At 41.3% G+C, this 70,211-nt stretch overlaps 2 protein-coding genes across 2 annotated transcripts in view; one reads left to right on the top strand and one right to left on the bottom strand.

Moving 5' to 3' along the window:
- Positions 1-7,388, top strand: part of clvs2 (clavesin 2) — a 16,055-nt gene extending 8,667 nt beyond the window's left edge. The window contains exons 3-5 of the mRNA XM_038962646.1: positions 4,381-4,491; positions 4,790-5,010; positions 7,295-7,388. Coding sequence (XP_038818574.1) covers positions 4,381-4,491; positions 4,790-5,010; positions 7,295-7,388 — 426 coding nt within the window. The remainder of the gene's footprint in view (positions 1-4,380; positions 4,492-4,789; positions 5,011-7,294) is intronic.
- A 38,229-nt stretch (positions 7,389-45,617) lies between these two features.
- Positions 45,618-69,941, bottom strand: trdn (triadin). The gene is made up of 8 exons (XM_038962591.1): positions 69,910-69,941; positions 68,524-68,771; positions 61,837-61,893; positions 60,531-60,662; positions 53,599-53,816; positions 52,425-53,376; positions 49,404-49,622; positions 45,618-45,661 (listed from the first exon to the last, which is right to left on the bottom strand). Exons 1-8 carry the CDS (start codon positions 69,939-69,941, stop codon positions 45,618-45,620), a joined length of 1,902 nt encoding a protein of 633 aa, XP_038818519.1.
- Between the last annotated feature and the right edge of the window lie 270 nt (positions 69,942-70,211).

Below are 70,211 nucleotides of genomic sequence, written 5' to 3'. Positions count from 1 at the left end.
CAGCTTGACCGTATGATACGTAAGAAGTGCCCATCAAGCCAATCCAATTTGTGGGAGGTGCTTCAGGAAGCATGGGGTGAAATCTCTTCAGATTACCTCAACAAATTGACAACTAGAATGCTAAAGGTCTGCAAGGCTGTAATTGCTGCAAATGGAGGATTCTTTGAAGAAAGCAAAGTTTGAAGGACCATTATTATTTCAATTAAAAGTAATTATTTATAACCTTGTCAACGTCTTGACTATATTTCCTATTCATTTTGCAACCCAATTCATGTATGTTTTCATGGAAAACAAGGACATTTCTAAGTGACCCCAAATTTTTGAACGGAAATAACACATATGGAATCAAGTAGTAACCAAAAACGTGTTAAACAAATCTAAATAAACAAATCAAAATATATTTTATATTTGAGATTCTTCAAAGCAGCCACCCTTTACCTTGATGACAGCTTTGCACACTCTTGGAATTCTCTCAACCAGCTTCACCTGGAATGCTTTTCCAATAGTCTTGAAGGAGTTCCCACATATGCTGAGCACTTGTTGGTTGCTTTTCCTTCACTCTGCGGTCCAACTCATCCCAAACCATCTCAATTAGGTTGAGGTCGGGTGATTGTGGAGGTCAGGTCATCTGATGCAGCACTCCATCACTCTCCTTCTTGGTCAAATAGCCCTTACACAGCCTGGAGGTGTGTTGGGTCATTGTCCTGTTGAAAACAAATGATAGTCCCACTAAGCGCAAACCAGATGGGATGGCGTACAGCTGCAGAATGCTGTGATAGCCATGCGGGTTAAATGTGCATTGCATTCTAAATAAATCACAAACAGTGTCATCCCAAAGCACCCCAACACCATCACACCTCCTCCTCCATGCTTTACGGTGGGAACCACACATGTAGAGATCATCCATTCACCTACTCTGTGTCTCACAAAGACACGGCGGTTGGAACCAAAAATCTCAAATTTGTACTCATCAGACCAAAGGACAGACTTCCACCGGTCTAATGTCCATTGCTCATGTTTCTTGGCCCAATCAAGTCTCTTCTTCTTATCGGTGTCCTTTAGTAGTGGTTTCTTTGCCGCAATTCGACCATGAAGGCCTGATTCACGCAGTCTCCTCTGAACCGTTGATGTTGAGATGTGTCTGTTACTTGAACTCCGTGAAGCATTTTTTGGGGCTACAATTTCTGAGGCTGGTAACTTTAATGAACTTATCCTCTGCAGCAGAGGTAACTCTGGGTCTTCCTCTCCTGTGGCGGTCCTCATGAGAGCCAGTTTCATCATAGCGCTTGATGGTTTTTGCGACTGCACTTGAAGAAACTTTCAAGGTTTTTGATTTTTTTTTGTATTCACTGACCTTCATGTCTTAAAGGAATGATGGACTGTTGTTTCTTTTTGCTTATTTGAGCTGTTCTTTCCATAGTAGGGACTTGCGATATCTTCTGTATACCACCTCTACCTTGTCACAACACAACTGATTGGCTCAAACGCTTTAAGGAAGGAAAGAAATTACTCAAATTAACTTTTAAAAGGCACACCTGTTAATTGAAATGCATTCCAGGTGACTACTTTATGAAGCTGGTTGAGAGAATGCCAAGAGTACGCTAAGCTTTCATCAAGGCAAAGGGTGTCTACTTTGAAGAATCTCAAATATAATATAATATATATTTAGATTTGTTTATTTTGATTTGTTTAACACTTTTTTGGTTACTACTTGATTCCATATGTGTTATTTCATAGTTTTGTTGTCTTCACTATTATTCTACAATGTAGAAAATAGTAAAAATAAAGAAAATCCCTTGAATGAGTAGGTGTGTCCAAACTTTCAACTGCTACTGTACGTGTTTGTGAGAGTCTCACCTTTCCACAGAGGGGTCATATTAGTGTGCAGCCCAAACTGTTTGGACGCTACAGACAGAAGTTGGCAGATTGGTTGTACTGACTTCAGCCAATTCTCAAGAAGCTTGTGGTGGTCATAGAGCAAAACTGTGAATACCATCGTGTTTGTGAGAGTCTCGTCTTTCTTCGAGGGGCCGTAATAGTTTTATAGGCCAAACCGTTCGGATGCTCCAGACAATTTTGTGAGAAGACCGATTTTCGGGATGTCTCATAGTCTCACAAACACCACTCTAGCTCTGTCACCTTTCATCGCAGATGCGGAAGTGCGAAGTCGGCAGATGTGGTGGATTGAGACGCATCCAATGCAGATATCTCTAGCTTAAACTGATGGATGTTATTTGGATTTTTTTATTATGCCAATTAGATTCCCGTGTATGCGGGCATCCATCTTAGGTGGCTAATGTCACTTGAAACGGATCAGCTAAAAAAGGCAGATGACATCCAAACATCTGAGGCCAACAGCACAGAACATGAACAGATGATCACAGTTGAGCTTCATGCTCTCACATTTTTGGAGGTTGTCCTCCCCAAATTAAGCAGCAGCAGAAGTATCTTGTAGTTTGAATAAATAAATACATGAGGGCGGAGGTGGTTTCTTTTCTTCCCCCTTCCCCCTTTCTCATTCCCCCAACCTCACACTAGGGGTACAGATCAATCCACTTCCACTACCAACAACTAGAGGAAGAAGACAGAGCGTCCATCATGTATTCTGATTTGTGTTTCATGTATAATGCAGATGGCGCCTTCATCCTAGTCAAAGCTGTCGGATGGATCACAAAGCAGGAGGGACGAATATTAGGGTAGGCTGATGCTGCTCTCAGGAACATACTCCAGGCTGAGGCAGCCTGGGAGATTTGGCCGGGTGAGGCGACTCGGACCTCTGCCCTCTTCCTGTCCACTGTCAGCTGTCTCTGTTCGCTGGTGTCAGATCTTGTGCCAGAAAACTGTGAGCGGCTCCGCTGGTGCCAGACTCTGGACCGCCCGGTGTCCTTGCAGCCAGGCCAAGGGACGCTAACCCAGCTGTTCAGCATCACCGTGGCGACAGAGGCTGTCCATTTCTGAGACGGAAAGAGGCCTTAAAGCTTAGTTCTGTCATCTTTGCCATCAAAGTACATGACTCTTTTCTCTCTCAGACACATGCTAGCCCCACTGAAGGTGATGACGAGTATCCTGAACAAACAATGGACTCTTAACACCCTGATCCCTGTGATCACAGTACCTGTTTGTAAAAGGTTTAAGGTGTAAGGACTACATGTGCACATGAAGCCAATACTGTCCTGTTTTAAAAAGAACAGCCATCTGCTTATCTGCAAACTTTCTAAAAATCCATATGCATAGCCAAGAGGCAAGATCTATCTCCCACGGCAAGAACATCCTCTGGCACTTCAACTTGTTGTCTGAAAATGTGATAGAAAGAATTAGTATCCCCTGTATCTGTATTGTGATATGAGTTGATTGCTGTGCTTAGTCAGTGGAGGTGTACGTTCTGCTCGGTAGAAAGGTACAGCAAGGCTTGCGTTAATGAAGAATTAACAGCGTGGGAGGGAAAAACTCCATAATGACAGTCATGTCTGTGATCTTAAATGTCGAGCCTGATGAATATGGATGAATAACGGACAGATTTAAGAGGGAGAGCTGCAGTAAGCTAGCGACACCATCATTAACTACCTTCATTAGCTAATTAGAATGATACAGGTCACCATTACACCAGTCTTAAACCTCAGTAAAGTCTTCAGAACAGATGGAAACTACACTTACATATGAAACTGAGCCATTATCAACTCGTTAAATGTTATGTGAGACTATTGTGTATTTTGAGCGTTCCAGGTGATTTCCCGCTCCAGCGGGCCCTGTGTGGCCAGCGTTTCCCCCAGGCTGTGTCACTAGGTTACATGGTGTACTCTGGGTGTTCCTCCTCTGTCCACCTCACAAACAATCCCCTAAATCATCAGATTACTCATTTACATAAATGTTTCTCCAGGGATCCAGTTCTGGTGCTCACCAGCCAACCCTGTTATATCAGGATATAATCTCAGCATACTCCCTGTGTCCAAATTTTGACATAGAGATTAGACCGTTATGAGAATAGTGTCCAACCTATGAGAAATGCCCTGGCTGCCAGTCTCCAACCTGCATGGCAATGCAACATTGCCCAGAAGACAACAGCACTGAACAATTCAATGTTAATTCAATATACAGTAGCTAGTCAAATAAATGGACTGGGTGATTTTCGATGAGCAACATTAACATAATCCCAATATGCAAACCCATCAAGATGATGGAAAAGGGAATGGAAAAATCACTTGATGATGTTCAATTTACATTCTACATAACAATGTTCAAATCCACTCTCATTAAAACATACTCTCCTCTGACATACTGTGATTTGAATAGAATAAAATTAACAAATCAATATAGGATTAAGTTAGTAACCATACCAACAGGCAGAATAGTGAGTGTATTTGTGTTCTTTGTTGCCCACAGGACAGCTTCCCTGCCAGGTTCGGAGGAATCCATTTTGTGAACCAGCCTTGGTACATCCACGCCCTTTACACCGTCATACGCCCCTTTCTGAAGGACAAGACGCGGAAACGGGTAGGAGGAGAGTTTGTTGTTGAGGGAACATAATGATAAATCTTTTCGAACAGAGACCACCGGGTCAACTGTGCTGCTGTACAGTATAACCAATGAATGTATGTTCAATGTGTTCAGCATCATTTATGGTAGCCTTCTGAATAGCCGTGGTCATATAAACAGTGTTCAGGTCAGCTTTTCACAATGGCAAACCTATCCTCTCTAACATACTGTAGACATTTGCATGCTGTTAGACTGTATATGCTCATTTATCTATCTGTGTCAATGTTGTGTTGTTGTTTTGTCCGTCCCTCTGCAGATCTTCATGCATGGGAACAACTTGAACAGCCTTCACCAGCTCATGCACCCTGAGATCCTGCCCTCTGAGCTGGGTGGGATGATGCCCCCCTACGACATGGGCACCTGGGCCCGCACCCTTCTGGACCACGCCTATGACGAGGAGACCGAGTATTGCCCCGAGTCCTACAACCTGTCTGTCAAAGACCTGGAGAAAGACCTGTCTCCCAAAGCCATGAAGAGGTCCGTCTAGACTCATGTTATTCGCGTGTGTCAATGTGATAGATTGTGTGTTGTTGTCTTCATACGAGATAAAAGTAGAGGTGTCTTCTAAGAAACGGACAGGTTAGTCTGTCAGATATGTCAGATATGTCATAGCTGATGCGTTTTCTTCCAGGTACATCATAAAGTACTGTACATGGCTCATGTAATAACCACAGAAACAGGGCAGAAATTGGACATAACTAGGGATTCCTAGATCTATAAGATACATGGAAAACACATGATTGATTTTCTACAGTAGGAGTAATTAAATTGCACAACACGGGAGTACAGAGCACAGATATCTATATTCTGGTTTGTGTGTTGGGTGCTAAAGGCCTCTCACCAACATTATTCAGGGGGTAGACATAAGCATAGGAAATGGTATACTTGGATATTATAATATGTATTCACTGTTCAAAATGCGAAACTTATTCAGAGAAATTGTTCTCAGTGTTTCATTCAGGTGAGTGGTTTGGTTTCTGAAATCCTCCATGGCAGATAGTTTTGTATGTTTTATAGAAATAATAAATTAGGCATGGTGACATTAGTTTGCTTTCGTGACAGTCCCTTGTCTCGGTGAGTTTCTTCAGGGCTGTCTCTCTCCACTTACTGGCTCATGAAATGAGCATTAGGCAAAATAGATGAATATGATGCTCTGATCTGCACTCAATGGAGTGCGCTAGCTACCTTCTGGAGCATGAACAGAAGTGATGGAGTTTTACCTTCGGCAATAAGCTCAGTTCCACTCCTGCTGCCACACACAACCCTCTGACTGAACCTGTATAGACATATGACATTGTCATGAAGGCCTTCTTTCCTTGAGAATATTAGGTTATCCAATGTCCTTTTGTCCTTTTTTTTCCAAGAGCCATGTCAATTTGTTGTGTGTGTGTGTGTATGACTGAAGGAGAGAAAGTACATGCTCTTCCCCCATGCATAGCACAGTATCCTTAGTAAAAAAAAAAATGTTTTGGTTCAGCAGATTTTTATCAGGGAAATGTACTGTCAATGACATTTCTGCTTACCAAGACAATACACTGACGCAGCAGTCAAAGCAATGAGAGATAAGGTACTGTATGGGATTTTCATAAAAGCATTTAATAATGTATTTTTTCCTATTGTTACCTAAGCCCTCTTTTACCCTGATCTGGCCTGTATCTGTGACAGAAGCATTTGATTGGTGTATCATAGCATCTTGGTCAGGGGCCTGATATATGGTGAACGTAATGCTGTAAATCACCTGCAGCCATATGATCTGAAGTGACTTATTTTAGTCAGGGCTTTCAGGTCCCCACTTTACGCTGCGATTTATACGCTCCACAACATTGTCTTATCCATTACTTAATTAAAAAATAGCAAAATTGGCTATGAGTCACTGTTGGAGAACCATATGCTATGAATGATGAGCCGCTGTATCATGGCCACCCCATAATGACACAGCCATACTGAACTGTATGACTGTGATGTGTGTGTGTGTGAGTGGTGGACTGACTCCGAGGCAGATCTGTTTTACGTCACTGTTCACTGCTGCAGTAATTACATAGGTCCCCACTAGCAGCAGTAGCTTTATGAACTTCTAAATGTTAAGCTCACTGAGGCTAACAGGATCCTACTAGTTACTATTCCAAAGGCCATTTGAGCCCCTGTGTAAATACTGTGCAATCATCTCTTTTATTTTGTTTGTGGGTGTTTTTTTGCCACAGGTGATTGAAGCTCTGATTGTTTTCTTAGTAATCCTCATCAGTCATATGAATGTTTATCTGTCACGGCAGACACAGGAGACCAGACTTCTGCATGAGGAATCAATGCTCCTGTTCCCCCAAAAGCAGCTTAGGTTTCTATTGGAGAAATACATCAGAAATAGGTTAGAGCAGTGTCTGAGGGTGACATTTTGTGATCAAATGACCTTTTCGGGCTCATGTAACTATACAAGACAACAACAATTGTAGGGGAAGAGCATTTTTAATGTTTCGTTTGCACGTGCACGTGTGTGTACATTTTGAGTGTTTTTGGGTATTGCACGTGACCCGAGGCCTCCTAAAACAATTTGTGCTGGAGGGATTTTGGGATGCATTTATGAAACCAATCGTCTATGACCTTGTATGATTCCTTTGTGTGCTACCTGCTCTGCAGGATGCAAGGGTTCTCTGGTGCTCGCACCTTTGCATCCCACTCCTTTGTACTAGGTGAGAAGTCCTCAGTGATAGTGCTTCAATGAACACAGGCCTCTCTGATGCCAGTCATCTTTTATTCATATCCACAGGTCCCAGTCGGTGGTGGAGCCCGGAGTGCTTAAACGGCCAGAAAAAGTGAAGAGCGAGGAGGAGAACATGCAGCCGCTGCTCTCGCTGGACTAAAGTACGGCTCGACAACACAAGCAGACCAAGAAACATCGCCCTCAGACAGAAAGACAGACAGAGGGGAGAGAATTCCCATGCTCCCTCAAACAAACAAAAGAACACAGAGACATAACGATGCGAGGGAAGAGATTGGAGCACGAGGAGAACCTCTTCTAGCATCATAAAGATGGGCAAAGACGGCATTTTGAGAGATATTTCTAAAAACAAAAAGGGAAGAGAAGCTAATGGTGGAGGTCCAAATTTTATTGTCAAGTGCCAATTCAAAACTGTAAATACACTTCTGATCTAAACACTAGGGGGATGGTGGAGTCATTGTGACAGGAAAACATGCAAAGACTGCTGTTAATATTCTGTATGTGCTTCTCGTGAAATATTTTGTGAAAAAAGTGGTACCATAGGAGGTTGATGGGAAATCACGCTTAAAGGGGATTGGAAGCTGGGGGCTTTTGGTACAGTATTTAACATTTCCAAACCGGAAAGTGCAGCTCGGGATTTGTTCTAATAATGTTTTTTTTAGTTTTTTTTTTTTTTACATTTAACCTTTATTTAACTAGGCAAGTCAGTTAAGAACAACTTCTTATTTACAATGAAGGCCTACCGGGGATCAGTGGGTTAACTGCCAGTAACCACGAAAAAACATGACAAATGTCTCATATTTTGAAAGGATTTAGTATCAGCTATTGGTTCAGCTCAGAAGAGGTAACAGTGTTGTCGCTGTGTCATGTGATTCCAAAAATGTGTTTCTATTCAAGGATTATCTTGAAACGATCTGTTTCAATAGGAGAGATGTTGCCCACTACAGCACACACCTACTTGAAAACCAATTTAGATACACTATTTAAAAGATATAGATATTATTTTCTCATATCTTATTTTAGGATGCTGGAAGTTAAGATACAGTATACTGTATACTTATTTATATATGATATCAAGCTTTTGTGATGGCTGCAGGGATACAGTCAGTTTATGCCACTGTGTGATCTTCCGTTGCTCGCTCCTTTGTTTCTCCTTGCATGGCGGTGGAGCTCGAGGCAGTGTTCAGCTCTGGAGCCTCTGAGCCCTGACACAGTGCTGCCTTCCTGCTATGGCACTAACATGGATTCACTCTGGCGTGGCTGCTTGGCTGCCCAGAACTAGGCCAGACAGATCGACAGTCCTAATACCCAGTGATCACACGGTCCAGGCAATATCATCTCCAGCTCGATGACTGAGGGTCTCAGCTGCTGCAGACCCAGGAACCTCTTTGTTTTTTTTGGTGAAGTGAGGGCGCCGTAACAGCTTGTCAGTGTTACCCAGTCTGTCTGTAGCGGCCGTTAGGTAGCGATGTGTGAGAGGCGTTGCAATAACCCGATAGCTGAACAATGGTATTGTTATCTAAAGCCTCATTGATCGGATGCTGCTGTCTGTGTGTTTCACCCTGGTTTAAAGTGTTTCATGTTTTTGTGTGATGTTCATCAGTATTTTAAGGCATCCATGACTCGTTTGTCCTGTGCACTTTTCAGATCATCCTACATTACAGAAAGATGATACAACAACAGCAGAAACCTTTTGAGGTTTGAACACACGTTTGAGAATTGAATATGTTTAGCATTTGTAATATTCTTCCAACTATTTTCATGTATGCAGACTTGCCATTTCAACCAAAGCCCCCCTTTGACAAAACAACGTCTTTATTGTGTAATGCTTTACTTCATCCATGGCTTGAAGGTACAGTAACGACTTCTTATGACAGTTAATAATTGTTCATGAATTGAATGCATATTATTGCTTTGAGTTAATCCTTTGGTTTCATGTTTCCATGTCAATTTGATTGTATATACACTACCGTTCAAAAGTTTGGGGTCACTTAGAAATCTCCTTGTTTTTGAAAGAAAAGCAAATTTTTTGTCCATTAACATAATATCAAATTGATCCGAAATACAGTGTAGACATTGTTAATGCTGTAAATGACTATTGTAGCTGGAAACGGCAGATTTGTTATGGAATATCTACATAGGCGTACAGAGGCCCATTATCAGCAACCATCACTCCTGTGTTCCAATGGCACGTTGTGTTAGCTAATCCAAGTTTATCATTTTAAAAGTCTAATTGATAATTAGAAAACCCTTTTGAAATGATGTTAGCACAGCTGAAAACTGTTATGCTGATTAAAGAAGCACTTTCTTCTGAAACTCATCAGTCTATTCTTGTTCTGAGAAATGAAGGCTATTCCATGCGAGAAATTGCCAAGAAACTGAAGATCTCGTACAACGCTGCGTATTACTTCCTTCACAGAACAGCGCAAACTGTCTCTAACCAGAATAGAAAGAGGAGTGGGAGGCCCCGGTGCACAACTGAGCAAGAGAACAAGTACATTAGAGTGTCTAGTTTGAGAAACAGACGCCTCACAAGTCCTCAACTGGCAGCTTCATTAAATAGTACCCGCAAAACACCAGTCTCAACGTCAACATGAAAAGGCAACTCCGGGATGCTGGTTTTGCAGAGTTGCAAAGAAAAAGCCATATTTCAGACTGGACAATAAAAATAAACGATTAAGATGGGCAAAAGAACACAGACACTGGACAGAGGAACTTGGATTAGCTAACACAACGTGCCATTGGAACACAGGAGTGATGGTTGCTGATAATGGGCCTCTGTACGCCTATGTAGATATTCCATAAAAATCTGCGGTTTCCAGCTACAATAGTCATTTACAACATTAACAATGTCTACAATGTATTTTGGATCAATTTGATGTTATTTTAATGGACAAAAAATGTGCTTTTCTTTCAAAAACAAGGACATTTCTAAGTGACCCCAAACGTTTGAACGGTAGTGTACATGTAGGAACAGATAAGAGAGAAACTCAAATTAGAGGTCTTGTCAAATCACAGATTATTCAAAGCGGACGTGTTGGGAAGAGTGTTTAATGTTTAAATGTCCTTAAAAACAACTTTAACTTTAAACAACTGAATTAAATGATGTAAATGAATCAAACATGAGAAACCAATAAATGTGGACACAGGTTGGTATCACTCTGCTCTCTTATTTAGCTGTTTTCAACTCCTGTATACTGCATACTATGTTTACGTCGAATGAATATCCTAAAATGGAAAGCCATAAACCTGACGCACACCAATTCCAGCTTGGCAGTAAGGCATAAGAGTGTGATCCAAACAGTGTCAAGACCAAGGTTATGCTGAAGGTGGAACTGACCTTGTATTTATAGGCACTTTTGTTAGACGGACCTCTGCTGTTGAAGTATGAGTGGCAGACCACTGAACTGGATACATTATGATAACAGCAGGTAATTGAGAGACCTTCAAAGTGTTAATTAAGCAGGTCGCATTCAAACGAGAGCACCTTCACTAAACACGTGTATTGGCAAATTTGCCGATGAATACATGAAAAGCTCTGAAAGATATCAAAAGCTGTGGGATCAGGGTAATTGGTCGGGTGGAAAATTACCTCAGAATACGTCTAGGCCGCGTTTCAGCAAAATACAAGCGGCTGGTGTCTGTGTAGAGAGCTAATATGAGGAATTGTCGCAGCAGAAGGATTTTTTCCATCCTTACCTATAAATCAAATCAAATCAAATTGTATTGGTCAGATACACATATTTAGCAGATGTTATTGCGGGTGTAGCGCAACAGTTGTGTTCCTAGCTCCAACAGTGCAGTAGTATCTAACAGTGCAGTAGTATCTAACAGTGCAGTAGTATCTAACAGTGCAGTAGTATCTAACAGTGCAGTAGTATCTAACAGTGCAGTAGTATCCAACAGTGCAGTAGTATCTAACAGTGCAGTAGTATCCAACAGTGCAGTAGTATCTAACAGTGCAGTAGTATCTAACAGTGCAGTAGTATCCAACAGTGCAGTAGTATCCAACAGTGCAGTAGTATCTAACAGTGCAGTAGTATCTAACAGTGCAGTAGTATCCAACAGTGCAGTAGTATCCAACAGTGCAGTAGTATCTAACAGTGCAGTAGTATCTAACAGTGCGGTGGTATCTAACAGTGCAGTAGTATCTAACAGTGCAGTAGTATCTAACAGTGCAGTAGTATCTAACAGTGCAGTAGAATCTAACAGTGCGGTGGTATCCAACAGTGCGGTGGTATCTAACAGTGCAGTAGTATCTAACAGTGCGGTAGTATCTAACAGTGCAGTAGTATCTAACAGTGCAGTAGTATCTAACAGTGCAGTAGTATCTAACAGTGCGGTGGTATCTAAAAACGGCAGTGGTATCTAACAACGATTCTCAACAATACAAACAAATCTAAAAGTAAAATAATGGATTTAAGAAATATATAAATATTAGATTGAGCAATGTCGGAGTGGCATTGACTAAAATACAGTAGAATAGAATACAGTATATGAGATGAGTAAAGCAGTATGTGAACATTATTTAAACATGATTAAAGTGGCCAGTGATTCCACGTTTATGTATATAGGGCAGCACCCTCTAAGGTGCAGGGTTGCGTAAGCCAGCTAGTGATGGCTATTTAACAGTCTGATGGCCTTAAGATAGACGCTGTTTTTCAGTCTCTCGGTCCCCGTTTTGATGCACCTGTACTGATCACGCCATCTGGATGATAGTGGGGTGAACAGGCTGTGGCTCGAGTGGTTAATGTCCTGGATAATTTTTTTGGCCTTCCTGTGATATTGGGTGCTGTAGATGTCCTGGAGGGCAGGTAGTTTGCCCCTGGTGATGCGTTGGGCAGACCGCACCACCCTCTGGAGAGACCTGCGGATGCGAGCAGTGCAGTTTCTGTACCAGGGGGTGATACAGCCCGACAGGATGCTCTCGATTGTGTATCTGTAAAAGTTTGTCAGGGTTTTTGGTGACACGAAACATTTCTTCAGCCTCCTGAAGTTGAGCCATACTGAGCCACCCTGGGTTTACTGCAGTGTGTGTGAAGAAGAGGACACACCTCAATCCCTTACTGAACACACACAGCAGCAAACCCACCAGCTTTTTGAATTATTCATTGAGAAAGCCATCGTTATTCCCTCCCACATGACCATCACGATGCAGTCTGTTTGGCTAGTTGGTTCACCCAGTCAGAGGCCCATACTGACTGAGACAACAGACGTGGTGTGATTTATGATTTCACATGGGTTTCTCCACCTTGACTGAGTCTACTGGTCTTCCCCATTGACGTCAATGTATCAATGTAGCACTCTTTGTTCTATAGCTGTGTCACTCTGCTGAGAGCGTGAGGAGCCAGAGGTAGAACCAACAGCTTCCATATTGCCTTACCTTGCCCTGGTCCACTCCCAGACAGTCTCTTATGGAGATTGGAGGTCTAATCCTGGCCTGAGGTGGCCTCTGTGAGCTGCCTGCCTGCCGCCTGCGTGTTTAGGCTGTTGATGCTGGAGGGAGTTGTGTTGTGGAGGATGCTGTGGCCAAATAGGCAGAGATGAATCACACCTCTTTACCTCAGGTCTCTTACTCACCATCACACGCATGAGACTCACCCGCTCTGGAGCAATATTCTCTTTAATGTCTCTGTCTGCACAGTGGTTATATCAGGAATTCAAACAACCCCCACAGCATCCTTGATTTCACTCTGTTTTCACCCAAAACTCCACGGTAGCTCCAAACCTAAAACAACAAGTGGTTGTTTTTTTTGGAACATCCCTTGTGTTATTTATTGCAAGAGATGGCATTATCGAGCATGAGGCACATTGTACTGATTTAGTGCTCTGGCTGACCCAGATCCCCTGGCTCATCAGCTGATGATGAGGCCTAGCGTGGCTCTCTCTCTTTGTGGTACCCTGTTACTCTAGCTCAGGGAGCATAGGGACCTCAGAACAAACATCTCTCCTCTGCTTGGATTTGATTTATTTCACAGCTGCAGAACCATGGAGAATTAAACATTTACAGTAAATAGTGTACTGCTTTTAGGGGACAGAAAACATGCATTAAAGTAACATGGTTTTAGCAGGAAACCCATGTAAGAGAGAGATTGACTCACTGGATTCTATTTTTGTTCCCTGCCCTGTCCTGAGCAGATTCGATCCCATTAGATTTATGAATGGCCCAGGCGTGGGCTGGGCTGACTGACTCATCTTGTTGGGCCAGTTTGGGAGGAGCCTTGAGAGAAAATAGAAAGGACGGACCCAATAATCAAATTATACAGTACCACTAAGGTACCTTGGCATACAGTAGCCTCCACTCATACAGTATCTGTGGAACTGACTCAATGTTAACAACAGCACTTATCTGGACTGCATGATATTTAGGCAAACACACCTCAAGTACTCTGTCTTATTTGTAGTTCCCCTCTCAAGCCTGGGAATGGAATATACACCGTCCTGGGAGTCTTAAAGGCTGCATAGCTGGTAAAGTGTCATAAAAACACAGCAGCAATTGATGGAAGCACTCTACAACAGCACATAAGGTTGCCTGCTTCATAACTGGGGTAAAAAAAAAAGCAATAAAAATGTCAGGTAGGATTATCCCTCTGTTGCAGAAACAGTATTATTGTTGCTGTTTTATTCCCTTAATATTAGTCCCTGTCTATAAGGACTGCTGTTACACAGGGGAAGATGGACATAAGAGGATTGGACCTAAACAACAGTCTTTATAGTCACTGTTGTGCCTAAGTTTCAGATAACTTTGTTGTTGGGTGGCATGACAATGTGCTGTGCAGAATACAACAGTTTAAGGACAGATTACTGAAGATTTGCTAACGCTAGTTAGAAACTGTGCTAACGCTAGTTAGAAACTGTGCTAACGCTAGTTAGTAAGAGTGCTAACGCTAGTTAGCAGCTTCCTTCAAACTGAACACAGATACACAAAAAATGTATCCATGAGTTAATCTGACTCTGGGGAAGTAGATAAAAGGGGCCTCATTGCCAAAATCCTGAACTATCCCTTCCATGACTAGAAGATATTAAAGACATCTATATCTATAATATAAAGTTAGCCCATACCAAAAATAAAACACAAAGACCTTTAAAATGGTAACAGGTTTACTCAATTCGTAAAGCTAACATTGCATTGCCATGTGTAGTCCAGAGCCACATTTTGCTTAAAGTACTGTATACTAAAAACTAAACAAGGTTGACAAAAAAAAGTAAAGAGAGCATTGTTCTGAAAACAAAACAAAGAAACAAAAAAATAAGAATTCATTTAAATACTGTAACACTATATAAGTACTGTATTACCAGTTGTTTTATACTCCATGTACAATATACTTTCAAAATATATTTTGGGGGGGATTTAAAATAAATAATGTGCTGTTGTTTAAATATGAGTTTGGACTTGGTTAAAACTGTTCAAAAACTAAAACTACAACATAAGAACAGTATCATTAAACATATCAGTGACATCCTGTTGTGATTAATTGCAGGACAGAGCTACAGCAGAGCAGGGAGAAAGTTTAGCAATAGTCTCACAAAGTAGCAATAGAGCACTGACAAGGTAACCCAGGGTAAAGGGCTATAAAAAAAGAATATCCCAAAAGAAAAAATGTCCCTTGTGTATTTTTTTGCAAGAAAATGTATCTAAATTGAAATGAGTCTTTGGGAACATATCTCATATTGTTTCTGTTACATAAGGTGGAGAGTTTGTTTTCCTCTGTGCATGTCAGGAAATAAACAGAGCGTACACATCTCACAGCAACGCAATCTATATCCATCCATTACATGTAGCTCAACTGATGTCTGACAGGTCTGTTAATAGCTAATATTTCAAGTCCTACAGTAGTGCTACAAGTCCTACAGTACTCACCAGAGTGTTGCTGAAAACAAGGGACAATAACTGCTAAATGTGTTGTCTTTGTTCAAATAACAGTCATGCATAATACAGGCAATTAACAAAACTGAATCATCTTAAAGAACAAAACAACCCAAAACATATTTCAATTCTGAATAATGTTTTTGAAATGACATTGTTACAGCTCACATAACCGGCACATACTCAGTGCTTATAAATCATGTATATCTGAGGTCTGTACTCTGTCAAGACATTCCACAAGTGAATAAATTCACTGAAATGTGCCAGCGGCACTGGTGTAAATCAAGTAAACTTAAGGTATTAAAACCTCATATGGTACGGTTGTCTTTGCCATTGCTTTGTTATACCTAGTGACCGAGAAAGATATGATGATACGACCAAGCTCATGATGAAAGAGCAGTCAACCAACAAGTACTTTCCACCACCAGTAAACAAGTTTCCCTGACAAAAAAATACAAGAATAGAAAGGTAAGACATAGTTATAATTATGAAAAAATAGTATTCACTGATGTTGTTGTTGATGTTTATCGTTGATGAGTGTATCTCATGGTGGGGGGACTCTGCCCCCAGCCATTAGTCAGATCCACAGAAAACAACACACAGCACACAGCAGGATTTCCTCTGGTGGAACAGGAAATGGAGCTCTGGAACTTCAAAGTCAAGTTTCTTTTATTCTCTGGCCTACTTCTCAATACTTTGTCGAGCTGTTGTTGCTGACTGTGGATGCACGTGTCCTTGTAAAAAGACAGTTTACTGTACCACTGCAAAATGTATGGATAGATAGTAGATAGATACCATACAGCAGGCTGAGACAGCTACAGTCAAAACAAAGTCATTGCTCAGCCTTTACGCTCAGGCTTTCACAGTATGGGCTCTCAAGTCACAATGTATTGTCTATACAGTTGAAGTCGGAAGTTTACATACACCTTAGCCAAATACATTTCATCTCAGTTTTTCACAATTCCTGACATTTAATCCTAGTAAAAATTCCCTGTTTTAGGTCAGTTAGGATCACCACTTTATTTTAAGAATGTGAAACGTCAGAATAATAGTAGAGAGAATGATTTATTTCAGCTTTTATGTCTTTCATTACATTCCCAGTGGGTCAGAAGTTTACGTACACTCAATTAGTATTTGGTAGCATTGCCTTTAAATTGTTTAACTTGGGTCAAACGTTTCGGGTAGCCTTCCACAAGCTTCCCACAATAAGTTGGGGGAATTTTGGCCCATTCCTCCTTACAGAGCATGGTGTAACTGAGTCAGGTTGGTAGGCCTCCTTGCTCGCACAAGCTTTTTCAGTTCAGCCCACAAATTTTCTATGTGATTGAGGTCAGGGCTTTGTGATGGTCACTCCAATACCTTGACTTTGTTGTCCTTAAGCTATTTTGCCACAACTTTGGAAGTATGCATGGGGTCATTGTCCATTTGGAAGAGCCATTTGCGACCAAGCTTTAACATCCTGACTGATGACTTGAGATGTTGCTTCAATATATCCATGTAATTTCCCTTCCTTTATGATGCCATTTATTTTGTGAAGTGCATCAATCCCTCCTGCAGCAAGGCAACCCCACAACATGATGCTGCCACCCCCGTGCTTCACGGTTGGGATGGTATTCTTTGGCTTGCAAGCATCACCCTTTTTCCTCCAAACACAACGATGGTCATTTTGGCCAAACAGTTCTATTTTTGTTTCATCAGACCAGAGGACATTTCTCCAAAAAGTATGATCTTTGTCCCCATGTGCAGTTGCAACCGTAGTCTGGCTTTTGTATGGCGGTTTTGGAGCAGTGGCTTCTTCCTTGCTGAGCAGCCTTTCAGGTTATGTCGATATAGGACTCGTTTTACTGTGGATATTGATACTTTTGTACCTGTTTCCTCCAGCATCTTCACAAGGTCCTTTGCTGTTGTTCTGGGATTGATTTGCACTTTTTGCACCAAAGTACGTTCATCTCTAGGAGACAGAACGCGTCTCCTTCCTGAGCGGTATGACTGCTGCGTGGTCCCATGGTGTTTATACTTGCGTACAATTGTTTGTACAGATGAACGCGGTACCTTCAGGCATTTGGAAATTGCTTCCAAGGATGAACCAGACTTGTGGAGGTCTACAATTTTTTTTCTGAGGTCTTGGCTGATTGTTTGAAGGTAGGACTTGAAATACATCCACAGGTACACCTCCAATTGACTCAAAGGATGTCAATTAGCCTATCAGAAGCTTTTTAAGCCATTACATCATTTTCTGGAATTTTCCAAGGTGTTTAAAGGCACAGTCAACTAAGTGTATGTAAACTTCTGACCCACTGGAATTGTGATACAGTGAATTATAAGTGAAATATTCTGTCTGTAAACAATTGTTGGAAAAATTACTTGCGTCATGCACAAAGTAGATGTCCTAACCGACTTGCCAAAACTATAGTTTGTTAACAACAAATTTGTGGAGTGGTTGAAAAACGAATTTTAATGACTCCAACCTAAGTGTATGTCAACTTCCGACTTCAACTGTACTTATCGTCCCTTCTGTTGTAGCAAGAACATCTAAGCTCAGATCCAATAGTTTCTTTCACATGGTCTTGAAACATGGACTCCTGACATCAAGTCTCGAGCAACACCATTATCAGAAAAAGGTACACCTACTTGAAAATGCAGTGCCCTCCTTATTGACAGTGAAGCAAGTACTTGCAAGTAGTTAATTATCTGGTCCCATATTCACAGCACGCAATGACTACATCAAGTTTGTAAAGCTACACATTTATTGGATGCATTTGCTGTTTGTTTTGGTTGTGTTTCAGATTATTTTGTACCCAATAGAAATTTATGGTAAATAATGTATTGTGTCATTTTGGAGTCACTTTTATTGTGAATGAGAATATGTGGATGTGTGGATGCTGCCATGTGGAAGCTGCCATATTACGGATAATCCTGAATGAATCGTGAATAATGATGAGTGAGAGGCACAAAAAGACACACAAAAATGATAACCTCCACTGTTATTGTAATGGTGAGAGGCTAGCATGTCTTGGGGGTATGACATTTTAGTTTTTGTAACTTTTTGTCTGTAACTCACTCATAATTTCACGATTCATAAAAAAGTATCCGTAATCATATGGTACCATCTACATTGATGTATAAGTGTTAAGAAACATTTTATATTCTTATTTACAATAATATGTCACAATACATTATTTACCATTTATTTCTACTGGGCACAAAATAATCTGAAACACAACCAAACAAACAGCAAATGCATCCAACAAGTTTGTAGAGTCACAAGCTTGATATAGTCATTGCGTGCTATGAATATAGGACAAAATACTTAAATTTGTACTACTTTGTCCCAATACTTTTGCTCACCTAAAATGGGGGGACTATGCACAAAAAGTGCTGTAATTTCTAAACGGTTCAACCGTTATGGATGAAAATACCCTCAAATTAAAGCTCTCAGTCAGCACTTTAACCTCATTGTCACTGTTTGATTTCAAATACAAACTTTTGTAGTACAGAGCCAAAATAAGAAACAAATGCTTCACTGTCCCAATAATTATGGAGGGCACTGTATTTCAGCAGTTGGCTGCTGCGCATAGAAGCAAACGCTATGATAGGAACATGACAGGATGATGAAGTCACCCACACCTATATATCACAGGATAACATCATAACACCATCTCACGATAATCCTTGTTGGTCATAAAAAAAACGTGTGGACAGTCATTGACTTGACCTCCTCTAGTGTTGCATTCTCATTACACACACTCCTCAGAGGATGAGAGAGAGAGAGAGGTTATTCTGGTTAACAACGGGAGCTCCCATGAGTAATTCTACCATACTCAATATCCCACAATCCTTTACCGACATGCCAAGCAGCAAAATACAAGCTGATGCAGTTATTTACATGGAAGCAACACATTTAACATACAATACATAAAACAACATCACAGTGTAAGTAATGAGTGATAAGGCAATGTTCATATGTGTATGCAGATCTGGGCAGATGTATACAGTAGGTGTTAGCATGCCTGTGAACCATATTTTATAACTTCTGACAATGAATGGACACATTTACCGTAGGTGAAAACTCCTTGTCATCTTTGTAAGGGGGACTACATTTTAACTTTTTTTCATTAACTAATGATATGGCCATTTTTAGGCAAAAACAAATATATATCCTCTTTCTTGACCAAACTATGATGCACAAAGCCACACAATTAAAAATATATATTTTCTGAAGATCTTCCCCACTGGGCACAGACGTCAGTTCAACGTCTAGTTTTGATTTACATTTGGTTGAATTGTCAACTAACGTGAATTCAACTTGAAATCAACGACAAATGTCACCATGTCATTAGACTTAGGTTAAAAGTTGGGTGAAAAGAATATGAAATGCCCTTACGTTGATTACTTAATCTAATCAGTTTCCCACGTTGATTCCACAATCTTCACATCGATTTTTTGTGTTGAAATTACGTGGAAACAACGTTCATTCAACCTATTTTTGCCCTGTGCGTCATTGTTTATTTGCGGTATCTTTTGTACTCTGGATTTGATGCGCAACTTCTACAATAGTGTCTCAAAATATGGTTTAGGATTTCCTGACACAGGTAAGGCACAGAGTGCAATATTAGCAGGGTATGACACACATCAACAGAAACCTACCGACATGGACATGGCCAAAGTGAGTAACATTGTTCATTTGTTATTGCATAGCATTTTCAGTGAGTTTCCTTAACAAAATATAATCAAAACATGAAATAAAACTCCTAACTCCATTTATATCCGAGTGCCATAGATGTATGGCCCAAAAATCAATGTACAGACAAGTATTGCAATCATTAACTTGATGAATGTTGTGATGTAACAAAAATAATGATGTGAAGTAACCATTCAACAAACGTAAACTACAAGATGTCATATCAAGATGTACATTATATACAGTACATTGAACTTCAGCTAAATTACAAATGAAATGCATGTGTACATTGCATTTAGTTGAAATGTACAGAAATGATCAATTCCATTTGCTGCTGAAGGTGATGTATCCATAACTTACACTCCTTTCATAATAAATACATCTACAGAAAAGCATAGATCACAAAGAGCTCAACACTGAGCGCTACACTCCTAGAAAAAAAGGTGTAATCTAGAACCTAAAAGGGTTATTCGGCTGTCCCCATAGAAGAACCCTTTGAAGAACCCTTGTTGGTTCCAGGTAGAACCATTTTGGTTCCAAGTATAACCCTTTTGGGTTCCATGTAGAACCCTGTCCGCAGAGGGTCCTACATGGAACCCAAAATGGTTCTACTTGGAACCAAAAACGGTTTTACCTGGAACAAAAAGGGTTCTCCTATTGGGACAGACAGAGATCCCTTTTGTAACCGTTTTTCTAAGAGTGTTGAAAAAGCAGCAAAGCCACAGCTAAAGGAAAGGAATTTAGGGACTTAGAAACTCACGGGAGCTCGACCGGTCATAGAAAAATAAATAATACTGTACTGTCCATCCATCCTTCCCCTTTAGTTCCTGATTGTCCTCCGTTTTCAATGAGAAGCCAGTGGGCCAGAAGTAAATACAAGCAGCGCCACCTGCTGGTTAACGTTGAAGTGCAGACTGAGATGAGGGAGCAGCATAGGGGTGAGGAGCTAGTCTACTGTCCCACTGCTCGGGCTTTCTGCTGCTGCACCTGCTGCATCATCATGGACTGCATGGCTGGGCTCATCGACACAGGGGTCACACCAGGGGTGGGAGGTAGCAAAGGGTAGTGGGCACTCTTTCCACCAATAAAAACACACTGCAAGACTGTTTTACCTGTAAGATACAATGAGGAAGAATAAGGAATAAATGAAGGATTTGTTATTTTTGCATGTGTTTGTATAACAGGAAGAAGAAGCATGATGCTGTGGCCAGTGACACTTTGCTTCAGTTTTCAATATCTTGAAAACTGCTGACATGCAAAACATTTTGGGACTGTATCAACAGTGGACTAATGAAACAAATACCAAAAGACAGTTTTTGAGTGGGGTTTCCCTTTAAGATGGACAGAACTTTCTCCATCAGTGATCTTACCCGACGTCTTCTTCTTGTCCGTGGCACTCTCCTCAGTCTGAGAATCTTCTGACGTGGGATAAGAACACAGAGAATCAGAGATAGAACATGTATGAGAGTGAGAGGACAAAGACTATCTCAAGGTACCCAATGTATATATTCTCCTTGTATAAATACACAATGTGATGGCTCTCTCTTCCCCCTACTGTAGATTTAATATATCCATTACAGAGAATGGAATTTCAAAGCAGACCCTTTCAACCCCAATGGGACTTCTCCAGCCCTGTGGAGACTACAGGGATGCAGGGAATGTGTGCAGCTGTGCAGACATGAGAAAGTCTCACTCTCCTGGGGAATTCTGATCAGAAAGTCTATAGTAGTCCACTGGGAAAAATGGACTGTGAATTTCAATGATACAGATGACCTTAAAAACTCCTGTGATGGATGAAGAAAGGAGAATCATTTCCCCATTAGAAAGAGATGTTTTAAATGTTTTTAATCTAATCAAATATGACACAGGGTTTTGTTTGGTCCTCAGGGAGAAAAACAGAGAATCCACAGCATAAATCCAAACCGCAACACTAGCTGACCTGTTGCTAAATAAGGAAAATATGGCTAAATGCTGGAACCTTGGATACACTTAACTAATAAGATGAATGCATTAACAACCGCAATTACCATAGGAAGCGGAGCTGTTATCATAGTAAAAATAAAGAAAAACCCTTGAATGAGTAGGTGTCTCTAAACTTTTGACTGGCACTGCATATCAAAGAACATTTGTCACGTTCCTGACCTATTTCTGTTAGTTTATGTGTGTTAGTTGGTCAGGACGTGAGGTTGGGTGGGCATTCTATGTTTTCTGTTTCTGTGTTGGTTTTTGGGTTGCCTGGTATGGCTCTTAATTAGAGGCAGGTGTTTGGCGTTCCTCTAATTAAGAGTCATATTTAGGTAGGCGTTGTCACAGTGTTCGTTGTGGGTGATTGTCTTCCGTGTCTGTGTAATTGTTTGCACCATACGGGACTGTTACGGTTTGTTCGGTTTGTGTAGTCTAATTGTCCTATTCGTGCGTTCTTATTGTTTTATGTAAGTTCGTCGTATAGGTCTGTCTTCACCGTTTTGTTGTTTTGTTAGTTTATACAAGTTCGTGTCTTTGTTAAATAAATATGTCATTTCACTACGCTGCGCCTTGGTTCCCTCAATACTCCTCCTCTTCCGAAGATGAAGAGGAGGAGGAATGCCGTTACAGAATCACCCACCAAGAATCCAGAACCAAGCAGCGTAATTTGGAGCAACGGGGAAGTATACAGGACTTGTGGAGTTGGGAGCAAATATTTAACGGAGAAGGACCATGGGCTAAAGTGAATCACCGTCCATGGGAACAGCTGGAGGCAGCTCGGAGAGTGGAGGTAAAGAGAGAGAGGAACCGGAGTTATGAGGGAACGCGTCTTGCACGGAAGCCCAAAAAGCCCGTGAGTAACACCCAAAAATTTCTTGGGGGGGGGCTAAGAGGTAGTGGGCCAAGGGCAGGTAGGAGACCTGCGCCCACTTCCCAGGCTTACCGTGGAGAGCGGGAGTACGGGCAGGCGCAGTGTTACGCAGTAGAGCGCACGGTGTCTCCTGTACGAGTGCATAGCCCAGTGCGGGTTATTCCACCTCCCCGCACTGGTAGGGCTAGATTGGGCATTGAGCCAGGTGTCATGAGGCCGGCTCAACGCGTCTGGTCTCCAGTGCGTCTCCTCGGGCCGGCATACATGGCACCTGCCTTATGCATGGTTTCTCCGGTTCACCTACATAGCCCGGTGCGGGTTATTCCACCTCCCCGCACTGGTTGGGCAACCGGGAGCATTCAACCAGGTAAGGTTGGGCAGGCTCAATGCTCAAGAGTGCCAGTACGCCTCCACGGTCCGGTATTTCCGGCGCCACCTCCCCGCCCCAGCCTAGTACCTACAGTGCCTACACTACGCACTAGGCTACCAGTGCGTCTCCTGAGCCCTGTTCCTCCTCCACGCACTCTCCCTGTAGTGCGTGTATCCAGTTCGGTGCCTCCAGTTCCGGCACCACGCACTAAGCCTCCTGTGCGTCTCCAGAGCCCTGTACACACTGTTTCTTCTCCCCCTACTAATCCTGATGTGCTTGTCCTCAGCCCGGTGTCACCAGTGCCGGTACCACGCACCAGGTATAGAGTGGGCTTTGAGAGTACAGTGTGCCCTGTCCCTGCTCCCCGCACTAGTATGAAGGTGCGTGTCCTTAGCCCGGTGCCTCCAGTTCCGGCACCACGCACCAGGTCTACAGTGCGCCTTATCCGGCCAGAGCCATCCGTCTCCCCAGCGCCATCTGAGCCATCCGTCTCCCCAGCGCCATCTGAGCCATCCGTCTCCCCAGCGCCATCTGAGCCATCCGTCTCCCCAGCGCCGTCTGAGCCATCCGTCTGCCATGAGCCTGCAAAGCCGCCCGTCTGCCGTGAGCCTGCAAAGCCGCCCGTCTGCCATGAGCCTACAGAGCCGCCCGTCTGCCATGAGCCTACAGAGCCGTCCGCCAGACAGGAGCCGCTAGAGCCGTCCGTCAGACAGGATCTGCCAGAGCCGCCAACCAGACAGGATCTGCCAGAGCCGCCAACCAGACAGGATCTGCCAGAGCCGCCAGCGATCCATGAGCGTCGAGAGCCGCCAGCCTGCCATGAGCGTCGAGAGCCGCCAGCCAGCCATGAGCGTCGAGAGCCGTCAGCCAGCCATGAGCGTCGAGAGCCGTCAGCCAGCCATGAGCGTCGAGAGCCGTCAGCCAGCCATGAGCGTCGAGAGCCGTCAGCCAGCCATGAGCGTCGAGAGCCGTCAGCCAGCCATGAGCGTCGAGAGCCGTCAGCCAGCCATGAGCGTCGAGAGCCGTCAGCCAGCCATGAGCGTCGAGAGCCGTCAGCCAGCCATGAGCGTCGAGAGCCGTCAGCCAGCCATGAGCGTCGAGAGCCGTCAGCCTGCCATGAGCGTCCAGATTCGTCAGTCAGCCATGAGCTGCCCTTCAGCCAGAAACGGCTATATACCCAGAACTGCCCCTCAGTCCAGAGCTGTCTCTCTGTCCGGAGCTGCCTTTCAGTCCGGAGTTGCCCCTCTATCATGATCTCCCTCTCTATCTTGATCTACCTCTTTATTCTGATCTATCCCTCTGTCTTGTGCTATCCCTCTGTCTTGATTTATCCCTCTGTCCCGGTGCTGTCCCTGTCATGGATGTTACTAAGAGGATTTTGTGGGGGTAAGATATGGGTGGACATTTTTAGGGGTAGATGGAGGCTAGGATTGATTATGGTGGGGTGGGGACCTCGCCCGGAGCCTGAGCCACCACCGTGGTCAGATGCCCACCCAGACCCTCCCCTAGACTTTGTGCTGGTGCGCCCGGTGTTCGCACCTTATGGGGGGGGTTATGTCACGTTCCTGACCTATTTCTGTTAGTTTATGTGTGTTAGTTGGTCAGGACGTGAGGTTGGGTGGGCATTCTATGTTTTCTGTTTCTGTGTTGGTTTTTGGGTTGCCTGGTATGGCTCTTAATTAGAGGCAGGTGTTTGGCGTTCCTCTAATTAAGAGTCATATTTAGGTAGGCGTTGTCACAGTGTTCGTTGTGGGTGATTGTCTTCCGTGTCTGTGTAATTGTTTGCACCATACGGGACTGTTACGGTTTGTTCGGTTTGTGTAGTCTAATTGTCCTATTCGTGCGTTCTTATTGTTTTATGTAAGTTCGTCGTATAGGTCTGTCTTCACCGTTTTGTTGTTTTGTTAGTTTATACAAGTTCGTGTCTTTGTTAAATAAATATGTCATTTCACTACGCTGCGCCTTGGTTCCCTCAATACTCCTCCTCTTCCGAAGATGAAGAGGAGGAGGAATGCCGTTACAACATTACATATTATTTTTTAAATATATCATCATACGTATATTCAAAACCCATATATAAACGTGACATACATTTTAAAATATAAGATCTTATATTTTAATAACATATATAAGTCACCCCCCCTTGAAATCTATTCCAGAAACATTTTAGTTTTTTAAATGGCATATATTTATAAACAATACATACATTTTACATGTAGGAATAAATTATTTTCTAATTGCATTTAGTGTTAAGTATGATTACTTTGTTGTTTCCTGTATCTACTGTATATGACACCTGCCAAATCATTTTGAGATTAGATTGGAATGGCATAGACTATTGTAGGTTTATGATTTGTGATGTATAAGTTTTAAAAACACACAAAAACCTATCTAAAAATGAATGTTTATTTTTGTACAGTATAGTTGTGGCTGCCCATAAGGTTATGGATGTCACGTTCTGACCATAGTTCTTTTGTGTTTTCTTGTTTTAGTGTTGGTCAGGACGTGAGCTGGGTGGGCATTCTATGTTTTGTGTTTCTATGTTGGGTTTGTTGTTTGGCCTAATATGGTTCTCAATCAAGAGGCAGGTGTTTGTCATTGTCTCTGATTGGGAACCATATTAAGGTAGCCTGTTTTGTGTTGGGATTTGTGGGTGGTTGTCTTCTGTCTTTGTGTTCTCTGCACCAGATAGGACTGTTTCGGTTTGCCACGTTTGTTATTTTGTATTTGTATAGTGTTCACGTTATCGTCTCTTTATTAAAACATGTTGAACACGGAATACGCTGCGTCTTTGTAACGGTCGTCGTAATCCTCCTCCTCGGACGAGGAGGAGAGGCGAGAAGGATCAGACCAATATGCAGAGTGGTTAGTGTCCATGATATTTTAATGAAAACAGACTGAACACTTAACATACAAAAACCAACAAACGTGACAAACCGCAAACAGTCCCGTGTGGTGCTAACACAGACACGCGATACAACCACCCACAAAACACACGTGAAACCCCGGCTACCTTAGTATGATTCTCAATCAGGGACAAACGATCTACAGCTGCCTCTGATTGAGAATCATACCAGGCCGAACACAAAACCCCAACATAGAAAAACACACATAGACAACCCACCCCAACTCACGCCCTGACCAACTAAATAAATAAAAGAAAAAGGAACAATAGGTCAGGAACGTGACATAACCCCCCCCTTAAGGTGCGAACTCCGGGCGCACCAGCATAAAGTCTAGGGGAGGGTCTGGGTGGGCGTCTGTCCACGGTGGCGGCTCTGGCGCTGGTCGTGGTCCCCACCCCACCATAGTCACTACCCGCTTTCGTAGCCTCCTCAAAATGGCCACCCTCCATATAACTCCCATTAGATTAAGGGGCAGCACCGGAATGAGGGGTAACACCGGACTGAGGGGCAGCACCGGACTGAGGGGCAGCACCGGACTGAGGGGCAGCACCGGAATGAGGGGCGGATCCTGGCTGGCTGGCTCTGGCGGATCCTGGCTGGCTGGCTCTGGCGGATCCTGGCTGGCTGGCTCTGGCGGATCCTGGCTGGCTGGCTCTGGCGGATCCTGGCTGGCTGGCTCTGGCGGATCCTGGCTGGCTGGCTCTGGCTGGTCCTGGCTGGACGGCTCTGGCTGGTCCTGGCTGGACGGCTCTGGCTGATCCTGGCTGGACGGCTCTGGCTGGTCCTGGCTGGACGGCTCTGGCTGGTCCTGGCTGGACGGCTCTGGCTGGTCCTGGCTGGACGGCTCTGGCTGGTCCTGGCTGGACGGCTCATAACAGACGGACAGCTCTGACGGCTCGGGACAGACGAACAGCTCTGACGGTGCTGTGCAGGCAGACAGTTCATACAGCGCTGGGCAGGCAGACAGCTCAGACACTGGCTGCGCTGGAGAGGAGGAAGGCTCTGACAGCGCTGGACAGGCAGGCAGCTCAAACAGCACTGGGCAGGCAGGCAGCTCAAACAGCGCTGGGCAGACGGCAGACTCTGGCCGGCTGAGACGCACTGTAGACCTGGTGCGTGGTGTAGGCACTGGCTGCGCTGGAGAGGAGGAAGGCTCTGACAGCGCTGGACAGGTGGGAGCAGCTGGAGAGAGAACCCGGAGAGACAGCCTGGTGCGGGGGGCTGCCACCGGTGGACTAGCACGTGGAGGTGGCACCGGGTATACCGGACCGTGAAGGAGGACACGCGCTCTTGAGCACCGAGCCTGCCCAACCTTACCAGGTTGAATGGTCCCCGTAGCCCTGCCAGTGCGGCGAGGTGGAATAGCCCGCACTGGGCTATGCTGGCGAACCGGGGACACCATTCGTAAGGCTGGTGCCATGTATACCGGCCCGAGGAGATGCACTGGAGGCCAGATGCGTTGGGCCGGCTTCATGACATCCGGCTCGATGCCCAACTTAGCCCTACCAGTGCGGCGAGGTGGAATAGCCCGCACTGGGCTAAGCACACGTACTGGGGACACCGTGCGCTTTACCGCATAACACGGTGTCTGACCAGTACGACGCCCTCTCACTCCACGGTAAGCACGGGGAGTTGGCTCAGGTATCCTACCCGGCTTTGCCACACTCCTCGTGTTCCCCCCCCCCCAAGAAATTTTTGGGTCTGACTCTCGGGCTCCCAACCGCGTCGCCACGCTGCCTCCTCATACCAGCGCCTCTCTGCCTTCGCTGCCTCCAGCTCCGCCTTGGGACGGCGATATTCCCCTGGCTGAGCCCAGGGTCCTTTTCCGTCCAGGATCTCCTCCCAAGTCCAGGAGTCCTGGGTTTTTTCCCACTGCTGTCGCCTCCCTTCTCCACTCCGCTTGGTCCTAGATTGGTGGGTGGTTCTGTCACGGTCGTCGTAATCCTCCTCCTCGGACGAGGAGGAGAGGCGAGAAGGATCAGACCAATATGCAGAGTGGTTAGTGTCCATGATATTTTAATGAAAACAGACTGAACACTTAACATACAAAAACCAACAAACGTGACAAACCGCAAACAGTCCCGTGTGGTGCTAACACAGACACGCGATACAACCACCCACAAAACACACGTGAAACCCCGGCTACCTTAGTATGATTCTCAATCAGGGACAAACGATCTACAGCTGCCTCTGATTGAGAATCATACCAGGCCGAACACAAAACCCCAACATAGAAAAACACACATAGACAACCCACCCCAACTCACGCCCTGACCAACTAAATAAATAAAAGAAAAAGGAACAATAGGTCAGGAACGTGACAGTCTTGGTCCGATCCCTGCTTACACCTCTTCTTCAGACGAAGAGGAGGAAGGCTGCCGTTACAATGGAATCACATTGTATTTATTAAACATGGTTTAGATGTTGTTTTAATCCATGACTGTATATCGTTGAAATCCACGTTTATTTGGACCTGAGCCCTCCAAGGACTTCCTTTGGGTATTGTTCATGCCTTTTGCCACCAGCAGGAGGCGGGGGAGCACAGTGGTTTGTGTCCCCCCTCCCCTCAACAACACTCGAAGAAGTGACAACTAACAGTTTCTCTTCCTGTCTCTTTTTCTTTGTTCTCTTAAACAGATACAGTGCATTCGGAAAGTATTCAGACCCCTTGACTTTTTTCACATTTTGTTACGTTACAGCCTTATTCTAAAATGGATTACAAAGTTTTCCCCCCTCATCAATCTACACACAATACCCCATAATAACAAAACAAAAACAGTTATTTTACACTAAAAAAACTGAAATATCACATTTACATAAGTATTCAGACCCTTTACTCAGTACTTTGTTGATGCACTTTTGGCAGCGATTACAGCATCAAGTCTTCTTGGGTATGGCACACCTGTATTAGGGGAGTTTCTCCCATTCTTCTCTGCAGATCCTCTCAAGCTCTGTCAGGTTGGATGGGGAGCGTCGCTGCACAGCTATTTTCAGGTCACTCCAGAGATGTTTGATCTGGGTTCAAGTCTGGGCTCTGGCTGGGCCACTCAAGGACATTCAGAGACTTGTCCCAAAGCCACTCCTGCATTGTTTTGGCTGTGTGCTTAGGGTCGTTGGAAGATGAACCTTCATCCCAGTCTGAGGTCCTGAGTGCTCTGGAGCAGGTTTTCATCAAGAATCTCTCTGTACTTTGCTCCATTCATATTTCCCTCGATCCTGACTAGTCTCCCAGTCCCTGCCACTTAAAAACATCCCCACAGCATGATACTGCCACCACCATGCTGCACCATAGGGATGGTGCCAGGTTTCCTCCAGATGTGAAGCTTGGCATTCAGGCCAAAGAGTTCAATCTTGGTTTTATCAGACCACAGAATCTTGTTTCTCATGGTCTGAGAGTCCTTTAGGTGCCTTTTGGCAAACTCCAAGGGGGCTGTCATGTGCCTTTTACTGAGGAGTGGCTTCCGTCTGGCCACTACCATAAAGGCCTGATTAGTGGAGTGCTGCCGAAATGGTTGTCCTTCTGGAAGGTTCTCCCATCTCCACAGAGGAACTCTGGAGCTCTGTCAGAGTGACCATCAGGTTCTTGGTCACCTCCCTGACCACTGGGTCAGGCATTAATGGTCAAGGATTTCTCCCCCGATTGCTCATTTTAATAAATGTGCAAAAATGTCTAAAACCTGTTTTCGCTTTGTCATTATGGGGTGTTGTGTGTAGAATTGTTTTATTTAATGAATTTTAGAAGACTGTAAACGTAACAAAATGTGGGAAAAGTCAAGAGGTCTGAATACTTTCCGAATGCACTTTATGTGGTCACCGACAGAAGGGCGAACCCAGACACATCACAGGATCTATAAAGCTGAAGCATCAGTTTAGAATGTATGGTAGTGAGAGGAAGTCCAGTCGCGGGTTGTGGGAGAGGATGGAACTAGGTGAACCTGGGCCGACATTCTGCTCATATACGGATAACAGGCGTTGTGTCAGAGATACATTACCTGTGAAAAGAGGCTTCTAGGAAGAGGCTAGGTTCACCCAAACCAACACTGTTTCGGGTGGGAATGTCCATTTTACTCATTCCAATTCTATGCGACAATGGCTGTGGTACAGTATGTCTATGTATGTATTATCTGTAGTGTTGTACAGATAAGCCAGAGTCATTCCCTAATCTTACTTCACTTGCACACACTGTCCATGTGTAACTCTGTGTTGTTGTTTGTGTCACGCTGCTTTGCTTTATCTTGGCCAGGTCGCAATTGTAAATGAGAGCTTGTTCTCAACTGGCCTACCTGGTTAAATAAAGGTGAAAAAAAATACATAATCTTCAGAACTAACTCAAATTTGAATATCTGGCTGTGTCATTATGACTTTGGAGAATTATTTATGACACACTTAATTCATTTGAAAAAATGATAGGTGGCAAAGCTAAAAGGAGAGAAGACTGGGAGAAAAAGTGAAAAGGGTACTGCAATAACTGCCGAGTAGTTTTTTGTTCATCAATTTCAAATGAGCATTTGACAGTGTGCGGGTATAGTCATGATATTTTTAAAAGACTATGACATCACTCATGGCATGCTAACTTCAATCATCTCCAAACTGCATGCAGAGATATACATGGTATTCATGAGTTAAACTCTGGGTAAGTAGAAAAACGACCTAAATCTCGAAATCTGTCAGTATCCCTTTAAAAATTAATACCCCATAACAGGTTGGGGTCAATTTCTATTTAATATAAGTGAAGATGTTAAAAGGATAGTTAACTTTTTTACACCAAATAGTCAGATGGCTAACAAAAAACCACACATTTGACTAAGTTAAATGTTTGTGGCTAAATCCCCTCAAGTTAATAGTGACTATTTAAACAACTTTGAATTATGGATTACAGTTCCTACTGGCCCATAGACTACTGTCAGGGTAAAGAACCATCTGACTGGCTATAAGGTGTAAACAAGTGAACTATCCCTTAATTCAATTTACAAGTCAATCATTGTAAATAGGGCATTAATGGTCAAGGATTTCTTATTAAACTGAATCTTTTCACATTGATGTATGAGCCCAAACCCAACCCCTAACTGTTCTATGTTCTCTTTATCTTACATTTGTTTCTTTCCCACCACAGATGCTGTCATGAAGCGCTTCCCGGATGCAACAAAGGGACAAGCGGGAACGGCTTAAAACAGTAAAATGGCTGAATTGAGAAGCGATGAGAGAAAACATGTAATGTATAGGATTAAATTAGGTTTGTGTTTTGTGTCATTTTTTCCTAATGTTTTATTACCAAGTATCACTGAAATAATGCTCCTGAAACATATATGTTAACACATATTGTTAACATGTATTGTGACATATAAGGGACATTAATGTAATAAACATTTCAATACTATGTGTCAAACATATATGTCGTTTTTCTTTGCTTATTTGAGCTGTTTTTCCCATAATATGGACTTGGTCTTTTATCAAATAGGGCTATCTTCTGTATACCAGCCCTACCCTGTCACAACACAACTGATTGGCTCAAACACATTAAGGAAAGAAATTCCACAAATTAACTTTTAACAAGGCACACCTGTTAATTGAAATGCATTCCAGATGACTACCTCATGAAGCTGGTTGAGAGAATGCCAAGAGTGTGCAAAGCTGTCACCAAGGCAAAGGGTGGCTACTTTGAAGAATCTCAAATATATTATAGATTTAGATTTGTTTAACCCTTTTTTGGTTAATACATGATTCCATATGTGTTATTTCATAGTTTTGATGTTGTCACTATTATTCTACAATATAGAAAATAGTAAATATAAAGAAAAACCCTGGAATGAGGTGTGTCCAAACTTTTGACTGGTACTGTATGTGAATATAAGGCAGAAATATATGTCACATATATGAAAAGGGCCAATTCATGTATATTTCAACATATACTGTATGAGACATACACTACCGTTCAAAGGTTTGGGGTCACTTAGAAATGTCCTTGTTTTTGAAAGAGAAGCACATTTTTTGTCCATTAAAATAACATAAAATTGATCAGAAATACAGTGTAGACATTGTTAATGTTGTAAATGACTATTGTAGCTGGAAACAGACACCTCACAAGTCCTCAACTTGCAGCTTCATTAAATAGTACCCGCAAAACACCAGTCTCAACGTCAACAGTGAAGAGACGACTCCGGGATGCTGGCCTTCTAGGCAGAGTTGCAAAGAAAAAGCCATATCTCAGACTGGCCAATAAAAAGAAAAGATTAAGATGGGCAAAAGAACACAGACACTGGACAGAGGAACTCTGCCTAGAATGCCCGCATCCCGGAGTCGCTTCTTCACTGTTGACGTTGAGACTGGTGTTTTGTGGGTACTATTTGATGAAGCTGCCACTTATATGTGTGGATACATATATAAGCATTTATGGGTATATATGTTTCCACCATATACAGTATGCCCATACAAAACATATACATGGTACATATACTGTACTGTTTGTTTGTTTACCATAACCTAAGTGTAGAGCGAGGGAAGGTCATGGCAGGGAACACAAGCATGACTACAACCCTTATTTAAAAGAAAGCAACTGCTGCAGGTTTTAAAATATATATATATCAGTCAGTTTTGCTATAATATTATACATACAGTACATGTAGTATTGCATAAGGTTCAGGGTGCGGTGTGAGGTTAATCACACAGGACGTGAGGAGAGAGTGACTTGGAAGATGGGTCAGGAAGGGATGGGACTAGAATATCAAGAATCCACTGGTTCACGCATTAGAACATCCCCCTAATGTCTTTAATGCATTTGGTTTAAAATCCAGTAAGTGTTATTACTATTTATCACTAGGCATAATCTCTCTCAATAACTAAATGCTGGCTCCGTGAACAGTGTTTAATAGCACATCATCAACATAATTAATTTACTCCCAATAAATCACCACAGAGCAATTAACAGTAGAGAGAGAATCCTATTCTCTTTGAGTTGACCAGTAGAGTGGAAGATATAGCTACTACCTTAGTCCTGAGTAGAAGCTAAAGAAGATTATGCACCAATCTCTAGAAATGGTAAACATATGATAATTCTAACGTGAAATTGCAAGGGAAACTGTTGCTACAGTAGCTAATTAATAAAAATCATATTTGCATATGATCAACATTACATCAATTGTATAAATTATGTGTAAATATGAAATCATAAAAAAATCACATATATATGATTCCCACTTCCAGATTACTGTAGCAGTAAATGTTTTACGCATTACATTTGGATTTTACTAGTCTGGGACCACACACTGAGATAATCCTAAATAGTAAATCATATCATATCTTCCCATCTTCATTAGAATTATCATATCTTCCGTTAAAAAAAATCATTAGGTTAGACAGAGCACCACCATGCTACATCCGTATCTCTCATTTGAATCAAGCACAGGCACAAGGCATTGGTATTTACTCACTTGCTTTACCAGGGGTCTTTACTTCTTTTTCTGAAATCATTGGGAAAAAAGAATCAAGCATAAATAATCAAAAGACATCAATAATGTATGAACTGTTTGAGGAAAGGTATCATTTGATACTTTGAGCCAACATACCTTGAGCCTCTTTCACAGCTTTCTTCTCAGTCTTCTCAGCCTTCTCAGTCTTCTTAGCCTTCTCAGTCTTCTCAGTCTTCTCAGCCTTCTCAGTCTTCTTAGCCTTCTCAGTCTTCTCAGCCTTCTCAGTCTTCTCAGCCTTCTTAGTCTTCTCAGTCTTCTCAGTCTTCTCAGCCTTCTCAGTCTTCTCAGCCTTCTTAGTCTTCTCAGCCTTCTCAGTCTTCTCAGTCTTTTCAGTCTTCTCAGCCTTCTCAGTCTTTTCAGCCTTCTCAGCTTTATCTATGAGAAGATACAAATGCCATTTAACCTGTTCTTCAAACTCTGTTTATAATCTCAAACGTTTTCTCTTCAAACTGTAACACAAAGTGACATGGCTGTAATTGCAGTTTTGCCATGCATAAACGTCCTCTCTAATCAAGTGACGAGTGACTGATTTTATTTTTCATGTGTTGTTTGTTCCGGGAAAATGTACATAATGATTGATGTGAAAGAGAATCATGCAACGCTTATTCAAAACAGATCTGTGCTGTCGAGTACCCAAAGTAATTCTGCCGGGCCTTTGTCTAAAGCCATGGCGTTTGAAGGATCCAATTTCTTCTTGTCAACTAGTGTTTTGTGTTTAATAAGCATGAGAAAGTTAACTGATGCTGGCATGTAGTCAACCTATCACTATAATACTATACCATTATGCGTGGCATGCTATTCAATAAAAATGTGCCGCTTTACAAAACACTATAATAGAGAAAAAGAGGGCATCCAGTGATTAGAATATGACATTTACAAGGCTGATCCATGGACAAGGAGCTCCTCAACAAAACAATGAATAATAAAAAATATATGCATTTGATGGTGCTATTTAGCATGACAGATGTATTCAAACCCTTGAAACCACTTCTTTGTGGCTTCTCCAGTTTTAGGCAAGATAAGGAATGCATTAAGCCCCACATGGATTCACGTGGTAAACAAACAAAAGACAGGAAGTGACCTGCTTATCAAAACAAAGGAGATGTCTTGCTTCGGGATTGAATATTTACTTACGTGGTTTAGTGGGCTGGGCTGTCTTCACAGAGTGTGTGGCTTTAGCTTTGGCTGAAAGAAAAAAATAAACCATAAGTACATTTACAATAATAATACAATAATACATTTACAAGCATTTAGTGTATGCCGGGATCAGATAAAGGTTTTGCACCATGTACATTATTCAGCAACAATGTATTATTCAACTGTAATTATGTAAACAGCTTTTGAATTAGTTGAAATTTGAACAAGTCATTCACATACAGCATTTAAAATGTTTAATGACAACTATAAGCCAATCTGTGCATCTTGCGTTAACACGTCTCGTCAATAAAACTTTGAGAATTAACTATGCATGCAGTAAACAATTCTAGTCTTTTACGTATTTATGTCAAGGAGGGACTGAAATGGCATGGAAAAACTCAATGCTGCATCACAATCTATTGATTGATCACTCTAGTTGGCCTGAGGTCATTAATTAAATTGAGCCATTTGCCTCCTTATTGACTAAAAGTCTTGGCAGCCGCACTTTGATATAGGCTGCATTTCACATGGTCAATACCAGATTTCCACTTTTCCTCAGATCAGTTCATTACTGGAATCTAGTGTTGTTGGCCTGGCAATGAAAGGTTGCAGCCCATCCCAAATATCCCACAGCTAGAGGATGAGGCTTAGTCAAACAAGGACTGTAATATCTGATCGCTCTATTGGAAGATAAAAGGAGATGCTGTTTGTAGTTGTGTAAACAGATATACCGCATAGACATTGCTATGGTAGCTAGGTTTGATAACATCTAATCCTTTTTTTTATTCAATAGCAGCATACATTTGCACTGAAAACTTTTTACCATCCCGAAAATGTATTAAAAAATGTCCCCCCCAAAAATTACATCACATTTTTGGGAGTGGCCCACCGTTGCTAAATGAATATAGGGGAAACACTGGAGCTGTGCATTACCAACAGTGTTAGAGTATATGGTACAGTATATATACTGTACTGTATGTTTGTTTACCATACCCTAAGTGCAGAGAGTGGGAAGGACATGGCAGTGAACACAAGCATGACTACAACAACTATTTAAAAGAAAGTAACTGCTGATCAATCAGGTCTTAAAAGATATGTAAATCAGTCAGTTTTGCTTTAATATTGTACATACATTACATGTAGATAGCCATCATACTGACAATAAGGATTAAGTATTGCTTAAGGTTCAGTGTGCACTGTGAGGCAAATCACACAGGACGCGAGGAGAGAGTAACTGGGAAGATGGGCCAGGAAGGGATGGGACTAGAATATCAAGAATCCACTGGTTCACGCATTAGAACATCCCCCTAATGGAATCTAGTGTTGTTGGCCTGTGCAATAAGACGTTGCAGCCCATCCCACATACCCCATAGCTAAAGGATGAGGCTTAGTCAAATAAGAACTGTAATATCTGTTCACTCTATTGAAAGATAAAAGAAGAGTCTGTTTGTAGTTGTGTAAACAGATACGGTATACTGCGTAGATGTTGCTATGGTAGCTAGCTTTTATAACATCTAATCCGTTTTTAATTCAATAGCAGCATCTATTCAAACTAGATCATAGCATTTATATACTTTTACATGAACAGAACTCACCGTCTGATGTCTTCACATCCTTCACCTTGTCTTCTTCTTACACAAGGAGGAAAGATGTATATGAGATACATGTATTCTAATCTAGCTGTGAAAACGTCAAACAGTAGGAACATGCCAATCTCAGCAGTCATCGGGTCCATCTATATTACAAATCCAAATAGATTCCCGTCTTTTATAAAAAACTGCTTGAAGATGTTACATTACACATACTCTATGCATACTCTTTCCCAAACCTTGTGTGGGAACGTATAAATCGGGTTCGGTGCTGTACAATGGAATGCCTGCAGTGCATTAAGACATACAATAGGAATCTGGGTTTTGACCCCAATAAGAATCCAATCTAAGAAACACCACAGATAAAATGTTCCTTCATAGCTACCTGTTTTGCCTACATAACATTCTACAATAACACCAACATGTGACCCTTTACAAGATAAGTTTCAGCATTAAGCTCTATGAAACAATGCAAAGGGGACTTTTTAAATTCATCTTTGGGTGGTGTAAACAGCCTCAGGGTAAAGCCAGGGTAAATCGCACGGAAGTGTGTTTTAAAGGGTTAAAGGCAAGCTTTTGAGAATCTCACAAAGCTACCAGGTTCTTTCTTTGGAATTAGACAAGGGAGTTAAACTGTTGAAATCAGTTCTTCATTCTAATGAAAAGTCAAAACACAGCAAAGCCATATATCGTTAACCATGTTTGTTTTGTTTGCACAGATGTCCCACTGTTTGTGTTTGATTTTAGGGTTTAAGTCCTTGAAGGGAATTACTGTACATCTGGAGTGAAGTTCTTCCAAACCCATTACCCAGGTCAGTAAATAAGCACTTTGCTCTACCGTGCAGACAAACCACAGGCGATATACAGGGAGGTAATTCAGAGAGGGATCCTACGGTAATGGTCTAGATAGATGGAGGAAATTAGGCATTGGGTGGAAGGAGCAGAACATATGCTGATTGTAGACAAAAAAGAAATGTCAGGTAAACATTTGAACCGTACATTTAACTGCTCAGGAGAGTGTGGAGACAACCAGGATGCCTGTATGAGAGACTCAATCCTACATACGTGACCTGATCGCTCCATGCTCCAGAACACGTATTCAGTTATTTAGTATGCTGGATTTCAGAGGTTGTTTATACTTGTTTAGCCAATACAGTATTTGAGTGAGTAAATAAACCCATCCATGTTGTGGGCCTCGGCGAAGGGTTGCTATAGTAACGTGATAGAGGGTTGTGTACGTGATGACGTTATTCACCAACAGAGGAAATGGAACAGCACAATCTTATTAACATCCAGAGATAGCTGGAAGAAATACTGGATGTATTAGAGATGTTGCAGCATCCTTCTGAAGGATTTTGCAAGTGGCATATTATATATTGTGCACAAAACCAAGCTCCCACTCTGCTAATAGGCGTCATCCTGTAGGTTTCATAACCATTAGGTGCTAGAGTACATCATGGGAGAGAGCTGTTAAACCGCTGTAGGTCCAGGTCACAAGCGCACCCCCCTGTTTCAGCTGTTCAAAAAGGGATACTTCAGGATTTTGACAACTTCCCCAGAGTCAGATGAATTAGTGGGTACCATTTTTATGTCTCTCTGTCCAGTATGAAGGAAGTTCGCCAGCCAATGCTAACTAGCATTAGCGCAATGCCTGGAAGTCTATGGGTATCTGCTCGCAACTACCTCTAACTTCCCTTGAAGTGTTAACCTGTTTGTTTCCAAAAAAACTCAAAAGTCCACTCGAAGCATAGTCAACTCATTCTTACTTTTTTTCTCTGTCGCTTTCGGTTTCTCTTTTGCTGATGGGAAGAAGTTTTTAATAATGTACCACATAGTAAAAATGCAAAAGGAAAACAGTGAAAGACATAATAGTCAGTTTCTGCTCGACACACTAATAGATAGGAGTGGTGCACTTTACTGTACCTGCTTCAGGTGCGTTAGTTAGCTTCTCCTTCACTGCAGGACCTAAAAGTGTGAGAACAGTTAGACAACCTGATTCCAAATGTCATTGTATCTAACTGAAAATAATCTGTATTTAGTGTGTTTAGTGTGAAAAACATTTCAATTGCTGTGTGGTTACCTTTTTTTGTAGATATGGGTCTTATAGCGACAACTCTTGCGGTGGCTTTTACCATTGGCACCACTACATTTGTGTGGTTACCTTTTCTCATAGTGGGAACTCTTGGAGTGGCTTTCTCTTTAGGGGGCTCGGGTTCCAAAACAACTAGTGCAAAGATTCTATTATTTATTACATTACATACTAATAAAACAAAAAGATAATAAGGCTCCTGATTGAACAAGTTAATTAAGCCAAGCAGGATGTAGGAAGCGCTATACCATTCTTTACAAGTGACCATTTGGCGTTGGCTTTTGCAGTAGACGGTTCTGATAGAAACAATAAATGTAAGAAGTGTTTAACTGCAGTTCATAGTGAGCATTTACTCAAGTTAACATTTGTGAAATACCGTATTACCTTTCTTGGTAGTGGGTGTGGTTGTCTTGCTAGTGGTTGCCTTGACTTTTTCTTTGGAGATTGCAGGCTCTAAAATAGTAATATATCCACACTTAGAACATGTGTTCATTTGTTGACTGGAATAACTTGATCTAAGTTGATGTTACCTTTCTTTGTAGGAGTTATTTTGTCCTTGTCCTTTTCCACAGGATCTGAGACAAAGGAAAATGCAAAATATGCTCATCATTCAAAGTACAGTATTCATACAGCTCAATGTTGCTCTGAGAATCCCATAGCACCTACATATATTTGTTACCTTTCTTGGCAGCTGTTGTCTTAGCTTTATCTTCGGAAACAACAACCTCTGAAACAAAGAACACAGACCAAAAACTTAAATTCACCCACTGAACAACTCTAAAAAGTAAACATATATAAAATGTCTGTGTATACACATTACAACATACACTGGAGTACCTTTCTTTGTCGTGGAAGGTTTTGTATTTTCTTCAGAGACAACAGCTTCTGGAATGAAAATATCATGGTCAACATTTTCAAATAAAAGTCAAGTACGCAGCATGTTATTAATAATGTACTACCAAAATCTGTACCTTTCTTTACAACAGCTGGTTTGAACTTCCCTTTGGACACCACAAGTTCTAGAAGGAAAGAAAGAAATATAAACTATCTAACTGTATTTAAATACCGAAAGCAATGATCCCGTTCAATTGTACAAATTCTTACCTTGCTTCTTAACTTTTCCTTTAGGAGACTCTGGGAAAAAATTTATGATTGACAAAATATAAGTAGAAAATCTAATCGATGTGTGTCTGCTATGGTGTAATACTTATAAGCAGCTATCTTACCTTTACCTGAAGTAACTTCTAACACTAAACTCTTACCATTGAGTTCATTTACATAACAAGTACTGAACATATACAGTTTTCAGTTAGTGTGAAGGATGATTTGGTATGTAGAGAGTCTCTTACCCGTCTTTGAGGCAGCTGCCTTGGTCTTTTCCTTTGGAACTAAGAGTGAAGAAGAATGTGTTCCGATCAGACATGAACAAGTTATATAAGTGTATCCCTTTGAATCAACACAATATGTTCGTACCCGTCTTTGTGGAGGCAGCCTTTTCTTTGGGAGCCTGTGGTTCTTCAATGGCAAAAACAGTCTGTTAAGAGTTTCCTTTCAAGCACAGTATCAAGGGTCAATAAATAAAACATATGGCATTGAATATGAGCATTTTAATTTACATGGAGAGAATATAAGCATTGTTTCTATCTGTGTGGAAAAGTAATATTCATATTATTTGCAAGCACTCTATCCCTTTAGAGAAAGATGACCTAGTTCCAATATCAGCTACTAAGTTAGAGTTTAAGTTCTGAGAGAATAATTACCTTGAGTCGATGGAGCTGGTGCAGCTCCAGGTGCTGGTTGAGCTGGTTGAACTGGAGCTGTTGGTTGAGCTGGTGCTGGTTGAACTGGAGCTATTGGTTGAGCTGGTGCTGGTTGAGCTGGTGCTGGTTGAACTGGAGCTGTTGGTTGAGCTGGTGCTGGTTGAGCTGGTGCTGGTTGAGCTGGTGCTGGTTGAACTGGAGCTGTTGGTTGAGCTGGTTGAGCTGGTGCTGGTTGAACTGGAGCTATTGGTTGAGCTGGTGCTGGTTGAGCTGGTGCTGGTTGAACTGGAGCTGTTGGTTGAGCTGGTGCTGGTTGAGCTGGTGCTGGTTGAACTGGAGCTGTTGGTTGAGCTGGTGCTGGATGAGCTGGAGGAGCTTGATAAACTTGATAAGCTGGAGGAGCTTGATAAAATGGCTGAGCTGGAGGAGCTTGATAAAATGGCTGAGCTGGAGGAGCTTGATAAAATGGCTGAGCTGGAGGAGCTGTTGGAATTGGCAGTGGAGATGATAAAAAAATTGTAAATTCTTGGACCCAGATGACATATCTCATCATGTATTATGTAACTCTAGATAAAATCAAACAGGTTAGCTAGTTAAAATTGTATGTGACGACAAGGAGAAAAAAGTAGCTGAGGTGGTGAGCAACAAGGGACTAAACCAGGGATGTTAAATAATGTTAAAGAGCAAGAAAACAGATCAGTTAGACTTCTATGTACAATGCCTTTTCATTGCATACTTGGTAACCATGTACTGTACTTAAATGGTACTGAAGTTATAAAATATGGTGCACGAAAAGTAATTCATGTGACAGAATGTAATTGAAAATAATAAAGGGCTTTTACATGTATTTATTTTTTTGTAACCACAAGATCTTTGAGGTGAGAAGCACCAGGAAACACCAAGAGACTGCTGGGAAAAGCCACTGTAACTCGAGGAGCTGACAGACCAATAAAGGAACATAGTACAGAACAGTTTAAAGATGTAAATCTGTAGTATTTTCTAAATGGTTGTTGCTAACACTACCAAATGTTCACCCAGAGATAATCATTAGAAACCTATACAAGGCCATAAGGACATACAGTAAACAGAGGCTATGACGCAAATAACTCTCAGCCCTAGTAACTAGGGCCTGGAAGTTTTCCTGGTGTAGTCATATGGTCAGGAGAAACTCTTCGCCCAAATAACAGCACAAAATGTCAGGCACATTTAAATATTGTTAATGTTGACATTAAATGCCTGATTGGCAAGAATTAAAATAATACCAAATACCTGTCATAGTTGTAGGTGGAAATGGATTGTCTGTGAATATATGATGCACTGGAAGATAAATGGAATCAACACCTTTTCAGTCAAGTTTGAGAAGGATATATTACACTGCACATGTACAGGACTGCATTATACTGCAATAGAAAAGTGACATACAGTATACAGAAAAACAAATACCATTGATATTGTACAGTATATTCAGGGGGTGCTTTAGAGCGTTAGTGTATACTTACAATACCAGCCAGGAGATGATGATGGCCAGTAGACTTGTGTGGGTTGACAGGCGGGAACTGCAACATACAACAACGCACATTCATACAGAACCTACATACGTTATGATATGTTTAATGTATTCAAGAACCTTTCGCTTGAAAGAATGCTTTATTAAAGTGCATGTTAGAAAAACAACATGCTCAAAAGGTGGTCTGATTCGTATCTACTGTATGATCTCTCTCATTCTTGCATGTTCTCTTGCACTGCTGCAATGTGTCCTAAGATGACACAGTGCTACAGTATCTAAATGTTTTATCTCTACAAATGTACCAGGTGCAGGTGCAGGTGCAGGCACCCCAGCATCTACATGTTGAGACTCTGCAATGTGATAAAAAAGAGGTGTTGGACAAACATAACACAAGTACCTTTACAGAAGGACTGTTAAAACCACGGTGTGATTATTGCATGACTGAGTTACCTTCCTTTGTGGCCTTCGCTTCCTTTTTAAGTCTTAGTTCTAAGGAGGGAAAGGGAAACGGTACGGTACAATGGGGTTACATCTGATAGTTGACTTTGAAGTCTTTTTCCACCTCAGCCGCTCTAAAAGACCTTCATCTCCCCACTATAACTGATGAATGGTGGTAGGCACTGAGAAAGAATACCTTTTAATCATCGAATATACTTTTTCCTCCATCTAACTACACAGAAGTATGTACTGTTCTGCAGTGTACAGCCAAAGGACATTGAGGAAGATTTGAATATATGTTTACATATACACGGCTAAGTCATTCATCTTGGGCTTGTACTGTATTTCAGAATGTCTTACCTCTCTTCCTGATCGCCGCTTCTAATTCCAATTTCCTTGCAGCCTCTGGTTAAATGACATAGTTGGAGTTACAGAGATTCAGCCACACATGCAAAGTGATCTTAGAATATTTACATTTATTAATTGTTTCGTTTTGTTTGGTTTTATTCAAACAACTTGCAAACAGCGTTTCCCTGTTATTCATTTGAAATGCAGCAATATAGTAGGCTATTGCATAAGGTCACTTGCCGTTCATCTTATAGACATTTTTCATCTGCTATTTCAGAGATGTTATAATGAGCTGCAAACGGAGATGATTCCTACCTCTCCTTTTTGGCTTCTCAACTGGCCTGCACATGTCACGCTCTTTATGACAGAAAAGGGGAAAATCAATAATGAATACATGTCATTGATGTTCTTCTCATATATCGAGCAACTATTACTTTCAGCTTGTTTCTTCCTTACCTAATATTCTGTATGATCAACATTCAAAATACACAGTAAAAGTACAGAAAACATATAGTTGTCACACAGTACCTCTCTTAGCTCTCACTACTGGTTCCTTTTTAGGGGGCTCTGCCTCTGAAAATGAACGCAGAATACATGACATAAGGGAACATTGTATCCGCATTCTTGCTTTGCACTGAGGTTGCATGCCAAAGATAGACGCAAGCTTTTTGAGAACACGTTCAGGCATGTATAGCTGTTTTATAATAAAACCATATTATTTTTAAAAATGTATGAAAATGAAAAATGTGTGAACATTTAAATAGCTTAGATCATCATTGGCATTATTATATTGAACAGCTAACTACTTATGTCAAATGTAGCAAAGAGGTGAAGCAGATAAACCATCAAGAATATACAATTCAATCTTTGTTCCATCTTTAACTTTGAAAAGATACCTGATCAAACCGGAAGAGAATGAAAGACCCTCCACTAGTATAAAGATCAACAGATTTGCACTAAGATTGAATTGGTTCATCCGTCGCCTCTAGTCTCTATGCTACTTTCAAAGCTACTTTCAAAGCAACATGAAATATCAGCTTCACAACACATACTCTTCCTGTCGGGAGTGGCCATTTTAACTGTGGATGACAAAATTGGTGTAGTCAAACAAGTCACAAAGTTCAGTTTTGAAAAATGATATTATTAATACATTTTAAATTAGGCTCGGACTCAGCTAACACATATAATATGAATGTGTTAGACCAGTATTCAATTTTGATTGTCTTTAACCTTTTATCTTACTCTGAAAAAGGTAATTTCAGACAAGCAATAGGACACTTGAGATTCTACAAAGTCAACAACTCAGAGTGCATACTTTATGATGCAATGCTCATATAATGTGCCTATCTAGCATAGCGCTATCAAACAGAAAACACATCGGCGCAATGTATAGATATAGACATACTGTATCCATCACCAATGTAGATTTACCTCTTTTCAAACAGCAGGGGCCAGCATTGTGCCTATTGCAGCAAGCTTCAATACTGCCATGCTCTCTGAGGTCTCAACGTGCTTCCAGTTACAAACATGTTATTAAGACAAAAACACACTTCATCTGAACACTTCAAGTGAAATCTTACAAAAACATGCAAAAACGTGAAACCAGCGTCACTGGTGCATATAATTTACAGCATACATGGATCACAGTTTATAGTACTTTCCATAGGGCATTCGAGCGATCTTTTGGTTACTGGTCCAACGCTCTAACCGCTAGGCTACCTGCCGCCCTACACATTTTTACACACTGAGAGTTACATATTAAGAGTGCTGCTCTGGGCATGTTAACGGCTTCGCATTCCTGTTCCTCTACTTCTATATAAGCTCTTACTTCAACAGCGACCAACACCCTCCGTAGGGAGCAAGAAGAGATACACTACTGTGATGCTATTCCTAACCACACGAAGGATAAAGTGACTCTAACATACCTTCCCTGGCTAATTCCCTCTTGACACTTTTAGCTATATGTCACAGATATACCGGCAGTTAGTGAAATGCACCCTAATGCGTGGCTTATCTAAACTTCTCCACTAGATGGCGACTTTGAGAAGCAAAACCAAGGAAACACCAACCATATCGCAATATGAAGTCACTGAGGATTGTCATTACTGAACTTTTAATATATGTTTGGTAGAAACACTGCAAGTTGTAACAATGGACTTCGCATTACTTGAGAGTTAGCATGTCAACAACACCATTTAAGCCCCAAATGGAACTTACAACACGGATATCGCCAAACCAAACTTTTAAGTATTGCCAATAGACTCATAAGTCAGAAACAGAAACAGATGTTGAGTCTACTACACAGAAGATCCTCTCAAAGTCAGAGGATACTTCTTGCCATTTGTAAAGCTTCTCCCTACAGCCAGTTCTACATTCAAGATGAATTCAAGACTAAAGAAAAATAAAATTTGATTTGATTTGATTTAAAGCAATGCAGAAAGAATCACTCCAATATTTGTCATATACAAATGCATCTGGCTCATAGGGGAACACAGCCCTTACTATGAGAAATAATATCAGACGAAGGTATGGTAAAGATAAAAAGGGGTTAGTAATGAATGGCTCTCACTTCTCCACAACCATGCATGATATTGATCTATTATCGGTATATTAATACCTTTCTCCTCCGTTGGCTCACTTTTGGCCTCTTTGGGCTTGGACGAATGCATACAAGGGCACACTACTGTAAAATGGAATGCATAGCTTTAAGACTACATAGAGCGGAATAGATCATTGAAATGTGCAATTCCCTATTTTTAATTGTTTCCTTTTCACTTATATTCAGATCATTACAGAACAATGCTCTGATATACCTTGTTCTGCAGGAGGAGCAGCTTGCTTGACCTTTAGTTCTGAAAAAGAAGTAGATTTACTGATCAATACTAATAAATATATAAACAGCAAAATGGTCTGGTATACTAAATCCTCTTCGAAATAATCAATCAATGTAAATGTAAGGTGGAGCTCTTTTTCTTTGATGTCACACAGATATCACCTCATAAAAGACATGTGGTAATATGCTCCAAGGACAGGGGAAAAGAAAAGGTAGGTGAATCACAGACAATTAATAGAATTAATTATTCAACCAAGAGGGAGATTTCTTTTCTTGGAAAATCAATATTCACCCCAAAAAAAAGTGCTTTTCAGAGCGAACAATAAGCATGCTTCCTTCTGTAAAAGTCAGAGCTCCTGTAGCGTTTACATTATGCATTCATAAATCAAAAGGTTATGACTGGAATTAATTTGAAAAGTGGAGACAGTAAGTCACAGGATGCGAATATGACAGCTTTATTAGAAATCTGGATTGCTTGAATTTGTCAGAATTAATGTGACACATTTTGATTAAACGGCAACCTTTCACTGGAGAGATGAGATCTTCACAGCGAACCTATCTGGCTGAAACTAGTGGCACATGACAAAGCTGCAGATAACAGAGAAAAGAATGGTGGTTACCATAGCGTTTGAGGCCATATGCTTAATTTGGGAAATACAATTTAAGGATACCGCAATACTTCCAGTTTGTGTAAATCCAAATATCATGCTACAGAAATCAAATCTGGAGCTGCTTCTCAGATGCTTTCGGGGGACATTGAGACTGATCTCATTGGAAAGATTTTAGCCCCAAAACAATACTACTCAACCATGTGGTCTAATACATGATCATCGGGGAGGACATATTTAAAAATACGGAGGTTTGATTGTTTCAGTCTTCTGTGAACTATACTTTCGTAGTTTGAACAGGCGTGCTAGAGAAGAAACTGCGTACGTCCTCATCATCAACAGGTAAATGCTTTATGGCTGTAGGACAAAACAGGAAAAATGAAACTATAAGATCATCATGTCATGATCACTGATCCGTTACACTATAAACTCATGTATCTGTTTGCTGTTCATTTGTATACTTACTAGTTTCCCTTTCTATCATATTAAAATATATGTTATTACGCAAACTGTAGTTCGGGAACATTGTCCTTCTTTCTCAACCAGCTACAAACACAACAGAACATCTAGTGTACAATAGATGCTCATTTGATGGACACGTTTTTTCATTCCAGTTTAAGTAGAGCCTTTTGCAAGACATGACAAAAATAAACAGTTATCAACAAATGCTGTTTCGAAGCTTAAGGTCAAACCACTTCACGAGACAGAAGAAAAATTGAAAGTTCCACAGACATTAAAGGGGAATAGAAACACTTCAGGAAGTAAATCTAAGCAAGAGATGTATTCAATCCACTAATACTAAACATGTTAGCTGGCGTTCTGAATCCTAGTGTTTCCCTTCCCCTTTAACATAATACTTTTTGTCGTGGCAAGGTGTCCTCGGATTCTGAAGAGAATGAATAACTCATACAGTACACTGTAAGTGGACATCTGTACTTAGTTTAGAAGAGTATTGTGTAGCCTATAGGAGTGATTGGTATACAAAATGATCTAAATGTATGTAATGCATGTAAGCTAACGTTGTGCAAGCGAACACTACAGCTGACAAAGTCAACAAGTGCATAAACAGAACAGTATTCAATAAATACATCTTTACAAAGCCCATGTCTGCCACATCAGAATGGACAGTGAATCCATACCAGTTTTATGATATCATGTTTCTAAGACAGTTGCAGGGGCAAAGGGGAGTTGTTCCTCTCAGGCTAGCCTACAGGCGCTCCTGTAAGGAAGTCCACTGTGTGGATTCAGAACCTAGATTCCCATCTACTGCATTTTGGAGGAAATAGGACAGGGGTTCCCCACCTTTTTCTGCTCCACAAATTGATGTCAAAAAAATCATGGGACCCCAATTAGTATGTTATCTTGCCTGTTATCGCTGTGTGTTTATATTTACTCAATACTAGTCTACCCCAGGCTGCCTCAACACATAATACTGCCCTCCAGGTGTAGTCTAACAGTGTACAATACAGTTAGTTGACTTGGTTGGATATACCTATGTTCTTAATTTGTTTAAGAATTATAACACATTTTCTCAAGAGGCCCCATTTCAATATCAGGGAACCCCACATAGGTTCCTGATCCCAAGTCTGGGAACCACTACAATAGCGTATGGACAGTTCCACAGTAACAGAATGATGCTGATACTCCGATTTTCACTTTCAAATGTATGTCAAACAAAAACCAATGATTGCACAGACTATACAACTCTACTGACAATGTTACAAAAACAGATTTACTTGAAGAGCAGTGCAGACACAAAGTTTGATAACAGAAGGACGGGTCGTGCAGTTTGTGCTGTCATTCTGTTACAAAACGTTTCATCTGCACTGTTCTTCCAAGTAAATGTGTCCAATTTTCTGTGGAATTTCTCAAAAGTCGTCCTTGTGCATAGAGTTGTAATGGTTTGTTTAACTTTGCAATCATTGGTTTTTGTTTGGGATACATTTTAAAGTGGAAAAGCTAAGTAATCATTCTGTTATAGCATCATTCTGTTATAGCATCATTCTGTTATCGTGGAATTGCTCGTATTGCTGTGGAATGGCCTTGTGGTTGTGACAATAACAAATACTGTGGTGGTATGGATGACGTTCTATGGCTTTTCAATTATTCAGATGTTTAGCTGAATGCAAAATGTGGTCATGCTAACACAGAAGTCTGCTAGCAAGCTCGGTTGAAAACAAAAAATATCTTTATCAAATGTCAGAATTCGACATCCTTACACGTCCTACTTGACTATATCATTCAAAATAGCTCTAGGAAGCAATACCATTGACCTAAAATATAATGAGAGGCATGGCATTATATCATCATCTAATAGCGATGAACAAGGGTTTGCATCAAAGGCCATCATGATTTCCCTCTAATACTGTAGACGATCCTGTCCTGCCTCTCGACAGGGACTCTGGCTGTGCAGAGTGTACCTCCTCCCGATAGGGACTATCGGAGAGTGAAGATGATGGTCTTTCATGCAAACACTTGCTCACCGCTATTAGATGACAATGGCTCCTGTACAATCATATGAAATTGTCTCCAGCCTATTAGATGTTTAGATGTATACCTCAGAGCCACTACAACCCTTAGCTTTGTGGGAGCTACACTGTCATTTCCAGTTGCACTCCTGTATTCTACCCGAGGTAATCTGGGCATCTCTTTTACTCTTGAAACCCAGAGAAATCTATACATTTCCATTCCAGTCACATCACATTTCCCTCCTATTGCAGATCAGTTCATTCACAGCGTGTCTCCAAATGTAAACAGAAATGGGAATGGCAATCCCCAAACATTGAGAATGGAATTATATCTTGGCTGTGTGATGAGTGTCCTGAATGTCAAATCACAATGAAACAAATATGTTGTAGCAGTTGTGGATGGTTCAGCTGTTCTGTTTATATGTGACCATGGCCATTCTGTATGGGGTCCGATATCACTGGAGGGAAAACATCTGCCAAGCCTCTTAGTGTAAGTATGGCACTTCAAGCAGCAAAAATATTCCTTTGATCACAACTCAACCATATAAAATTATTATCGTTCTCACTGCTACCAGGTCAGATAATATGTAATTTCAAGCTGAGGTACCTCAACGGAATGCATAGCTTCTATATCATTCTGATAAAGGTTTGATTAAAGTCTTTGTGAGGGGATCATTTTTGGTCATATTTTAATTAGCCTATTTGAATGTTGTTGACCATTTGGCAAATCTGTTAAAGTAAACGTACAGAAAGAGTAAATATCCTTCTCCATGCATTTCTTTCTCCATAAGATGATTCAGCAATAGAGACGGAGTGCTGAACTAAAGCTGTAAGGGTAAAGTTGAAAAATTCAAAGCCAGACCACTGTTATTGATCAGGTCTCTGAGGTAGTTAGTGGCACAGCCTGTGACACAGTCTTCAGTGCAGACATGCCAACCGCCAGACATATATTTCATATTGATAGAAAAGAACAGCTGGGAGAATGAGTAATGTAGAAGATGGAGAGAGATCAAAGAACTGGCCTAAAGCCTTTCTCTCCACTCCCACCCCCCTGCTCCTCCTACTCTACTCCCTCGTTCCCTCTATTCAAGCACTCCGACTGTACACTGTCAACTCTGTTCAATATCTGTGTAGCAATTAATTGAACACATGACATAGATAAATTGCTATGGAACATGACCCTTTTCTCTTCTTCGACCTATTTCTTATCTCCTCTCATCCTGTGTCTAACATCAACCCCCTCTTTTTATTTACCTTCGGCTGCAGGTTCTACCTCCTCGGGTTTAGGTAATACCCTCTTGGGCTCTGGTGCTAACCCCTCTCGTTCAGTGATGGGTTCTACCTCCTCCTCAGGTTTGGGCTCTGCTGTCCCTTCCTCCACTACCTCTTCCAGAGCTTCCTCTATTGTCAGTTCTGGTTCAGCAGATGTTTCCTCAGTCTCCTCCTCCTCCGGTGCTTCTGAAAGGATGATCTCTGAGAATATATTCACAGCTGGAGCTAAATAGTTTTGCCAGGATTCAATGCATCAATGCAGAACCAAACTTAACGTTAGGGGATATTATACAGCTTTTGTAAGGGTCATGTCGACTTTCAATGGAATAATATGCTACTAACATCAGTAGGTTACATAACATTTGGTAAACATTTGACCTCCACGAGTGAGAAAAGCATGAAACGATGGTTCATTTGCATCTGCGATCTCCTCTGTCTTTTCCTCCTATATTTCACTCTCTTTAGCCTCTTCAGAAGTGGGGTTACTTTTCTTCAATGGGCGGTGTTACTGTAATGCATGCAATTAGTCATGTTAGAAAATCTAATCAGGGGTCTCTCAAGTGGCGCAGCGGAAGAATGGCATCTTGGATGAATGGAAGAATGGAATCTTGGATGAATGGAAGAATGGCATCTTGGATGAATGGAAGAATGGCATCTTGGATGAATGGAAGAATGGCATCTTGGATGAATGGATGAATGGCATCTTGGATGAACGGATGAATGGCATCTTGGATGAATGGAAGAATGGCATCTTGGATGAATGGAAGAATGGCATCTTTTGGCAATAAATATCATGACGGTTTCAATATGAATAGACTAACCTATGAGCACTGGTACATTGCATGATAACGTTTAAGTATAGCCAAAAGCATTTAGATAACAAATTCGAGGTTCAACATTTTTACAAAGAAGGAAGAAACTAAGTATCTTTACTCAAGCCAGTGTCATTAGTAATAGACTACTGCTATAGTACTACAAACTTTTACACTATTAGTAACTATTAGACTATTACTAACTATTAAACTGTTACACTGTTACTAACTATTACACTATTACTAACTATTAAACTATTACTAACTATTACACTATTAAACCATTACTAACTATTACACTATTACTAACTATTAAAGCTAGACTACGGGGACATATTAGTAAAATCTGTGCCTGTGGTGAGTAATTATGATAAACAAATATGATATAAGATAATGAATTATAAATGCATTTCAATTTCAAAAATCATGAGTAAAATACTATTGTTTCTACAACACCTACTACATACACCGTCAACTTCAACTGCTGGAGTAAAAAATAGCTAGCCACAGTAGCTTGGTAAGTGGCAAGTTCACACATGAAAGCTGACTCTGGTACCCCCTGCCTTAAAGGGGTACTGGGCTGGCAACCCTACAGAGCAACAGCAGCTGCTACCCTCTGATCTACACAGCATGAATACAGGGATTTCTATCAGAACCCCCAGAACATGCATGGCCACACACATCTCCTCACCTGATGTAATTAATACTCATGTCTTGGTGGGTTCGCTGCCAAACCAAACCAGTGTATCATCTTGAAATATGTCCAAATAAGACTTTTTTCGATTGATCTAAACCAGAACATTACAAAATGTGTGCCACGAACAGTGGTGGAAAAGTACCCATTGTCATACTTGAGTAAAAGTAAAGATACCTTAATAGAACATGACTCAAGTAAAAGGGAAAGTCTCCCAGTAAAATACTACTTGAGTAAAAGTGTAAAAGTATTTGGTTTTAAGTGTCAAAGTAAATGTAATTGCTAAAATATACTTAAGTATCAAAAGTAGAACTCATTTCAAATTCCTTATATCAAGCAAACCAGACGTCACTATTTTTTATGTTGTACATTTGTTACGGTTAGCAAATGAAGCATTTGTGTTTGTTTAGTGAGTCTACGAGATCAGAGAAAGAAGGGATGACCAGGGATGTTCTCTTGATAAGTGGGTGAACTAGACCATTTTCCTGTCCTGCTAAGCGCTCAAAATATAAAGAGTACTTTTGGGTCTTAGGAAAAATGTATGGAGTAAAAAGTACATTATTTTCTTCAAAATATGAATAGTAAAGTAAAGATACCCCAAGACCACTTAAGTAGTACTTTGAAGTATTTTTACTTAAGTACTTTACACCACTGGTCACGAAAACAATAATGTGTTATAATTTTTCCTGTTTTGTTGTGGTGGCTAATCAGTCTGATATTGGGAAAAATACAATCTACACAGGCCCTGTTACAGAGGGAGAAAGAATCCCATTACCCAGGCAACTACCATCTTCTTTGGTGGTTGCCATTGAAACGTAAAATATCATTATGTACTGAGGAACAGAAGATCATATTTTGTTTTTACTGTATCTACCTGGGCCACTCTGGTTGACAATAACAAATGTATTATACTCATTAATTGTACTATTGTATCACTGTATTCATACGTCTTCCATCCTTCCATCATGAGGCTTCCTTACAATCTTTATATTATCTGTGTCAAATATCATAATTGAATACCATTTTAAATATCATGGGCAGTCTTTAGGTAACAATTAATGCTAAATATATCAATATGATTGAAGGCCTTGATACCAGGAACAATATGTATTAGTTATTGGACTAACATCATGATAAATCCCCAACCATCACTCATGGATAAAAAATATATATATTTTTGCGATGCTGTATAATGTGACAGTAACTCTAAGAAAGCTTTTGCTTTAAGACAGATTGTTCTATTATGGATCAGTAAAAAGTGTGTAATATTCAGACACATTTTAACGCTTATCTATATTGTATATCAGATTTCAGTCCGGTACTAATCATGAATAGTAATATCAATAATGTACCCTGTGAAACAGACAGCTAGTTTTAATTCTGACCAGTTAGTTGATAACAATGTATTAATGATATTATCTTTCTCATTTACTACACAGGTATAAGGGTTATCCATGATGATGAAACATCAATGTAATGAAAGTTATTGGTCAATACCTGTCAAAAGAAGGTCATCAATGTCATCATCATCATCGTCGTCATCCTTGGATAGATCATCTTCTTCAGGTGGTGAACTATCAAAGGCTTCTGTTGTGATTTCATTATCCTCATCGTCATCTTCTTTGCCGATCTCTTCAGCTGAATCCTTCACCTCATCATCATCATCATCATCATCGTCTTCTGTGTCATCAGAAATGTCTGAGACATCTCTAACAGTCTCTCCTGAATCCTCGACTGTTTTGTCATCGTCATCGGCACCACTGTCCTCACTGACTTTGCCATCATCATCATCATCAGTGTCCTCTAAATCTGTAGAGTCATCAGTTGTATCCTCAGCTAATGTGTCTGAGATATCCATATCCTCACTATCAGCAAGATCGACTTTGATATCATCATCGTCATCATCGTCATCTTCTAGGTCAATGGGTTTAGTATCGTCATCTGTTTGGTCAACATCTATGCTATGATCTTCCTCATCAACATTATCATCATCATCATCTGCAGTCGAAACAGGAGCATCATCTGTGGCTTCATCACTGGCAGCAGCAGCAGGACCAGCTACAGCATTTTCATCCTCTTCATTATCACCATCATCATCATCATCATCAGTGGAAGCAGCATCACTGGCATCCTCATCTGTAATTGCTTCAGTTTCAGCTTCAGCTATGGTGTCATCCTCCTCTCCATCATCTCCAGCAGAAGTTTCTGTCTCTGTGTCATCAACATCAATCAGAATGGGGCCCTCATCCTCATCAATCTCAGCAATGACTTCTGCAGCAGCTTCATCTTCACCTTCATTTTCCTCTGCCACCTCATCAGCTGCAGCTGCTTCTTCCTCCTCCTCCTCCTCTTCCTCATCATCAGCCTCAGCAGCAGCCACCTCTGGAACAGCCTCTTCCACCTCCTCCTCCTCCTCCTCCTCATCAGCCTGTGGAGCAACCTCTTCCTCCTCCTCCTCATCATCGTCCTCATCATCAGCCTCTGAAGCCACTTCTTCCTCCTCATCATCACCCTCCTCATCATCACCCTCCTCATCATCAGCCTCTGAAGCCACCTCTTCATCCTCATCATCATATTCTTCAGTCGCTGCAGCAGAGTCCTCTTCATCTGCTTCACCATCATCATCATCGTCATCATCATCATCCTCATCTACCTCGGCCTCAGCTGCTGCTTCCTCTTCCTCAGACTCTTCCTCATCTTCTTCATCTTCTTCCTCCTCTTCCTCACCCTCATCATCTTCTTCCTCATCTTCCTCATCTTCTTCCGTATCCTCATCCTCTCCATCCTCTTCCTCATCTTCCACTTCATTTACATCATCTTCCTCTTCCTCCTCCTCCTCCTCCTCTACTTCCGCAACTGGTTCCTTTTCCTCGGCAAACATCCCTGCAACTACAGAATTAACAGCGTAAAAGTGACATTCAGTGCAGTGGGCCGTAACCAAAAAAGATAACAATAACAATAACAATAAGGCCCATAATTCATTATTTTCAAGACAACACAACACACTGCAACACAATTAACACAATATCTTTATTGTGTACTCATAATGCTTACACCTGACAAGCTGCTCTCTTCTCACCTGAGACATATACACCTAGTAGTGAGTTTACACTACATGAATATCTCAGTGTGTATGTGCTGTGCTACCATTATCATTATTCCATATCATAAATATGGCCAATATAATGCTTTCTCTACATTACAGTACATTGCAGCAGTGGCGTAAACATAATGACAGTGTTCCATGCAGGACACCTCAAAGACTGACTCCATACAAAATGACAAATGCATATATAGTTATACTTGCAGATGTTGACTTGTTTGAGGAAAATAATAGTTCAGAAATTGTCAATTCACAAAGAGTAATTCTGTCAGTGAAGAGTTGTTATTTTCTGTGGTAGTGAGGGAGAATACTCTCATGGTTATGATGCTGGGTATGAAAAGCAATCCAAAACATTTAGAACCCCAGACCAAAAAAAAACAACAGATCAGAACAGAACAAAACCAAACAATACAAAGTCCTGTCAAGAATTAAAGCAGCAACCAGCAGTAGAACAAATAACAAAGCCTCCTCCCAACCCCGTTTTAGTAAAGAGCTGAGGGTTGGGGCTGGAGAAATATCATCACTCTCAAATTCATAGACAGAGCTATGTATGCAAGGACTGACCATCCATGGTGGGGGTTCTACTAAGCTATATGGAATTGTTTTAAGAAGGTCGTGCCAAGGATAATTTTGATATTTCATTTAGAATTTTAAGTATCAAAAATAAATATTATGGCCTTACTGCTTTTAGCCCATACAAACGCATTGAATAACCGATTCACTACATGGAACAACAGATAGTCCCCCCAAAAATATCAAAAAGAAGTTTGTTCTGAAGTGTCTGTCCTATATCTGAGAGGTATAAGAAAGATCAGATATATTTTTGTCATGTGTTTAACCCCTTATTTTTGCACTAAACAGATATCTCTAGCTTTAGCTGTTGGATTGTTATGGGGATTTTTTTTAATGCTAATTAGATTTCCGCTGGGGCACGGACATCAACCTTTGAGGGTTTTAACGATGTTTTGAGGCTATATAGTGTTTGTTTACATTTATGGTGTTTTCTTGACATTTTCTTTGTTTACAAACATTGGCGTAAAACAAGCTTCTACTCTGGGTTCTGACGGGGTACAACAGTAACAACAATAACAAGGTGTGAGCGTTTCTTTGCACGAATCAGGTGACGTCCCCAGATCAAGCCCTGAACTACACAAAAACCTCCCGGGGACCATGACAGAACGTTCTAAGAGAATCTTATAAATGTCCTTGAGGACATCACCGGAACCATCCAGGTAGTAGACAAAAACATCCAGGGTACCATGACAAAATGTTCTAAGAACGTCCTACAAACATCATTGGGGACGTCCTCAGAACAAACCGGGAACTAGACAAAACCTCCACAGGACCATGACACAACGCCGTGAAGACTTTAGGCGGCCATTTCATAATGTCCCAGGGACGTCCTAAATACTCATTATTGTTTGCAGGGCAGTATTCACATTGAAACATGTGTTTACAAGATGCAGTATCGGTGAATTCATGCTCACACAAATGAGTTGTGTCCTTATCTAATACTATTTGTACCATAGTACTACCAAATAATAAGATACATCGAGAGAAGCTGTAGTGGTCTATTTAACAACTGCAATCGACTACGACAGTTGAAATGTGTATTTGCTGAATTTTATTGTACTATTCGATTTTTCCTACTACAAAATAAACATCTAGAAGACATGTAGTGACCATATATTACAGTGATCATGAATTAAGGCTACTGGACAAGTTGTCTAGAGTAGCTCCTGGGAGTATAATTACGGTGTCTGGGAACAAATAGAGCCAGCAGTTACACACAGATACAGGCTAGTAATATCACATTACATAGCAATTATTGACAGGATAGCACCCATTTTCCAAAAGTTGCTCTGGCGACAGCGCAAATGACCGCTTACGTCACGCAGCAAAATGCCTCATTCCCATCAAAAAGATGTATCGATCATCATCACATGCCTGATGTTATTTCCTGACAAAGTAGTTTTCAATATGAGCATCATATAAAGAACAGGAGGGCACAGACCTTGTTTTCTGGATGGTAGGAATGCAGCTATGAGGTAGGAAGGAAGGGGATTCCAACAGCAAAGGGTTAGAACACAAAGAAAAATATTAAAACACGATCCACGTTCCTTGACAAGTACACAACGTGTGACTATGGATACAAAGTTAAAGTACTGTAAGTAGCCAAGTTACTACGATGGTTATGCGGAGGAAAACTAAGCATTTTAGCAAAGCCACAAAACAACAAAAGCATTTGTTAGCACTGCGCAATAGCATGATTAGAGTAAATGACCATTGAGTGTGCTTACCGGTTTGTGCATTTGCTACGTTGTCATTTTAGTTGAACTACATTAGATCTAATGTAGTTTACATATAGTAAACATCTACATGTATGTTTACCTATAAACATGGAAAGCATGGCCATGGTACCTTCAGCCTCAGCTTGTAACTCTTCGACGAACCATCGTACATCTTTTGGGACGGTTTTACAGTTAAGTGCCAAGGTGATCATCCATAAAATATCACACTCCACAAAATCTACCCCATTAACCTCAGCCTGAATCACCTTTTCAAGTCCTAAAACGTGGAACAGCTAACCTACATTAATCAATGTTGAAATGTTCCAATTTGATTAGGTCATAAAAAACTAAAACACGCATCATTTCATTAGTCAATCTTTTATTTTGCTTGTGCGTTTTGTCAATGATGTGAGGGCTTCTAAAGAGTGTGAGGGGAATGGCATAGTGTAGATAAGCGGTGGAAAAATAAGCGATGGAATGGTTTCAAAATACCATAGAGAAGGATAGAAGGGCAGAATCCTTAGGTATTAGACAGCAGTGTGTTAAGAGAGATTTAGGCCTACATTCTGTTAGGGTCTCTGGCACAGCCAAGCATGTATAGCATATCTTACCCTACAGATGTAGGATCTTAATACGAGCCAGCTTGCTACAGGAGGATCCTGCAGCAACCGGAAATGTGAATTATTGTGTGGATTATAATTAATGGACATTTTTGTAGGGGTTGAAAATCAAGTCTGAAATTTCCAAGTGGAAATTACAAACTTCAGGAGCCTTTTTAAACCACATACACTACAAGTTTTAAAATGTCCTGCATTGCAGGAAAGTTCTCCTGCAACTGGGTGATCAAATTAAGATCCTACATCTGTACAGCAGATTACAAATGGTGTAGGTCTTGTAGGTCTGACTCCATGCAGTGATCCTGCATTTCAGCAGCAGGTTTGGAGTGACTAATCGCGCAGCACGTCTAAGCTCTTGCTGAAAGAAACAAGGCTTTCACTTCTAAAGCGTCATTAGTGGCCCGGATAAGTGCATTTTGTTATCTCAGGTCATGCGGATGCCTGCTAAACTCTAAAGCCAAGCCCACGTCCTCACAATAACCTGTAGCTTTGTGTCAGTCCTTTAAGGAAACAGGATGGAGAGTAGCAGGCAGAAGAGTTAGTGTTCACGTTGACTGACAATAGCACTATAGCCAGGAAGCATTTCTCGACAAAGAGGTGTTTTCCTTTCCCTAACAGCTGTGGCACAAAGAGCATGAAGGAGACGGCTTTTATAATACATTGATGAATAAGTAAACGGCAAAATTAATAGATGCATGAATACAAACCTTTTTTCTTAACCGGATGTAGCTCACCTAAATAGCAGAGGGGCGACAAAGATGTCAGTTTAAGAAAGGAACCAACCAAATAGATATAGTAAAACATTGATGAAGGCAGAATAAATTATGAATGTGGATCAGAGTGGAAGAAAGGTTTTTCTTCAGCTGCAGGCAGCTTATTCTCAACTCTTAAAAATCACTAAGGAGCTAAAGAGTACAAGTCAACTCAATGAAAGTACTGTAGGCTACACAACAACAGCAACAACAGCTAGTAGGCTACATTTTGTTTACTATGCATCTCAGAGCAAAGGTGGATTTAGTGAAATGATTGGACTAGTCAGCCATTCTTCAAAGGAGATTTGAAAATACACCAACCTCGTTTGTGCTAAACCGGCACTAGCTATGAATAGCAGATATTCACATTATGATGATTTTTTCCCCCCCTCAGAAGTTAAGTGAGAGGAAAATGTTCGTTCTCCAGGGTGTGTTTGATGTTTTGGGGATGTGTTTGAGATATAGCTCCTTTCAAAGCACATTAGCCTGAGGGATAAAGTTTCCAGGTTGTGTAAATAAATTAAAGCAACAAATAATATTTTAAAGTTTATCCTGAGGCCAGGGTAGAAATGTATTTAATAATTTGTTATTTAGTGCTATGATTCTCTATTAGGAAGTTGGCATTGCTTTGGTGTCATAACCTGGAAACTATACTGTGCCCTGAGAGTGGTTAGAGTGGCTAGGCTACAGTGAGACAGTGTGCCTGTTTTAGAGTAGCTACTCTAAAGTGAGACCGAAATAGTCTCTGCCCTTTGAGTCGTAACTCACAGACAGCTGTCAAACCGCCAGGCAGGTCAGCATCTTTCTGCATTAGTCCACTGAGCTATGCATAGCCATTGTGGGGACGGCCATTCCCTCTTGCTTTCTCTCTTTCTCTATTATCTCCCTTTGTCTTGCACCTCCACCCCTCCACAGACTCACTCTCTCCATCATTTACAGGGAGCAGAGGTCACAGTTACGTGTGTGTGTGTGTGCGCGCGCATGTGTGTGTGTGTGTGTTTGCGTGCGTGCGTGAGTGTGATTCCGATATGACCGAGGTAAGGAGGGGTGCAGAGTGGTCAGTTGAGATATGTAGAAACTTTAGTCTGTCTGACAGACACCTTCGGATGATAAGCTACTGTCATACTGAATGTATACAATACAGTATGTTCATTTGTATTGTTAATGAACTCAAATGTGCATTATATGCCTGTTTCCTAATACATGTTTTTACCCAATACCTACTGTACCTTTTACATTTTAATGCACTCTATTGGCCTAGGCAGACGGTCACTGCTCTAAGGCCAGAGGTACTGTTGATCCCCAGATGGCATAATACTATTATCTGAAATACCATCCTTATAGAAGTGACCTAATAACAGTGTGTGTGCATCCCGGTAATGAATGGCATATGGTATGATTTAGAAAAACAACAATAATGCAGCAGCTGCCTGTATAGAGTTAGTCCATCTGTGTAGGTTTTAATTGATTCACTCCAGCTCTAATTTCATGTGTGTGTTCATATTAAAACTACATTGGTTTCTTCATTGGGACTGAAATCAGTGCCTAAATTCTGCGTTCCCTTTACTGCACAACAACTGTAAGTTACATTTATTTGCCTACATTAATATTCTGTACTGTGATTCAGTAATGGCTGCTGTAGGCCTACTGTATGTGTGGTGCTGCTGCTAAATTGACTTAATACATTTGCTCTGCCAAATCACACTGTTGTGCGTTCATTCCTCTGCCACAAATCATTACTGTTTAGCAGGAAGTTTGTCCCTGAACTGTAGTACAGTAGTTGTCCTCCACACTGTGGTATGCTTAGAACTCCTCTTATAAAAGTAAATTGCTAGGTTGTCATTGAAATTGAATGCCTGATGTCAAGTTGCCTTCCTGTTTCAATAAGGCTGGTAAAAATACATTTAATACCCAGCTGAATCTTAGGCTAAACTAAGGAATTGAGATTAGCACCTTGGCTATATCAGATATCCTTTAGCTAACATTGTGTAAACTGTATGAGCTGATGTTGTTGTGAAAGACACCTAACATGAACTGCTGAGTATAATGTTGATAATGATGGTTTGGAGCAAGCTTGGAGATGAGATGTGCACATTAAAGTGAGCATGGCGAGCACAGTGGGTGGTGAAAAGACACAAGCAAGGGATTGATGAGAGAGAGAGGTGATTTCTGCTTTCTTTGGATGACTTTATTTTCTTTTTTTAGAACAGTCACACACAAATGTGGTACAGGAGTTAAAGGTAGGTCGAGAGCCTTGTTCTTCCGCTTCAAAATTCTTCTGCGTGAAAGGCTGGAAAACAGTGTCCCGTTCTTTAGTTTGGAGTTCGGATTTGGGAATGAATGTGACCTCCTACGTTTCTGTTATTAGCTTGTACAGATGGACGTGGTGCTGTATTTAATATTACAATACATCATCTACTATGAGATATGATAAACAGTGTCGGGTTGATATGTGTGGTATACACAGTCGTGTGTTGAGTGTTTATTAAACCACAAGCTAGCCTTGGAAAGAAGCTTGGCTATGGTTCACAGGTTCTCAATCTGCCAGACTCATCCTGCATCACACCCTAAGCCATATAGACTTAAGGGCTGAATTGTTACAGCGGAGCCATTAACTGAATATGTGAACCTATAGAGGTGAAATGGTGGAAGTGAAATGGTAGAATTAAAACAGCTTGACGTTGAATGTGGCATGACCTGCCAGGTGACTCGTCAAGTCACAGTGGGTCAGCCCTTTTTTTCTTTTTGAAATAACATGGTGGTTCATTTATTATGTTACTGTTGTTGCTGTTGTTTCATCTATTATTAGGGTGGCTCAAGAGACAACTTGTGAAATATACCTTCGATTTCCTCCTCCTCGGGTGCTACCAGGCTGGAGACAAAGGTCAGAAGCAGTTTGCCCCAGTCAGTGGACTCCTCCACCGCCTCGTTCACCACTTTCATGGGGTCCGAGCTGATATGCTGAATGCTTCCTGAGAGTGTGGTGAACAGGCTGTGTGAGCCAAGATTTAATAGCATAATATAGCCAGCATGCATTTACACACACCCTTTCTCTACACACACTTAAACCTGGACTAAAAGACTTAAGGAATACCCAATTAATTACCACCACATTATATTATACACAATAAAAACAGTCATTTGACAATATGCTGTCCTTAATCTTTCAAATGCAATCATACTGTACACCGTTCAAATGTTCTGCACTTAGAGAACAATATGAGAACAAGCAAATCACAACAAAGGAATTTATACCCAGAAACAAATTCAGCAATATAGACTATAGATATGAAGATGAATGTGCACATGACTATTAACTATAGCTTGGAACTAATCAACTATAACCAATGTGATGTAGTATAACATATCCTCTGTCCATCCATGGTCCAATGGGTAACTTCAAATGTCTGTATACGGTGTAGACCACCACCTGTTGCGCCATTCTTTGCAGCTTTCTGCTGTGCAGTGCAGGCAAACCGCGTGAGACAGACATTTCCATTTCGTCAGAGGCAGAGACATACAGAAGGCAATAGGCATCCATGACAGGTAAACATGCAACACACTACAGGACATGTCAGACACCACTGCCAGCGAAGTGTACCCCAGCACTGTGTTAGTGACAACTCTCAGCAGAATATGACTGACTGGTCTTTAGAGATTGCATTTTAGACTCTTGGGTGCTCTTTAGTGATCAATTATCAAAGCAGTATTACTGATATTCAGAAGAGAGTGATTGTTAGTTATTTAATCCATAGTAGTGTTCAATCAGACTGAGTGGGTTAAGGAAACACGGTTGATATAGCCAAATTCAACAAAGGAACATTTTGGTTCCTGGAATTGAACATATTCACGTGGGAATTAATTGTCTATGCAATTCAGAACAAATAGATGTTTCAGCTAAAGACAATATCTAAAGGCTTATTTCAAGTGTATCCAAAGGTATTTATCATAACATGAGTTAATGGACTGATTACTTGCTATATTAGTCGCTTATAATCAATTGTATTATCTTTAATTTTATTAAATTAATTAGTTTTATCTTCTCCTTTAAAGTTAGTTGCTACAGTATGTCAATCCAAACTCACTAAGGGCCTCAGAGGCCTCAAATCAGCATGACAAAGTTAAAAGCGTAGTATAATGGCTTGCCTCTAGACCTTCCTGCATCCTTAATTACTTTCCTGACAGCGGGAGGTGGGGAGACCCCTGTTAGGAGGAGAGGTACATAAGCAGTGGCACAGGGACAGGGACAGTGAACAGTCTCCATCACATGCACATGATCAATGCGGGGAGAACAGACTCCAGAGTGATGCATTCTGGGAGGAAGAACTGGACAGTCTTACCACAAGAAACAATGGCACAGAGACACAATTACTCACGATTCACAACCACCGTATGGTGACAGAAGAACTCAACGTCATCATAGACGTTCATCACAATGGAAACAAAGATCGGCCGTAGTGTAGAGAACACATCAACATACGAACAGTAAACACCCATAGTGCAATAGGAGTGAGAAACAGGATAGAACAGCAACATGCTGTGCTGTGCTGTAACTATAGCAAACACAGTATGTCTTTCACTCTTTATTGAATCTGCTATAACAACAGTTCTTCCTCTGTGCTTGGCATGTTTTTATTTGAAATGTATTCTCATTGACTTGATTAATTTGTTCCAATAAATAATGTGCAATAACATAATGCTGTGATTTGAAGCAGTACATCAAAATTCATGGCATTGAGTAACAATGTGAAATTGACTCCAACTAGGAATACTAATGAAATACTGATTAATTCAGTGGCATTTGTTTGATTGGCACTTCAACCTACGTCATAAAGCAGAAAAAATATATCCCTCAATGCTTGTGCATTTGAACCCCTCACATTGTCCTCTATCTACACTGGTTCCTGGCATGGAGACTGCAACTAAATCCACAGAAATAAATGACATATTAACCTGAAAGAAGTGGTAAAGAAGGCAAGGGACTTGGGAGTGGAAAGGGAATCAACCCTCCAAACTAAGTCCCTCATTACGGAAAGGCTATGTGGATTGTTCCAAAACACTTTGGAGGGTTTAGTTTAGAGAAACCAGTGAAGTGTGGGTGGCAGTATAACTAGCACCATGTCACCTGGCAACACATTCATTCCTGTATTCAGGAGGTCTCTGACACTACTTCCGTCAGGCTCCAGTTTGCAGGTGTCCCTCTTTAGCAGGAAGTTGAAGGAGCTAATGAAAGCACTGTTTTCTCTCTCTCTCGCTCCCTCTCCTCCCTCTCTCTCTCTCATTCTCCTCCCTTTCACTCTCCCTATCCTCCCCTGCCTCACTCTCCCCCTCTCCCTCTACCCGCCTCTCTCTAACGGGAAGCAATGGAGGCATGGCAATAGAATTGATTCAACTCCAATTGGACGCCTCCCAGGCTATGCAGTGCACATCAAGGGGAATTCCATTTCCTCACAGCCAGCACTCTTGCCCATTGTTCCAAAATGTTGGTTTAGTATTTCATTTTCACAGTGTCACCCTTTATTGAAATGTCATGGTGGGAAAAATTGCATCTTATTAAAAGTGCAATTTTAATACCCATTTGCTGTCCAACTAAATGGTTGTGTAATGGGCAGGTTCGTCATTTAACATTTTTATAATGGGAAGACAGCCTTTTGCTTCACACATCTATTAGTTTGTGACCTTGGTGAAATCATTTAGCATTTTCTCTGCTACTGTACCTCTTTATGTGTTCAAAAAGTAGTATTTAATGGGTGTGGGGATGAAATAAGACATCTGCTGTCACTAACCACTGTCTACAAAAATACAAAACATTTAATAATACAAATTCCAAAACTCCATGTTGTATATCCACTTGGGTCCAGTACTATAAATATTTGAAATGATGACTGACAGGTACTCTAGCTATTCCCGTAAATTCCACTGTCTCTGGCAGTCTCCTTTCTGACAGTGAGGGGTTCAAATGAACAGAGAGGACCAGTCTAAGAAAGGGCGTCCAGCTACACAGCCATCCCTCATAGAGAGAGACAGAGTGATACCGCTCAGTATCCTACAGGGGACCTAGTGCTATATATAGCTACCCGATTCTTAAAAGCAAGAACATGAGACTTTCTTTCGCTATTACTGTGTGGTCTTACAAGCCAATTTTACCAAAACCCTTTCGATTGGAACAGATTGATACCTGATAGATAATTTACTTATTTTTAAGATACATGTTGGTTACATACATTTACTGTGGTGCAGATTACACATTGTCCTCAAAGATTGTGGCTTCAAAGGCCATTTCCTTATATAAGATTAATATCATATGGGTATGTACATTATACTGTACGTGTTTGTTCTTTTTTGCAAATCTAGTAATTTATTAATATGTACATAGCTCCTGTTTTTCCTTTCAAGGGTTTATCCATGGTGCCAGGGTTTTGTGTGGTGATTATCACCCTCCCATTCCACATGTGTTGTCCTGGTGCCATACAGTATCCCCTGGTATATTCTTAGCTAACCATAACCCCCCTTTTCCTAATCTAATTTAGGGATGCGTGACCCCAGTCCTTTTGCTATCAATTAATATGTCTACTGTTTAATACATTGGTCAAGGGCATAGTTTAGCTACAGTCTGACTTCTACACCTAATAAAGACTCTTGTATTGTTATGACTCGGCTGAGAGGCTTTGATAGAAATGGCCACAGCGTCAATTCCTTCCCATGATTCCATGTGGAATGGTTCAGGAGGTCAGGAGGTCATTCCTCCGTAGATGACCTTCGGTATTGGCCACATTCAATGCTCAGTAGTATGCATTGTAGAGGAAATCTATATCTCTCCTTGCAGGCTTATCTGCAACATAGAATATTCAATTATAAATATTAAAGCACATCAGATTGGTGTATCCTTCTCAAAAGCAGAACTCAATCAAAGAGAAAGGCATTCTCCATGGCCAGAAGGAGTTATTACTCAATACCACACAGTTAATAACACCAACACAAGCTGATATGCTCTCAATGTGCCATTATTGATGTTAGCATCAAGGCAATTGTGCAAAAATTGAGACGGGAAAGGCAACTAAAGTTAACATAGGCCGGATGCATGGGAGCGATTGGCACACAATTAATTGGGATCATGTTGCCAGGAAATAAGGCTAAATAACACTGTCAAATAAATCAGACTAAAAAGCTCATGTCTGACCACTTGACAGTAGCATAATAGTGATTTCAGGCTGTACTTGACTTGGGCAGAAGCTCACCTGAACTGAGTACTGTCACCTCAAATGTTCTTCTGCTTGAGTTCTTGCACCTCTTATCGAATATTATCTAAAAAATATTTTTATATTTTCCTATAATCGTGGTGGCCTATTTTGCTCAATTATGTAAGGGCACAAAAAAACATGCAACACTCAAATTGTTGCGCCATTCTTTACAGCTTAACCTGGCACAAAACATTCTAGTACGTACTGTGATACAGCCTCAATAGATTCTAAAGCTTTCTGGTTATGTAATAATTGGTCAAATTAAATTGGCTGCTGCAGGAAATGCTACAGCCAACTTAAAATAGTACAGTTAGCTACACATCCATCACAAATGAGCACTTCATACACTAAACACATTTCACTGGACATCAAGTAAAAAACACACATGGACACACACACACACACACACACACACACACACACACACACACACACACACACACACACACACACACACACACACACACACACACACACACACACACATACATTTCTTGTAATGACTGTTACTTTAATGTTACACACTACGGCGTTACACACTACAGCGTTATTGTAGTATGTTTTGTTAAACTACAAACAAACAAAAAGGTAAATAGTAGCTAGTTAAATGACACGTCAAGTGACTACTAAATAGGCTGTATACCTTTCCAATCACAAAGCAGCAATAAGTCAGTTCAGTGAAGGATTTATCATGGAAGCTATAGCCTTAAACTATTCACATAGGGAGATTATGGCTGACTTTATGAACGTATGTACAACTATGGTTGGCATCAGAGTTACCATCAGAACGGAGACACTGTATCTCTGCATTACCGTGAGTTTTATTAGGCAAAATAGTCCACTTCAATTGCGATAATCTACTAGTGTGAAAAAGGTGTACAGACTCACTTAGTACCAGATGTAACCTGTGCAGCCTTGAATGAACCAGAATCAACACTTGATGGACCATGTGTACATGAATCCATTATTGCGTAGCATCAAGCCACCACAACACTGACTGGAGTGTGTGACAATTGCTCCCTGTCAGCAATTAAAGCATGCAGGTTGTTAGTAGCAGAGCGGAAGCGAACACACAGATGGGTATGAGCACTACACTGCAGGCAGAGAGTCTTTACCAGGTGGCAAACAGGGGTCGTCACAGTATAATGTATGATCTTTTTATTGGATGGGAACAGGATGGCACATGGGGATGGACAGGGTGAAAAGAGGAGGAAACTAGATTAGAAATGAGAGCGTGAACGTCGCTACGGAACTCTAGTGAATAAATAAAGGGAGTGAGGTGCATGTGATTTCAGTGAAGGCTAGAATGACTTTTGGGTTGGTGGACTAGACTCCACGCCCCCAGAGTACGTCAGCCTTCAACTACTATCGTGACTTGTGAGTTAATCGGATCTGCAGTACGTGACAATGGTGGCCCACTTTTGAAGTTTGCTTCAAAAATGTATGTGCAAGGTCTTACATGGAAGACCTTTTACATGAAATGAAATGTGAATGGCATATGACATGAAAATGGAGAAAGAATTCATGTACACCAATGACAATTTCTCGCACGTACTGATCCACATCGGCAAACAGCAAACTCTCAAACACTGAAAATTGTCATTGTACAACTTTATTTTTAAACCACAAAATCACACTGAAAACAACTTGAAAGAATACAATACATTACACATTCCCTCTACAGAGAGTTTCACCATTACATCTGCAACAGTTGTAATGAACTATATCAATCATAATTCTGTGATACAATAACATCCCTACTGACTGAAGCAATGTATCTCAAAACTAATCTACCAGTAAATCTATTTGGCTATTTGACTCAAAACTGTTTGACTGGGAGAGAGGCATGGCTAATTCTGCCAAACCCTCTCAGCAACTGCTGCAGATAGGGCCCAGGCCCAGTAAACTGCAATGCTATGCCCTATCTATCTTTGTCACTGTCAGTACTATTAGTAACCAGACAATGAGCTCCTGGCTACCCTGAGAGCCCACACGCCGTTGGATAAAGTAGTGCCAGCCTGGAAACAACAAGCTACTGGGCCTTATCGCTTTCACTGAGCTCGCTGCATTCCTGTATCTCCTGTTTTAGCCATTATCTATGAACTTGTTTCACCCAAGCTAAAGGTTAAGGCTAAATTATTAAACAAACCTTAGAAGAGGGACTATTTACACTACATGACAAAAAATATGTGGACACCTGCTCATCGAACATCTCATTTTAGAATCATGGGCATTATTAGGGAGTTGGCCTCTCCCCTTTGCTGCTATAACAGCCTCCTCTCTTCTGGGAAGGCTTTCCACTAGATGTTGGAACATTGCTGCAGGGACTTGCTTCCATTCAACCACAAGAGCATTAGTGAGGTTGGGAACTGATGTTGGGCGATTAGGCCTGGCTCGCAGTCAGCTTTCCAATTCATTCCAAAGGGGTTCGATGGGGTTGAGGTCAGGGCTCTGTGCAGGCCAGTCAAGTTTACCCACACCAATCTCGACAAACCATTTCTGTATGGACCTCGGTTTGTGTACTCGGGCATTGTCATGCTGAAACAGGAAAGGGCCTTCCTCAAACTATTACCACAAATTGTATGCTGTAGCGATTTCCCTTCACTCGAACTAGCACGAACCATGAAAAACTGCCCCAGACCATAATTCCTACTCCACCAAACTTTACAGTTGACACTATGCATTGGGGCAGGTAGCATTCTCCTGGCAACCTAGATTCGACTGTCGGACTGCCAGATGGTGAAGTGTGATTCATCACTCCAGATAACCTGTTTCCATTCTTCCAGAGTCCAATGGCGGTGAGCTTTACACCACTCCAGCTGAAGCTTGGTATTGCTTATGGTGGTCTTAGGCTTGTGTGCAGCTGCTCGGCCATGGAAACCCATTTCATGAAGCTCCCAACAAACTGTTCTTGTGCTGACATTGCTTGCAGAGGCAGTCTGGAACTCGGTAGTGAGTGTTGCAACCGAGGACAGACGATTTTTAGCACTCTGTGGTCCCGTTCTGTGAGCTTGTGTGGCCTACCACTTTGTGGCTGAGCCATAGTTGCTCCTATACCTTTCCACTTCACAATAACAGCACTTACAGTTGACCGGGTCAGCTCTAGCAGGGCAGACATTTGACGAACTGACTTGTTGGAAAGGTGGCATCCTATGATGGTGCCACGTTGAAAGTCACTGAGCTCTTCAGTAAAGGCCATTCTACTGCCAATGTTTGTCTATGGAGATTGCATGGCTGTGTGCTCGATTTTATACACCTGTTGTTGTGGCTGAAATAGCCGAATCCACTCATTTGAAGGGGTGTCCACATACTTTTGTATAAATAGTATAAAATGGGATCATATCTATATCCACATCATTAAAAACCAGAGTCTAAATGACCAAGATTACTCAATGCATGATGCATCACATAAACTACTGCCCCTTTTCATCCTAATGAGCCCCAACAAGGAAGAAGGAAGCCTAGCTCTAACCTACAGAGACTTATGATGTATCAGGTAGAAAGCAAAAACGAATCCCTAACACAGATAAGTAACATCCCAATGCATGGTGGTAGGAACAGTAAAGGAGGAAAGGAAAGGTTCAGGACTTACCTGTGAGGCCCTTGTAGTCCATCAGATCAAACATGATGATGGCCACACAAGACCAGGTGACGACCAGGGCTACGACCAGGATCCAGGCCATAGGGGAACTGAAGGTGGTGTACAGGTCGTCAGTCGCGGTCCTCTTGGTCACCCTGGCTGGGGGGTGTCCTGCCTCTCCATTTTTGCTCTCAATGACCATGGTTGTGGTGAAGGATTGCGCTGGAAGAAAGGACAAAAGATAGGTTGTTGGCCTGATGCTGAACCAACCATAAAGGCCCAGTGAAGGGTTAGTTCATGAATAGACTGCACTGAGACAAGTTTTTGACAGGGGAATAGCTATACACTGAAGGTACTACACTGTATGGTACACAGTGTCAAAGGAATCCATATAATGTTTTGTGTGAAATGTGTTGTCTCTGTGATCTTTTGACTTAGCCATCAAAGAGCTCTCTCTCTAAATGAATATAAATCTCTGTAGCGTGGCAATTTGATTTGATGTTAAATGGAGAGAGATGGGCTGGCCATGCTTCCTTACAAACACAGCATATGACCTTTATGTGCGGGATTCATTTTACAAGGCTGCTCATCGATTTACCAGAATGTGGCAGACTAGGTCAGAATAAGCCATTGATTCTTGAGAAGGTGCAATAGTTAGAATGCGGTGTTCAGTCTCTAAAACGTTATCTGCTGCTTTTATACTGTGAAATCAGGCCGGTGCAAACCAGACAGAAGCTGTTGCTGGTGGCATGGGTCTCTAGTGTGTTTTCTTAGACGGCCCATGACAGAGATAGTATCCGACTGAAATGCCGCTCCAGACCCCATGATTTTTGTGTGTTGCATGTTTATGAACGTATGTATGTTGTGAGTGTGAAAGAGAGAGAAAAAGAAAGATAGAAAGAGAATAAGTGCATGTGTGTATTCGCCCAGCATGGCTCAGGCCACCTGTTGGATCTCTTCGCCATGGCCTGCACCCTGTTGTCAGCAATGGGGGATTATGGGTCCCCATATCACCTCAATCTGCTGACTCAAGAGGCTCTGCTAACAAACACCATATGCCCTGCTTCTTCTCACTTTGATTCAACAAAATACAATACATACTGTCATACTGCGACTAGCACAGTGTGTGTGTGTGTGTGTGTGTGTGTGTGTGTGTGTGTGTGTGTGTGTGTGTGTGTGTGTGTGTGTGTGTGTGTGTGTGTGTGTGTGTGTTTATGTATGTGCATTTGAGTGTGTTTGTCAGGGTTACAGTAATGGCATTTACAGAGTTGTATTATCCTGGAATCCAGGAGTAGTGGAGTGGGGATAGTGATGGAATGCTTCACGCAAATGTGCGGTGCTGTAAAAGAATAAAAAATAATGTACGCTTCAACACATCTACTTTACCTCTCTCCTGACCTCTTGCTGCCTGAAGTTGACGTCCCTGTCATGGGAACCCTAAGTAGTTCTCCATGACAACTGATCTCAGGACAGTAATTGAGAGCCAGTAATACAGTCTGATAGAGTCAGCCAACAAAACACTGGTATGATCTTATCCTCTCCTGGGTGCCCTCAATATATACTCTGATTCACTTCTAGGTCTATTTGAATTACTGTTGAATAGACGTTTTACACCCAGGCTCATGTTTGTTCAAATCAAGCCTTTCTTATTGGAACTGACGTGTAAGAGAAAACAACGTACATCAGACAGAATCATTAAG

Source organism: Salvelinus namaycush, chromosome 24 (genome assembly GCF_016432855.1).
Source record: "Salvelinus namaycush isolate Seneca chromosome 24, SaNama_1.0, whole genome shotgun sequence".
Lineage (NCBI taxonomy): Eukaryota > Metazoa > Chordata > Actinopteri > Salmoniformes > Salmonidae > Salvelinus > Salvelinus namaycush.
Note: the sequence above shows the minus strand (reverse complement) of the source record. Positions and strands in the feature narration are given on the sequence as shown.

Excerpts from the sequence above, each read along its gene's own strand:
- trdn (XM_038962591.1), bottom strand. The coding sequence starts at position 69,941 with ATGACAGGGACGTCAACTTCAGGCAGCAAGAG. Across the intron at positions 68,772-69,909 it reads TCAACTTCAGGCAGCAAGAG|CATCAGGCCAACAACCTATC; the intron begins GTCAGGAGAGAG and ends TGGTTGGTTCAG. Across the intron at positions 49,623-52,424 it reads TGATGACCTTCTTTTGACAG|AGATCATCCTTTCAGAAGCA; the intron begins GTATTGACCAAT and ends ATATATTCTCAG.